The sequence below is a fragment of the Bufo bufo genome, chromosome 7 (assembly GCF_905171765.1).
Source record: "Bufo bufo chromosome 7, aBufBuf1.1, whole genome shotgun sequence".
In the NCBI taxonomy this organism is placed as follows: domain Eukaryota; kingdom Metazoa; phylum Chordata; class Amphibia; order Anura; family Bufonidae; genus Bufo; species Bufo bufo.
This window is the reverse complement of record NC_053395.1, coordinates 211,115,689-211,187,777: the sequence shown is the minus strand read 5'-3', so window position 1 is coordinate 211,187,777 and position 72,089 is coordinate 211,115,689.

Here is a 72,089-nt window from a genome sequence, read left to right as displayed (position 1 = left end):
TTAGCAATATCACTATTGACCACATGGTGTGCTGTTCCAAGTAACATGTCCTTGAAAAACACAGAGCACAATCGGCGAAATTTATGAAAGTTGCATTTTTATGCACCATGCTTTATCTAATTTGCCCTGGAGTAAAATGAATCACTAAACTGTGTAAAGTAATTAACACGGAAGAGGAGAGTATACTGATACAGAGGGATCTGGATAGATTGGAGGCTTGGGCAGATACGGTAAGTGGCATTAGAGGTTTAACACTGACAAATGTAAGGTTATGCACATGGGAAGGAATAATGCAAGTCACCCTTACATACTAAATGGTAAAACACTGGATAACACTGACATGGAAAAGGACCTAGGAATTTTAGTGAACAGCAAACTAAGCTGTAGAAACCAGTGTCAGGCAGCTGCTGCCAAGGCCAATAAGATAATCCTACCACTTTACAAATCACTAGTCAGACCACACATGGAGTACTGTGTACAGTTCTGGTCACCTGTGAACAAGGCAGACATAGCAGAGCTGGAGAGGGTTCAGAGGAGGGCAACTAAAGTAATAACTGGAATGGGGCAACTACAGTACCCTGAAAGATTATCAGCATTACGGTTATTCACTTTAGAAAAAAGACAACTGAGGGGAGATCTTATTACTATGTATAAATATATCAGGGGTCAGTACAGAGATCTCTCCCATCATCTATTTATCCTCAGGACTGTGACGAGGGGACATCCTCTGCATCTGGAGGAAAGAAGGTTTGTACACAAACATAGAAGAGGATTCTTTACGGTAAGAGCAGTGAGACTATGGAACTCTCTGCCTGAGGATGTAGTGATGGTGAGTTCACTAAAAGAGTTTAAGAGGAGCTTGGATGAATTTCTGGAGTGTAATAATAATACAGGTTATAGCTACTAGAGAGGGGTCGTTGATTCAGGGAGTTATTCTGATGCCTGATTGGAGTCAGGAAGGAATTTTTTCCCCCTTAAGTGGGGAAAATTGGCTTCTACCTTGCAGGTTTTTTTTTTTTTTGCCTTCCTCTGCAAGTTGCAGGATAACAGGACGAACTGGATGGACAAATGTATTTTTTCAGCCTTATAAGCTATGTTACTATGAATCTAATATATTAAGAAGTGCAGGCCTCTTGATAAATTAAGCAAATCTCTGGCCCTCTATGCACCAATAAAAACCATGAGTAGGTTTTAGCTATAATTTTAGCTGGTTTTAGGCCTATTAGACAAATTATAGAGGTCAACCCCTCCCACCAAGCCCTGCCATGCCCATTTTTCAGAAATATGGCTTAGATTACAAAAAAGTTACCTTTGTTGCATAAATCCTAACATTCTTCACCCCCACTTGGTTCTATCTGTCATTGGTATATACACTCACCTAAAGAATTATTAGGAACACCATACTAATACGGTGTTGGACCGCCTTTTGCCTTCAGAACTGCCTTAATTCTACGTGGCATTGATTCAACAAGGTGCTGATAGCATTCTTTAGAAATGTTGGCCCATATTGATAGGATAGCATCTTGCAGTTGATGGAGATTTGAGGCATTCACATCTAGGGCACGAAGCTCCCGTTCTACCACATCCCAAAGATGCTCTATTGGGTTGAGATCTGGTGACTGTGGGGGCCATTTTAGTACAGTGAACTTATTGTCATGTTCAAGAAACCAATTTGAAATGATTCGAGCTTTGTGACATGGTGCATTATCCTGCTGGAAGTAGCCATCAGAAGATGGGTACATGGTGGTCATGAAGGGATGGACATGGTCAGAAACAATGCTCAGGTAGCCCATGGCATTTAAACGATGCCCAATTGGCACTAAGGGGCCTAAAGTGTGCCCAGAAAACATCCCCCACACCATTACACTACCACCCCCAGCCTGCACAGTGGTAACAAGGCATGATGGATACATGTTCTCATTCTGTTTACGCCAAATTCGGACTCTACCATTTGAATGTCTCAACAGAAATCGAGATTTATCAGACCAGGCAACATTTTTCCAGTCTTCAACAGTCCAATTTTGGTAAGCTCGTGCAAATTGTAGCCTCTTTTTCCTATTTGTAGTGGAGATGAGTGGTACCCGGTGGGGTCTTCTGCTGTTGTAGCCCATCCGCCTCAAGGTTGTGCGTGTTGTGGCTTCACAAATGCTTTGCTGCATACCTCGGTTGTAACGAGTGGTTATTTCAGTCAACGTTGCTCTTCTATCAGCTTGAATCAGTCAGCCCATTCTCCTCTGACCTCTAGCATCCACAAGGCATTTTCGCCCACAGGACTGCCGCATACTGGATTTTTTTCCCTTTTCACACCATTCTTTGTAAACCCTAGAAATGGTTGTGCGTGAAAATCCCAGTAACTGAGCAGATTGTGAAATATTCAGACCGGCCCGTCTGGCACCAACAACCATGCCACGGTCAAAATTGCTTAAATCACCTTCCTTTCCCATTCTGACATTCAGTTTGGAGTTCAGGAGATTGTCTTGACCAGGACCACCCCCCTAAATGCATTGAAGCAAGTGCCATGTGATTGGTTGAATAGATAATTGCATTAATGAGAAATAGAACAGGTGTTCCTAATAATTCTTTAGGTGAGTGCATATTCTTGTACAATGCGTTGAATCTGAATGTCATGCAATTCTTTATTTTGTAAATGGCTATAGCTCTAAATCATATGGAAAATGCTTTAGATCCACTTCTGTATCTATCTATCTATCTTTCTATCTTTCTATCTTTCACTATTTTATATAGCTATTGTCTATCTATCTATCTAAAAAATATAGAATGCGGCAGCACTCCAATATGGTGAAAAATGGCAGACCACTTTATTCACCCAACTTGCAAGTTGGGTGAATAAAGTGGTCCACCATTTTTCACCATATTGCAGTGCTGCTGCATTATATATTTTATGGATGTATATGGGCTCAACAACCTATAGCCTGGAGGGATTGCACCCGCTCTATCACCACTGACTAGTGCTGCTTTTCTTTGATTTAATATCTATCTATTTATCTATCTCCTTTTATTTAATATCTATCTATTATCTATCTATCTATCTATCTATCTAAAAAAGCAAAATGGTCAGCAGCACTCTACAGGTATGCCAGGTGTAAATCCACAAACGTTCCTGGACAAGGAGCAGTGTAGTAGAAATAACGAAAAATGGGCAGCACTCCGGTCTTGTAGTGAAATTTCTGTGATGTTTATTTACACCCCAAAGCAATGCAGCATTTCAGCTCTCTCAATGGAGCCTTTGTCAAGCTAGTGAACACAGTGCTCTTAACATATTTAAATAGGTCGTATCTGAGTAATCTATTTTTGTCCGTTTTCTTGGTGAATAGTTCAGTGTGTAAAAAATCACCCCGCCTACTCACTGTCAAGTCAAGGAATTAAATTTTTGTTTCGGAGGCGACAAGTGTGAATTTGACCTCTGGATCAATCTCATTGAGGAAGTCACCAAATTGGTGCAACTCCTCAATGGACCCCGTCCACACTAGGAAGATGTCGTCTATGTAACGCCACCACCCCAGAACTTGTCTGAAGTGGTGGCTGACATAGACGTACATCTACTCTAGGTGTGCCATATAAATGTTGGTGTAATTTGGCGCTACATTTGAGCCCATTGCGGTCCCGCGTAGTTGGATAAAGTACTCATCCTGAAATAAAAAATAATTACAGGTGAGCACAATGTCCAAGAGCGTGATCAGAAATTCTCTACATTTCATAGAGTATGGTGAGTCAGCCAGACAATCTCTGACTGCACTCACCCCCCTAACGTGTGAAATGGATGTGTACAAACTAACTACATCAAATGATGCTAAAATGACATGTGCCGGAAGTTGTACCTTACTGATCTCATTTAGGAAATGTGTGGTATCCCTTATATATGATAAAATCCATTTTTGTCATTCAGTTGACGATAGACTTCATTCACATAGTCAGTTTTATTCATAACCACTACTGCTCCACCCTTGTCTGCCGGTTTAATGGTCAGACAAGGGTTGTCGGAGAGTTCTTTCAGGGCATTGGTTTCATCCAATCTCATATTTCTTTTCACACACATTCCATCATGACCTGACATTTTTAAGGCCTCTAGATCAATTCTGACCGCATTCACAAAAGTGTCAAGGGCAACATGATTGACAACTGGTGTGAAATCACTTTTTAGATGTAGCTGTACATTATTAAGCGTAAGTTCTGAACAGCTAGCAGGCCCAGCCACCACAGCTTCAGTAGATTGCTTGTCAAACCAGATTTTGAGCTTGATGGCTCTAAAGAATCTATGCAGATCGAGCTCTAATTGAAACCAATCGATATTCCTAAATGGACAAAAGGACAATCCTTTTTCTAAAACAGACATTTGCATAGGGATTAACACAGTGGATGATATATTTACCACGGTTGTCTCTTCCGCATGGTTCTTTGCGGTTTCATCTGCCTTACTTTTGACCCACTTCTGTTGTCTCCTACCGCCTCGTCTGGTCCGGTAGGATCTGGACCCAGATCTAAAAAAGGAGTAGTTATGGTAGATATATTAGTGTTGGATGTTGTGGCGAGATCCAAGGGGCTGTCCATTTCTGGAACCATTGGATTGTCCCTTTGACTAGAGAGTCCCATTAATTTATTCCTAGGGGAGGATCGTTCCATCCTCTTAAAACCCTTCTTGATAGTCCTCTGTCCCCCCTGCCAGCTGTATACAAATCTGGTGGTATAGTCCTCCATATCCCTCTGCCACTTTTTCCTCTTTGTGGACTGTAGATCTTGCTTCAGTTTCTCCAGATGTGTATTGCAATTGCTGAGATATTTCTCCAAATCCTCAGGGGTTAATGCTGACCTCAGTTCCCCCTCCGTTTGTTCCAAACTTGATCTCAAAGTGTGGATTTCTTTCTGTAGGTACTCCACATTTAACAAGATAATATCCAAAGAATACTTATTCGAAATCTGTGCAAAGCGTGCACAGAAATCCGTGTTATTGGGAAAGAAATCAGGTCTCAGGATCGAACGCATACCACTTGGGATCCGGCGCGCATGGTGATATTCACTGAGAGTAATTACATGTAGATCCAAATTGATCAACCTTTTAGAATACAGTTCGTACCTTTTCTTAAGGTCCAGTACGGACGGAGTTGACAGAAAAGTGACATCCCTTGCAGTACCTTGCAGGATACGTGCCTCATCCTCCTGCGTGTAAGAGAAGATGTCCGGGTGTATACATCCTGTGGCTTGATTCATGTTCAAAAAAAGGTGCTTCGCTGATTACTCCAATACGAAAAAAGCAAAATGGTCAGCAGCACTCTACAGGTATGCCAGGTGCAAATCCACAAACGTTCCTGGACAAGGAACAGTGTAGTAGAAATAACGAAAAATGGGCAGCCCTCCGGTCTTGTAGTGAAATTTCAGTGATGTTTATTCACACCCCAAAGCAATGCAGCATTTCAGCTCTCTCAATGGATCCTTTGTCAAGCTAGTGAACACAGTGCTCTCAACATATTTAAATAGGTGAATCTCATCAAGGTAACATGATTGCTCATTAAGAATAAATTTTACAAATATAAATATAAAACATGATTATAAATACCATTACAGTGCATCAATACATGTAGACCATCACAGATATACTATTAGGAAAAAGAGATTAGATCTGCTCGGCACACTGAGAAGGACCTGCGCTTCAGGGTCATTGACCAGGTCGCCATGCCACGACGGGGGGGTGACAGGTCGATGACACTGAAGCAGCGGGAATTATACTGGATTTTTCAATTGCAAACTTTAAAACCCCGTGGACTAAATGTTGACTTTAGAGTGACATAATCGTGTACCAGTGGGATTTTTGACACTTGTCTGAGAATGTGTAAGTTAAGACTGTGCTCTCCATTTATCCTTTTTTTCTCCTCTTTTTTCAGATTACCTTGATGGAGATTATTGTCTTAATCGAGAGGACATCGCCCGACATGAAATCTCTATGCGATCGATATATATGCTTTTTGTATTTACATTTTTATTCTGTAGATTTCTCCATACATCCATACCCATGATGGAATATGATTAGGAGATTCGAGACCAATATGTATATTAATGTTCACTTTAAGAACACTGTGGTGTTTATAAATGGGGCAGAGGGGGATAAGTGTGGGTGATGGGTGGGAGAGCAGGGGACATGTGACACGAGGATTTCTTTCTGTAGGTACTCCACATTTAACAAGATAATATCCAAAGAATACTTATTCGAAATCTGTGCAAAGCGTGAACAGAAATCCGTGTTATTGGGAAAGAAATCAGGTCTCAGGATCGAGCGCATACCCCTTGGGATCCGGCGCGCATGGTGATATTCACTGAGAGTAATTACATGTAGATCCAAATTGATCAACCTTTTAGAATACAGTTCGTACCTTTTCTTAAGGTCCAGTACGGACGAGGTTGACAGAAAAGTGACATCCCTCGCAGTACCTTGCAGGACACGTGCCTCATCCTCCAGAGGGGGATAAGTGTGGGTGATGGGTGGGAGAGCAGGGGACATGTGACACGAGAGTGTCCCGGTCCCTTGTTCCGCACAGGTCCGTGCACCCAGGGATGGTTGCAGGTGCCAGTGTGTAACACCCGCATCCACACTGTCCCCAATCATGATCGCAGGAAATGGGGGTGTAGGGATTGGAACCTGGGCTATGATTGGCCTGAGTTTCCCATCGCAATGGAGATCAGGCACTGGATTAACCCCCGGTGCATGTATTTCCATAGACATCACCCGTTTTCATGTGACCACTGTTCCTTTAGACCGCGCATCAGCGTAGTTACCATGGTCACGTTGTGAAAACAACATTGGTTCCCGATCTTCTGGGCATGCGCAGTGGCTAACTGCCACTGAGATAGACACACAAGTCACGGGCGCACAGTGCGCGTGATGTGGGGAGAACTCGCGAGTCCTGGAGGCATCCCGGCATCTGCGTAGGAGCGCTTGAAGTATGCGCTCCATGCGCATGCGCGGGATGTTGCAGGTTCTCGCGGTTTGTTGACATATACCGGCGCCTGCGCAGTCCCTGCCAGGGGACGCCAATATCGATAATTGGTATTAATTATGTATGTAACACCGATGTGGATGTGTGATCCATAGTTTTTCTACACACTATGTAAACACTATGTAAACACTATGGTGGTCTACATGTATTGATGCACTGTAATGGTATTTATAATCATTTTTATATTTATATTTGTAAAATGTATTCTTAATGAGCAATCATGTTACCTTGATGAGATTCACCTATTTAAATATGTTGAGAGCACTGTGTTCACTAGCTTGACAAAGGCTCCATTGAGAGAGCTGAAATGCTGCATTGCTTTGGGGTGTGAATAAACATCACTGAAATTTCACTACAAGACCGGAGTGCTGCCCATTTTTCTGTATTTTTATCTATCTATCTATCTATCTATATATCTATATTTAACTATTTTATATACCTATTATCTATCTATCTACAAAAAAATGGCAGCACCGGAGCACAAAAAAGAAGAAAAAAGAGGTGCAAGCCCAAGGGGACTTGACTATGTCCCAGTAAATAAAGAGCCAAAAGGCAGCATACTTAAATGTTTGAAAAAACATTTATCCATCTTTCTATCTTTGTTTTATAAATATGTGTATCAGACTCAAATTGAAATTGAACGTTTTATTCCCTCTATGAGATCTGTCAAGAGATATCGCAGTAGGTGTACCTACAGTCCTGAAAATTCATATATGTACATACAGATATTCTCTGTGCAGTGACAAACTCCGCCATATCTTATATAAGTGAGAACAGCAGGTGACTTCATAACTCTGGTTTTGAGTTAGTCCATTCTCAGATTCCTTTCAAAACAGTTATTCATCAATATAAAGGAAAAAAAAAAAACCTTGGCTAGCTGGAATATGAGAAAACACACAGAATTTATTGATGTGTTCATCCTTGTAATAAAGAGTATTGAAAAGAGGATCATGCATGGCGTGTGTAAATATTCTGGGGCTTCTGAGAGACACTGAAACATTTTATGACTCACTCCCAATTTTTGCATCTAAAACAGTATGTGGAAACCTGACCGTCTGGCTGATGCCTTATGGGAATGCTAAAGAAGAAGAGCTTATGGATGTGTCTCCTCAGTCTAAAAGACTCACACTACTGTGCAAAAATACAAAGATGTAAAATTGTGAATTACAAAAATTCTTCAAACATATGGTGCAAAAAAATTATAGGTTCTCTAAATTATTACCTCCTGACGAAGCTGAGGCGAAACGCGCGTCGGGGTTCTTAGCCTGTCCCGTGCCTGCTGCCTTTACCCTCCATCATGTCTCATGGTATGCTTTAACTCTCTATCTGTTACCCACAGATGAGCTCCTTCATATCCTTTACAATACGGTTTGGTGTGTGTTGTCTCACTTATGTGAGGGCTCTATATATATATATATTTTTTTTTTTTCCCTTCATTGCTAGACTCTAGCGGGTGTTTGATAATTTGTCTTTCATTACATTTTGGGTTGAGCTGAGACTCATCTGGTGGTTATGCACCAGGGTGATGATCACATGAATTACATTTGGAATAGTCATAGTTTATGGGCTATTGTGTTGTGAATCACCCCGGTGCATACTTGACATGTTTTCCATCTTCTGGCGGGTAGCAGCGACACCGGCCAGTGGATTGCGGCATCCGGTTTTTCTGCTGACTCTTCATACCCTTTTCTTGCTATCTTTAATATTTTAGTAATCATGATATGTTTATTATAATTAAATAAAAGTATATATTTTTTGAATACACTGGGCATTCTTTTGTTGTTTGTTCAACAACATTATAGGTTTATATGGTTATTCATTCCTTGCCCTAACTCACGGTTTTACATTGAGGCTTTCTTGTTTGGTTCTATATCTCCAAATTATTAGTAAGTCTATGCTTACAAAAGACTCTATTATTTATTGATAGATTTTTGGGACTGTTAAGACTTTTGAGGTTGAGTTACAGCAACAGACATGGACAATTGTGGCGCAGTTGCTTTATTTTTTTATATTTTATGTCTACAAAATGGACTTTGATCTGAATTTCAGGATAAATTTGATTAACCGCGAAGCCAAATTTCCTTGTGCTTCACTTTAGAGAATCGATTAAACATGAAATAGTGTAAAAAAAAATTAAAAATACTTACCTGATCTATTTTCTTGCGATGGGCCGGCCGGCCGAAATCACATGGGCGGTAACCTATGACGACACCACACCGGCCGGCGTGATGACGTCATCTCTGGTGGTGCAAGATTTCGTGCCAGACCTTCAAGCAAGATGGCAGTGGCCAGCTCGTCCCGAGCAAATGGATCAGGTATTATTATTTTTATTTTTTTTATTTTACACATTTTATTTTTAATTTTTCTTTTTTTATTAATATCAGATGCCGCAATCATGTATGAACGTGACATCTGATTGGCACAATGATGGGGAGATGTGCAATTGCCGCTCCCTGTCATTGCACCCACTACTTACAAAGAAATGCACTTCTTGACGAAGTCACTCGTCACAAAGTGGATTTTTTTGCAATATTCTATCAAATTTTTAAATACTTCGCTCATCACTGTATATAACACTTGGATTTGTAAAGTTATAGTAAAGTAAAAACTCATAGTAAATTGGGCTCATTATAACTTGTTATACTGCCGTGATTTCTATAAATAGTGACGTGCTTTATAAGCTTGCTAAGCTTTCAATTATTCTTTTTTTAAATATTACAAACTGATTATTCTGCATCAGTGATATCAGACATTGATTGTATTTAACCAGCTCTACATTGTATTAGTTATGGGCTTTGTGCAGTACAGTAGCTTATATGCCTTCAATCTCTATCCGATTATTTATTTACCTGGCAGCGTTGAATGCAATGTCTAATTAGCTCATTAAAAGATTTGGCGATTTTCAAACCTACCAATATTTTCTTTTGACTCATCAACGTATTTGTTTTGTGCTGCTTTAAGAAACGATTTAGGCGGTAATTGAATGTCATGCCGGGATTTTTATGACTTAGTTGGCAGAACAAAATCATATTTAAGATAAGAGGTAAGACACTATTAAAAAGCTATCCTTTCATAATTGAATATGGTAAATAAAATAAGCCCAGGGCATTTCTGTTGTTCTTCTCTGTGCATGCTCATTAACATGCCTGACATCACTGGCATGGCTGGCATCATAGGCCTGGCTGGTGTCACACATGAGGATTTACTCTCCCAGTTAGGGCTCATGCACACGACCATATGCCCACCGAGACATACGGTCCATATGTCCTGGAGCGGCATACATCTTGCGCATGGGAGCACACAGCATCATAGGTTACTATAATGCTGTGCACATAGGGCTGCCCGCGGGGCTATTGTCCCGCACTCATAATATCATATGAGTGCAGGACAATAGTCCAGCGGGCGGCCCGATGCGCACAGCATCATAGTAACCTATGATGCTGTACGCTCCCGTGCACACGATGTATGCCGCTCTGGGACATATGGCCCGCTCACGGACCGTATGTCTCGGAGGGCATACGGTCGTGTGCATGAGCCCTAAATGTGTCTCACATTGGCCAAGTATTGAAAAAGTTGCAAAAGCTGGAGAGTGTGTGCATGCTAGCCCTACAGGCAATGGAGACAAGGCCTTGCCGGTAGGCAGGCAACAGCCTGCATGGAAGGACTGAGCAACCCCAGTGGCCCAGACCTGCCGGGAAGAAGGAGACAGTGGTGGATGGGTCCAGGCCACCAGGAAAGGTAACAAAGCCTAATTGTTTCACACCTTGTTATTCTGTTTTCTGTGGGGTTAGCTTTAGTGTTTCCTTAACTTTCCTTTTTGATCTACAAAGGCTCACTTGTCTTCTAAGCTGAAGGTGGTGGATTCTGGGAGATAGGAGATGTTTGTGTCTGTATTTCAGGACATGATTGAAGGAAGGAGATAAAAGTAAGGCAAGTTTCTCTGTCTTTATCAACTCTTACCTGTTCAAAGAAGTTGATAGCTGAACGGGATGAATAGTTTAATGTATCTTTTTCCATTGTGTTTTCCTTTTTAGTTATTGCTGGATCTACACAGGCCGACTGAGCGGCCAATTGTCAGGAAGGAATATTTCCTTCCCGACAGTCGGCTACTCGCTCAGTAAAGGAGACACTGCGTTTACATGCTTTAGTAAAAGTCTCTAATACGTTGCCTGTAGACAACCGCGCTGCAGGTCCCAAACGTGAAGTGGGTTCTAGTCACACAAATCAGCCAGAAAGTAATACTGTTGATCCTCCCTTGTTCGTTTCACAGGTGTATGGCTGGCACAGGAAAATGGTGATCCTCATACAATCCACAGTCCTCCTTTTTGGTTGATAGTGCTTCACTATTGGTGTGATCTTCTGGTCTGTCACAGAGTCTTTCATGAAAGGAGGACTGCGGATTGTATGAGGATCACCATTTTCCTGTGCCGACTATATACCAGTGAAACGAACAAGGGAGGATCGACTTCCTGAAGGGTGGAGAAAGCAGCGCAGTCCTACATTATTACTTTCTGACTGTGTTTACATGCAGCAATCTCCTTCACAGTATGAGGAGTTGAGGACGAGGCATCGCTATTATGATCCCTCATCCTCATACAGAATCATGGCTTCTGAGCTGAGATCGCTGTTTAGACCACACAATCTGCTGCCCAGAAGCCATGATCGGTGGTGCCTGCATGAACGACAGAATCACCCAATGAACGAAACGAGCGTTTCGCTTATTCATCAGGTGATCGGCGGCATATTTACATGGCCTTATTGTCGGGATTGACCGTTCCTGCAATTCTCGGGACTTGTAAATGCACCTTAAATGTTTATTTTTAACAATGTACTGCATATATAGAAGGGGTGGGAGAAGCTCTGCTGATGTCCAAGGTTATGGTTTCAGAAGCTGCTCTCCCCATTTTGGTCCACAAACTTCAGTATAGTAGTTATTGAATGGGCAGTCATTCATTGAAAGGGACTTATAACCTCTCCTGACATGTCTGTTTAGAAGTTACTTTAGTAGCCAATAAATAACAATTCAGGAAGGTTTTATATATCAAGCTTTGCAGAATTTAGCAACATTTTGTATAAATATAGACAAAGAAAGTCTAAAAAAAAAGTGCCTTCTCTCTGCCGCAGTCGTCCCCAAGAAACTTTATTCATCCTACTAGTGAGATTTGCAGCCGAAGCTGAATTTCACAACCTCCCATTCACTGCTCAAGTGAGCATATCGCAGCAGACAGTCAGGATCCAGAATTATAGCACATAGATACAGGCTAGATTTAAGGCGACAACAACCCTCTGGCTGAAAATCCTTCAAATACTAAAGCCATCGTTGATTAGGAAGTTCAAGACATAGAGACATAATCTGTCCCCCGAGCAGACTGGGTGCTCTTCAGGTTTCACAATGAGCAATTTTAGTGACCAAAAGCTGAATATTATCCATATAGTAGAGAGATATACATTCATAGAGTAGGTTTTACATTCACAAAGTGATAGGAAATGAAATAAATCTAATCTGCAAAGAATACACACAGTGGCGTTTATATAAGTGAAGGGGTTCCATAGCAAGGAGTTTAATGGGCCTCACCATTATATCGTTGAGTTTTGCCACCCTGTGCAAAAGGGGTTTAATATTTGCCCCCCCCCTTTGACAAATTTTCCAATTTATTGATAATAATAATGTATTTCCTCTATGAAGAGGTGTCCAACACACGGGCCTCACCATCAATTATGACTCTTGCCCCCAAATAGCAATGGGGATGGGGTCAACCAGCGATGGGCAAACTCTCAGCAAATATCTGACAGCAGCTGCCTGGTCTACCTCTATGACATATAAGCAATTATACAGAAAATTATTAACTGTAATATGTCCAAAAGCAAGCAAGCACGTCACATCTGTCAGATCACTAATATTACTTGTTCTGGTCACTAGGGGCACTGTTTTATTGTCAGTGCTAGATATTGAAAGAAAAACAATTAGGTTATTACTAGGGTTGAGCTAACCCTGAATCCTGACCCGAACTTGACCTGAACTTCATCCCGAACCCGGACCCCATTTAAGTCAATGGGGACCTGAACTTCACTTTATTATTTTCCATTATAACATGGTTATAACGGAAAATAATAGCAGTCTTAAAAAATAATGCTAAATAAAATGTCTACTGAAATAAATAAAAAATTACCTCATCCACTTGATCGTGCAGCTGATATCCTCTTTTCTTCAGGACCTGCAAAAGGACCTGCAATGAGGTCACCGCAGGTCCTGCTGAATAATGATAGAAGGACCTGCGGTGACATCCTTTTGCAGGTCCTGAAGAAAAGAGGATAGGGCTGCACGATCAAATGGATGAGGTAAGGTTTTTTTTTAACCCCTCAGTAGACATTTTATTTAGCATTCTGTTTTAAGAATGCTATTATTTTCCGTTATAACCATGTTATAATGGAAAATAATAAAATCACCCGAACACCAAACCCAAACTTCAGTGAAAAAGTCGGGGTTCGGGTCCGGGTACCCGAACTCGCAAAGTTTGGTACGAACCCGAACTTTGCAGTACGGGTTTGCTCAACTCTAGTTATTACAAGAGGAGTGGTTTGTTATACACCTTACTTTTAGCTGACCGTGAGGTTAACAATAGCCAAAAAATCTTTGAAATGCCCATTATTATAAAATAATTAAAAAATAATTTAAAAAAATACAGACAATCTGTGTCATATAAGATAGGAGACTTTATTCTTATGATTAAAATAGTTTTTCCTGCTTTGTATAATAATAATATTGTTATTATTATAATTATTATTATCATCATTAGTAGTAGCACCAGTAGTAGTAGTAGTAATAGTAATATTATTATCATTAGTAGTAGTAGTAATAGCAGTAATAGAACTAGTACTAGTAATATGAGTAATAGTAGTAGTAGTAATATTATTATTATTAGTAGTAGTAGAAGTAGTAGTAATATTATTGTTATTATTATTAGTAGTAGCAGTAGTAGTAATAGTAGCAATAGTAGTAGTAGTAATAACAGTGATAGTACTAGTACTAGTAATATGAGTAATAGTAGTAGTAGTAGAAGTAGAAGTATCAGTAGTAGATGTATTAGTAGAAGTAGTAGTAGACGTATTAGTAGTAGTAGTAATATTATTATTATTATTATTATTATTTGTATTCCTACTATTATTTATAATTCAGTAATAATACTAGAGGTAGTAATAATAATATGTCTTGCACTACTACTACTACTACTACTACTACTAGTGCTGAGCGAATCAAAGTATCTAAAGTGGACTTTGACCTAAATTTTGGGTTAAATTCGATTCACCGCATTCACGAATTTCCTCATGCTTCGTGGTAACAAATCAATTTTCCCGGAAAGAACGTTAAAAAAAACCATACTCGTCCGTTTGAGCACAAAGACACCGCTGTGGCTATCTTGATTGAAGATCCTGTGTGAAATCTTGTACTTGCGCTGTGCGTAATGACGTCATCACACTGGCCGGTGTGGTGATGTATGATGTCACCACGCACAGCGCAAGTTTACGCACGGGATATTCAATCAAGATGGCCGCAGCAGCCACCGCACTCAAACGAATAAGGTGAAGATTATTTTTTTAACCCTTGAAAGGCCTCATTTTTCATCTCAGATGCCTCAATCAGCAATGAAGAGTTTAATGATGGGGGGGGGCAACACAATCGCCATTTCCTGTGATTGTGCCCTCTACTTATAAAGAAATGTGCTTCGTGGCAAAGTAATTAATCACAAAGCAATTTTTTTGGTGAAAATCTGCAAAGCAGCTGATTCGAATTTTCTACTACTACTAGTTCTAATAGTAATAATAATAATAATAATAATAATAGTTATTAAAATAACATAAATAATAATAAATGATAAAATAACACCAAAATAAAATAATGTGAAATAATAACACGTAACAATAATAACAAATAATTTTAATAATAGTAAGTATTATTATTATTACTGGAAAATAACTGTACAACCTAAATTGTAGGAAAATTATGTCAACAAAGCAGAGCCAAGATGATACATTTTTGAATCAGCAGAAATATGAATAAGAGGCGGTTGTAGCAATTGCATTATCGGATGCAAGACATGACAAATAATTAAGATAGATGCGTTCTTTCTTCTTTATCCTCCATTCTAAATTTACAGATCCACATTCCTTACCACAGTCATAAAACTAAGGTCATCAGATATTATTTATTAAATTATATCTTTTGTGACTGAGCATTTCACTGCAGAAATGAAAGGGTTAATCGGTCGATATGCCTCCTGTTACAGCAGGCATGTTGCCATAGTCAGACACTAACCGAATTAAAAATTAACCGTATGTCATTTCAGCCTCTGATGGATTATCTATAGATATCCATAACACATATCAATGAATTTGATTTATTGCCAGGAGTCATTTGCTGCAGCGGAGGGGCCATATATCTTATTAAAAGTCATATTGCTTTGCTTGTGAAATCCATCGGTTTGCAGTTAAGGGAGAATTGATCTGGAGCAAAACAATTAATGAACAAACGGAATTTGTGCAGCTGCTGACAAGTCTGTCGCTTTGTGGCTGAGATCATATGTGCGATCTATATAGTTTGTCAGATGCTTTTCTTTATGTTTTGGATGAGTATTTGGTTAGTATAGCCTTATGTTCAATTCATTGAATATCTACAGTCAGGGGAAGGGGGAGGGGGGGGTGATGACTATAGTGTTCTTCAATGTACAAAACAGTCAGGAAAATGTCTACCCCCTGCAGTCATTACACCTATCTCCTTAAAAAGGTTACCCCATGAATAATGTAAAAAATGAAAATCAGACATCATATAGTACATGCCAATCTCTTTCTAACAAATCTAGAACCAGCCCTGTACCTCACATGGATCCAGAGATCTCTCCATTGATTGCTCTGCTAGATTTATTTCAAGCTCAAGGGGAGTGTCCATTCTGCTGCAGCTCAGGGGGCGTGTCCATGCTCTCCCTATCACAGCTCAGGAGGCGTATCCAGGCTCTCCCTATCACAGCTCAGGAGGCGTGTCCATGCTCTCCCTATCACAGCTCAGGAGGCGTGTCCATGCTCTCCCTATCACAGCTCAGGAGGCGTGTCCATGCTCTCCCTATCACAGCTCAGGAGGCAGTTGAAAGATGAAACTGAGCATGTGCGGCCATCGCAGTGAGCAGTTCAAAGAAATAGCAAATTAAGTGGTACTATACCGATACATTTTATTGAATAACTCAGTAGCTATACCAAATTTTTTAATTACATGAAATTATAAAAGTATTCAGATCCAGGTGCTGGTTTGAAAACTGTAGAATATTTTTCATGGGACAACCCTTTTAAGACCCCCTCTAAAACACTGTATTGTAAATTTTGATTTGTGCTGTGGATTCAGAATGGCAAATCTGTAACAATTCTGCAGCAGGTGGACTAAGCCGAAGGATAAGAACCTGACTACAAAGTGGTTGTTAGTTGGGATCTACCAAACAAAATGGTTCTCTCAGTTTATGGCAAAAAATTCGTTTTTTTATTTGTTTGTTTGTTTTAGGTCCAACACCACTCTAGTCTACTGTATTAGTCTGGTATTGCATGCAATTACTGAAATGAAGCTAAAGTGCAATATTAGATGCAACCCGTACATCTGAGTCTATTATTTTTTAGCAGACCCATTTTTAACTAATCTCAGACAACCCATTTAACCACAGATCTGCAAATACCCCCCAAGAGTGAAACAGGACTGAAGAAGCATAAGAGGTAATTAACGTATATCACACAATGTTATATTTTATTGCTACTGTTCTCATCTTGTTTAAACATGAGTTTATTCTTTGTGTGGCACAATTAACATGTTGCACATAAGGCAAGAATAAATGGCGTCAAATCCCTCAGTTTCCATTCTTAGAATATAATGGAGAGTCTATTTGATGTTGCCCAGGTTTACATTGCACTGAATGGAATTTCATTTCCGTCTCATGTCCGTGAAAAAAGCGTACATTTTTCATCCGTGAAGATGTCCGTGAAGTATCCGTGGTTGGTCCGTGTGTCCGTTTTTATCATCTGTGTGTCATCCATAATTCACTGACGTTGCTCAGCTGAAAATTAATTTCCAAAGAATCTCCTATTAGTCTTCAGTGAAACATGGACCCATAGACTTCAATGGGCGTGCTTGGTCCGCATCACGGATCATAGTAGTGCATGTCCCCGTGATTTTTATATTGACCCACGGTCAGAAGAAAAATACTGAATTGTGAGTATGTGTGCTATCCGCAGAAAATGCGGACAGCACATGTCGGTGAAAAATGTAAATGTAAACGAGGCCTAAAGGGAGGTTCACACTGCAGAAATTTTCAGGAATGGCACAACAGAAATACAATGGAATTCAGGGAATCATTCTTGTCAGCATGATCAACCCTACCAAGCTATAGGCCTAGTTTAATAGGGTTGATCATGCTGACAGCAGAAATTGGAGGCTGACACTTGGCTTTGCAGCTTATCTGATTTGTAGATCATGTGAACGCTCATTCCCAATGACTGGTCGCCGTGTAAATGATCGATCCAAATTTCAGGGAAAATTCGATTAGCTGCGAAGCCGAATTTCCTTGTGCTTCTTGGTAACGAATCGACTTTCCCTGAATGGCAGTAAAAAAAAAAAAATCATACTTTCCTTATCCATTTGATCGTGATGAGCCGGCCGTCGCCATCTTGGTTGAAGATCTCGTACGAAATCCCGTGGGCAGTGACGTAGGACGTCACCACGCCAGACTACGTGATGGCACCATCAAGGGTCGGGCAAGATTTTGCATTAGATCTTCAATCAAGATGGCAGCGGCCGGCTTGTTGCGATCCAATGGATGAGTAAGTGTGATTTATTTATTTGTTTGATTTTAGACTGTAATATTGCTGTCTGATGCCGTGATCATGTATAAACACAGCATCTGAGGGGTACAATGCAATCGCACCCACTACCGTACTTACAAAGAGATGTGCTTTGTGACAAAGTAATTCATCACAAAGTGAATTTTTTTTGCTAAATTCGGCGAAACAGGCAATTTGAATTTTGAAATACTTCCCTCATCACTAGTCCTGATGACAAATGAACATAGCAATGTCTCCCTCCAACCTCCATGCACTTTGATAAATTTGATTTATGGCCCAGATTCAGGACATGGTAAAGAACCATGAGAAAAATGTAATAACTTTTTGTAGTGTGCATTGTGTGCTTAACAGATCTTTCAGTCGAGTGGATTCAGTCCTACCAGCTTCAGCACCACGGCTAGCACCACACTTCTTGCTCACACATTTATGATGACCTCATTTCTTATAGAAAAACAGGCAATATATTAAATATAGACAAATGTTTTCATTAAATTGACCCCAGCTTCAACTTTTACTTGTCTAATAACTTAAGTACATTATTACCCTATTTTTATTTGCATTGTTGCTGTTGTTAAGCCAAATTGATGATTTCCATCATGAAATGCCTGTTTAAAGGGCACAGGCACGAGAAGACAGAGCTAGACAAGATGTCTAGCCCTGTCAATCCAAAGGAAGAGGAGTAGGACGAAAGCCGTAAGGGTGTTACTAGTTAGTGCTCTGAGGGCTCTGGCCGGCCTCTTGGTGCTCCAGTAAGCGTATTTACATATCAAAGATTATGGGATTTGTTTTCCTCAGGAATGGCACAACAAAAATACATAATCAGGGAATTATTTTTGTCAGTATGATCAACCCTACCAAGCTATAAGTCTAGTTTAATAGGGTTGATCATGCTGACAGAAACTCTTTAAGCTCTGAGTAGATATATCCTTTAAAACAGATTACACAAAATCAGTATGAGCATAGTGATCATAGTGATTTTTTCCAGTTCGCTAATCTATAACCTTTGATGCCCATTTAAGTCATATAGCAGTTTTACTTGCTGTGCAAGTCTCGGGAGACTGCTGGATCACTGTCAGTGAGTGACTCAAAGTAAATCAATATATTAAAATAGTCTTGAAATGGAACTGCCGGCTCTGTAAATTAACAAAATATTCTGGTTAACCTCTAAGTAAGCTCCAATTGCCTTTAATAATAAGTAACACTTATAGCGTTAATGCCATAAATGTGCGGAATTGGATCGTCCTCCGGGACTGATCTCCGGAGAGTCCGACAAACGATTTGAATACATCAAAACTTATGGCAATGTCATTGCATTTCTAATTAAGCACTTTTAACTGACAGATGTAAGGCACGAGGACGGGGAGGTTTGGAAAGAAGCTCCGTTTTTAAAAGAAGAAGCGATAATTGCAAATGAAAAATGAAACAAAATTGCCGAGCTCAGTAAATTAGCCATTAACCTTTGACCTCCACAGGCTTCTGAAAAGAATCCTGACCAGTGGAACTGGGAAGAGTCCCGCAGTTCTAAATGATCTTAATAAAATTAATTTGATCATTTCTGATTAATTCTTTTTCGCACCAGTTTCAACTTGCACGAACTTGGCCACAGTCTCGCAAGGACACCGTAAAATGACTGCAAACACATCTTTCTCTAATTTATCTTTTGCTGTTATGAAGAAGAGATATGGCTCAATTTAGTCACAATTTACTGACTGTTTGTGTGACCCAAGTGGGTATTTAATAGATAAAATTGCATAATATATGAGGCGATCTAGATGAACAGAAGACCGCATGTTCTTATAGGAGTCCTTGGTGGAAATAGTCAAATATTGCTACTAAATTTAAAACTGAAATGAGAAGATACTAATTATTTTACCTACCATAGTGTGCCCCACCCTGCAAATCTCTCCTTTTTCATGTCCCTATTTTTGATAACCTTTTTAGTAAAACAAAATAAATTATACATACAAAAAAAAAAGGAAAAACACATCTACAAATTTGTTCGCCAAAAATCTTAGGTTCATCTAGGATTTCATGCTTGACATGCTTGATAAGGGGATTGGACTTGGTGAAAATGAGTGGTGCTTCATGGGAAAGCGTGAAGGGCAACACAACTGCACATTTCTATCTTAAAAATCTTTTTCCAAGTAAGTCAACCAATAGCTGCTATAGAGTCAGAGAAAAGTGTCTATCCCTGCACTAGATTTATCATCCAGCCGGAGACACTATGATGAATGTAGTGCAGGTCTAGACGGCCGGTCTAAAGTTGTATTGATTGAACACCAATAAATACAAATGGACCACAAAGTATATAAACTAACACATAAAAAGATATTCTGTAAACTCCTAGAAAGAATAAGACAGTATGCCATATACAGAAAACTTTATTAAATAGAATAATAATATGTGAAAACTATTAAAAGGTGTCAGATAAAATACACTGAAATGAAGGTCTCTCCAGCTTTACATAAAAGATAAAAATGCCACATATGAAATTTGAGCAACAAGAAAAAGTATCAAGGGTAGCAAGAGAAAAAGGTAAGTACCTACGCCAAATGTGTGTGTAAAGAAATCACATTATGTTAACCCATTAAATAAAAAATTTAAAACATTCTGGCTGCCACAGGAGGGAGTCCAGCCCCAATGTACGTTTTACTGTGGCTCCTGGTGGGGTTCCCCCTACACAGATTAGACATTATGGGTTTTTTTTATGCATCATATATTACTTCCATAATATATTTTATTTTTATGGTGCATTTCACAAAGTTTTTGTATATTTAAGCATATTTCAATATGTTAGACGGAGAACCCTTGCAACCCATACCTTTTTGTAGGTTTTGTGTGGTCACTTGGATGACAGTGCTTCTCTGCCCTCTTCCAAGATGGTGGGCACCTCTATTGGCTTTCACTGCCCATACCTGGTTTTAATATGGTAATATTCCCTTCTCCAATATGGTAACTGCTACTCCTACTGCTCACTGCGCATGTTACAAATGCGCTCTAGCTTGCGTTTGAGCTCGCTCCCCTTGCTATGCTCTGACATGCGCAGTGATTCTGGTGAGACGTAACTTTTTGGAGCAATCATTCAAACAGGATCTATAGTTGGTCTGTTTACATCTAACTGATTATGTGACACACTGATGTGATATTGAATTATCAATTAATGGGTTTTTTTAAAGATATTTTCTATATTTACAATCCTGTAAGAAGGTACTTATATTATTATCTATATATGACATGATTTTACACTATGCACGTCTTATATTGTGATATTATGATGTTGAACAACATATAAATGTTACATTTTTTTATTAATTATTATGTGTATCATCCATATGAAATTATCTATAGAAGTTTGGCACTGATAACATTGTATTCGCTTGAGAAAGGATCTATTTTGTAGATCTATAATTCCCAGAGAGTGCTGCTTTTTTCCCACTTTCAGATAGATAGATGGTAGAGATGAGATCACGCCTTGACATTTGCTTCAGATCCAATTCAACAATTTTAAAAAATAATAATAATATTGACCCATATCAATGTACAGAAATAAGAGAGAGACATGTTCACATTGAAAGAGACATACAAACCAGTTTTCATTCTAACAGGACAAGAAAACAAAGTGTCTCATACCAACCGATGCAACTATTCAAAGTCAGTGCTCACCCTTTTAAACAGTCTTTAAAGCATAACTTGGCCAGTAGCTAAATCAGCATCTTTTCTGCAAAGAGCACTTTCTGGATGATTACTCTTGAACACAGCAAAGGAAATTGGCTCAGCTAGCTGTGAGGTCTTTGCTGGGATCTGGGGGGGGTACTCTTTTTTTATTACGGAGAGCACATAATATGCAAGAGGTGATTTAAAGACCAGGCAACACTGCTCTAGGTTTCTGGAAAAAAACTATATGCAAATCAACACATCTTACATCTGCTGGCCTCAGAGAGGCTTAGCTTTCTTTTCCCTTTGGAAGGAAAGCTTATTTGAATATCTTTCCAATAAACTCTACTATATGCCTGTCCTACAATACCGCTTGTGCATACTAGGTGCTCCCCATAAGAAAGAGTATTCCCAGAACCCAACAAAGGCCTCCCAGCTAGCTAAGCTAATTTTCTCAGCTCTGATAGAGGATCACATGGAAAGAGCTATTTGCAGATGAGATGCTGAATTAGTTATTACCATGTTATGCTTTGCAACCTGTTAAAAGGTCTAAGTTTTGACTTTGGATAGCCATGTTATATACATTGGTATTGGAAGGAAACCTGGTTTGCATGGCATTTTTAATCAAAGCATTTACTCTCTCTTATTTGCCTAAAACAAATCTCAAATTCATTAATCACTGATACATTGTGGATCCCTTATGACTATAAACCCTCCCATATTGACATTATGTCTAAATGACCTCCTTTGCCTCCACTGCACTAACTTGTAATGGGCAAGTGTTTCCAGCGTTAAGGTACCTGATGGCTGCATAGTCAGTATGATAAGAAATATGAATTTATACAGTATGAGAGAGTGATCTGGGTATTAAGTCATAGACCCTTTACAATCACTACAGTTATAATACACTTCATTTGGGTCAGTAAGCTGTAATTGTGAAGATCTTTTCAATTCTTAGCAAAGGGTTGTGGGCTATGAACCCTTCAACATTGCCATAATGGTCAGTAAAAATGATCATATTTTCATGGTTGTGACATTATCTACGATATGGTGGGCTGGTTACATCAAATGACAAGAATCATTATAAGCCATTGACCACATTAACTTCTGGCAGAGGAACCAAGATTAATCTATGAGAACACAAATTCTTGCAGCACAAGTTTTTCCCCTTTATATCATAAACATATTTTATAACAGCATACAGATGTGTCCTCTCTTACCTGATCTCCAAACTGGAAGTGGTGTCAATTATGTCCTGACAGCAAAACAACATCACATCGCGAGACTGTAACTAAACTCTAAAAAGATGCAATACACATCACAACCACTGGGCGGTGAGTGCTCCACATTTAGCTTAGTGCTTCAGCTGCAGAGAAGCTAGCCTCAAATATGAGATATTTAGCGGCAGACCTAGCTAGATTTGGTTAGATCTATTGAGAATATTAAATGTGTGAAAGTCAAACACATGAGAATAAAGGAACACTAAATCCAGAATCCAAATATCATGTGTGATAATGCCTGCTTAGTATGTATCTAATCATATCATGTGTGATACTATCTGCTCAGCTGCATATCTAATCATATTATGTGTGATACTGCCTGCTGAGCTGTGTATCTAATCCTATCATATGTGATACTGTCTGCAGAGTCATGTATCTAAGCCTATTGTGTGTGATACTGTCTGCTGAGCTGTGTATGTAATCCTATCATATGTGATACTGTCTGCAGAGTCGTGTATCTAAGCCTATTGTGTGTGATACTGTCTGCTGAGTTGTGTATCTGATCATATCATGTGTGATACTGCCTGTTGAGCTGTGTATCTAATCCTATCATGTGTTATACTTTCTGCTGAGCTGTGTATCTAATCCTATCATGTGTAATACAGTCTGCGGAGTCGTTTATCTAGGCCTATTGTGTGTGATACTGTCTGCTGAGATGTGTATCTAATCCTATCATGTGTCATACTTTCTGCTGAGCTGTGTATCTAAACCTATCATGTGTCATACTTTCTGCTGAGCTGTGTATCTAAACCTATCATGATTAGATACATAGCTCAGCAGACAGTATCACACATAATGGGATTAGATACACATCTTAGCAGACAGTATCACATAGAATAGGATTAGATACACAGCTCAGCAGGCAGTATCACACATGATAGGATTAGATACACAGCTCAGCAGAAATTATCACACATGGCTGGATTAGATACATATCCTAGCAAAACATATCACACATGATAGGATTAGATACACAGCTCAGCAGACAGTATCACACAGAACAGAATTAGAAACACAGCTCAGCAGACAGAATCACACATGAAAGGATTAGATACACAGCTTAGCAGATAGTATCACACATGGTAGGATTATATACGCAGCTTAGCAGACAGTATCACACCTAATAGGATTAGATAAACAGCTCAGCAGACAGTATCACACAGAACAGAATTAGAAACACAGCTCAGCAGACAGAATCACACATGAAAGGATTAGATACACAGCTTAGCAGATAGTATCACACATGGTAGGATTAGATACACAGCTCAGCAGGCAGTATCACACATGATAGGATTATATACACAGCTCAGCAGACAGTATCAAACACAATATTCTTAGACACACAACTCTGTAGACAGTATCACACAAGGTAGGATTAGATACACAGCTCAGCAGACAGTATCAAACACAATAGGCTTAGACACACGACTCTGAAGACAGTATCACACATAATAAGATTAGATACACAGCCAAGCAGACAGTATCACACATGATAGGATTAGATACCCAGATCAGCAGACAGTATCATACATAGTAGGATTAGCTATGCAGCTCTGCAGGCAGTATCACACATGATAGGATTAGATACATAGCTCAGCAGACAGTATCAAACACAATAGGCTTAGACTCATGACTCTGCAGACAGTATCACACATGATAGGATTAGGTACACAGCTCAGCAGACAGTATCGCACAGGATTAGATTAGATACACCACTCAGCAGACAGTATCGCACATGATATGATTAGATACGCAGCTTAGCAGGCAGTATCACACATAATATGATTAGATACACAGCTCTGCAGAGAGTATCACACAAGATAGGATTAGATACACAGCTCAGCAGACAATCAATAATCAATAAGTATTTTAAATGTCATGCAAAAATTGCGGTATATACTGACACCCAATATGTCTGTATTATTATGTACATTTGTAACATGTAATGGGACTGTTAAAAGTATATAATAATCTCTGCATAATACTGTGGTTGGTGTGTGTTATTTTGAATATAATAAATATAATACTAGACTACACTGTATACTGACACCAAGTGTATCTAAATCATGGTATACGGCATATAGAATTGTAGTGAACAATGGCACAGGTCAAAATATATGGTAATCTTTGCACAATAAAAAAACATGAGCATCCATTGGAGGGATTTGTTTAACGTATACAATATATTTTTTATATATGTTGTATGTAAGACAAAGACCTGATGTGAACCCGGCCAAATTTCGCAATTGTAATTCCATTACCAGGTCTTTCCTTTAAGTTCAGGTATTTAGCTAGTAACACAAAGCGCCACCTGCTGTCTGAACATTGTATTGCAATTTATCCAATTTAGATATAACGTCATTTCGTGACACACATCTCAGGACATGTTGAGATAAGTGATCAGTTAGGTGTGGACACATCTGTAAATCACAGCAGTTCTGAGAATCTTGTCAGCTACAAATTTTTCATCTCATTATAACTTCATCGACAGTAGAGATTAAATAAACAACATTTACATGTCCTCGTCAGATTACCACAATGCAAGCCTTGATCTTCAGTCAACTGCCACTCACATGATGCGTCATCTGTAAGACTTATATATATCATTTATTATCTATGGTATTGTAATTTAAAGTGTTTTTCACCGGGTACATGGGTTACCATAGAAAACTCATGACATACTCTTAAATAAGCTGATGCTAACAAACAAGGTATTGTACTGTAACCCGTTCTAGCCAGTATGAGATGTGATTAAATTTTGACCTATAAGTTCCAAGACCCCAGTATAAAATATGCAATGGAGCCCCCAACGAGTAATCAATGGTGGGGGGGGGCAGTCTGATATTGATGATGTATTAGGATAGGTCATGAATAACTATAACCTTAAAAAAAAACTTTAAGGTTTTTAAAAGAGGAGGGCATTGACTTACAGGGTAGTTACCAATAGGTGCCACACATACGTACCCATACTATATACAGACACATACCTTTTCCCAAGGACCACTCTTACACCAATTGGTGGTTTCCAACTGGTAGAAGCAGTACTCCCTAAGAAAACCCCCAAATTTGATGCATCAGTTACAGTACTTGCATCATCAGAGGTAGTTTCATGAAGACAATGTTGTGAACATTCATGTGTCTTTGGCTTGGCAATCAACCTATCAATACAGGTCTATGACTTTGGACAGAAGCAAAAATCAGCTTTTACCCACAGGGAATATATATAAATGAAGGGCCAACCTTGTAATAGATGGACAGGCCAAGTCTGACACGAGCAGCTCTTTGTTGGTTGTTGCCTGTTAAACCCAGCCAAAGAGCACCTGCCTTGATAAGGGCTGCCCCGACCAAAATCTTTCCCTACTCTTGAAATGCTCTATAATACCCTCACGCCATGGGTTAGGGTATTATAGGGCATTTCAAGAGTAGCAACATTTTCCTGATGTGGTTGCCCTTATCAAAGTGGGTGATCTGTGGCTAGATTTAAAATGGCTAGCTTACCAACTCTGGATAAGGTGCAGTAGGAACAGTCTACAACTCAAAATTTACACTTGGACTGTTTCCTCATTACAGTTTCTCCCATCTGAATACAGCGGATATCCCACCACTATCACAGCAGATGCTTTATTACCTTAAGATTCCTTCCTTTATTGCAAGTCAGGTAGGGACCAGGGAAGTCAAAACGGAAGCCTTTAAGAGGCATTCCGTTTTGATCAATCATAATAGAACTCTATAGGAATCATAATGGATCCAACTGATTCCCATTATGCAAGACGGAAAACAAAGTCCTATCGACAGTTTTTTTTTTTTTCGTTCTGCATAACAGAAACCAGACGGATCCGCTATGATTCCCATAGACTTCTATTATGATGGAAAGCAAAACGGAATGCCTTTTAAAGGCTTCCGTTTTGCATTCCGTCATAATGCAAGTCTATGGGCAGTATAACGGATCCGTCATGGTTTCCGTTATGCAGGACTGGACTCCTGCATAATGGAAACCAGGACGGATCCGTTATGCTGCCCATAGACTTGTATTATGAACGATCAAAACGGAATGCCTCTTAAAGGCTTCCATTTTGACTTCCGTCTTATGGATTCCGTTATTTTCCGTTATAGCCATATTATAATGGAAAACAAAAACGGAATCCATAACGGTGATACAAACGCACCCTAAAAGTTATATTTTAAATGTAATTCACCCTTTTGCTGTTGACTATGTTATACTGGTGAATAGCCCCATGTTACAGTGGTAATTTTTTTTCTTGGTTGCATACAGTTAGGTCAATATATATTTGGACGTTGAAACAAATTTTGTTTTTATTAACTGTTTACTAAAACATATTCAAAATATAGTTATATAGTGGACATGCACACAAAGTCCAGACTTTTAGCTTTTAATTGAGGCTATCCACATTAAAATTGGATGAAAGGTTTAGGAGTTTCAGCTCCTTTACATGTGGCACCAAAAGTAATTGGACAATTGACTCAAAGGCTGTTTCATGGGCAGGCGTGGGCAATTCCTTCATTATTTAATTTTCAATTTAGCACATAAAAGGCCTGGAGTTGATTTAAGGTGTGGTGCTTGCATTTTGAAGATTTTGCTGAGAAGTAAACATGCGGTCAAAGGATCTCTCCATGCAGGTGAAAAAAGCCATCCTTCATCTCCAAAAACAGAAAAAACCCATGCTAGAAATTGCTACACTATTAGGAGCGGCAAAATCTATAGTTTGGTACCTCCTGAGAAAGAAAGAAAGTGCTGGTGACCTCAACAATGCAAAAAGACCTGGACACCTACGGAAGACAACAGTGGTGGATGATCACAGAATAATTACCGCGGTGAAGAGAAACCCCTTCACAACAGCCGACCAAGTGAACCACACTCTCCAGGATATAGGCGCATCAATATCCAAATCTACCATAAAGAGAAGACGGCATGAAAGGAAATACAGAGGAATCACTGCACGGTGCAAGCCACTCATAAGCCTCAAGAATAAGAAGGCTAGATTGGACTTTGCTAAAAAAAACATCTTAAAAAACCAGCACACTTCTGGAAGAACATTCTTTGGACAGATGAAACCAAGATCAACCTCTACCAGAATGATGGAAAGAAAAAAGTATGGGGAAGGCATGGTACAGCTCATGATCCAAAGCATGCCACATGATCTGTAAAACACGGTGTGATGCAGTGTGATGGCTTGGGCATGCATGGCTGACAGTGGCCCCGGGGCCCTAGTGTTTATTGAGGATGTGACACAGGACAGAAGCAGCCGGATGAATTCTGGGGTTTTCAGAGACATACTGTGTGCTCAAATCCAGCCAAATGCAGCCAAACGGATTGGTCGGCGTTTCATAATACAGATGGACAATGACCCAAAACATAAAGCCAAAGCAACCCAGGAGTTTATTAAAGCAAAGAAGTGGAATATTCTTGAATGGCCGAGTCAGTCACCGGATCTGAACCCAATAGAGCATTTCACTTATTAAGGACTAAACTTCAGACAGAAAGGCCACAAACAAACAGCAACTGAAAATCACGGCAGTAAAGGTCTGGCCGAGCATTAACAAGGAGGAAACAGCGTCTGGTGATGTCCATGAGTTCAAGACTTCAGGCAGTCATTGCCAACAAAGGGTTTTCAACCAAATATTAGAAATTTACATTTTATTTACAATTATTTAATTTGTCCGAATACTTTTGAGCCCCTGAAATGAAGGGATTGAGTTAAAAAAAAATGCTTTAATTCCTCGCATTTTTATGCAATCATTTTGTTCAACCCACCGAATTAAAGCTGAAAGTCTGAACTTCAACTGCATCTGAATTGTTCTGTTCAAAATCCATTGTGGTAATGTACAGGACAAAAAAATTAAAAATGTTGTCTCTGTCCAAATATATATGGACCTAACTGTAGCGCTTTGCTCTAACCTAAAAAGAAGAGTGGAGATATCCCCCACCTTCATGGTGACCATACACACTAATAAGTGGCTCAGTGGTTAGCACTGGTGCCTGCAACGCTGAGGTCCTGGGTTCAAATCTGACCAAGGACAATAAATGCATGGAGTTTGTATGTTCTCCCCATGTTTGCATGGGTTTCCTCCCACACTCCAAAGACATCCTGATAGGGATAGCCCGATGCTAATGTCTGTAAAGTGCTGTGGAATATAGTAGCGCTATATGTGCATAAAATAAATAAGGTATGTAGATACGGACTGTCCGACTGAGACAACTCTTTTAAAGGTTGGCCCCCAAAAAAGTATGATCACAGGAAGTCTGACTGCTGGGACTCCACCAAGGACTTCACCAATTTTGAGAATGAGGGGACCCTGTGGCCCCTTTGTGGAAGGGTTTACATGAAGCAGTGGTCAAACATTGGCACTTCCTTCATTGTGTACACGGCCAATGAAGATTGTACTCAGCTATCTCCATCAATTCCAAAGACATTGAACAGAGCGGTGGTGTGCAGGTATGACCACTGCTCTGTTCAAACTCAAGACCCCCTCATTCTAGTGATCATCTGCAGTCACCACAGGACATATACTTATTCTTGCACCGTCTTATAAATGTTGCCGGTAAGATGCATTTTCATTGAAATCTTTTAGATTTGCCACCTAGTTTTACAAATGACAAGAAAATAACTGTTTTTCATTACTGATATATGGAACGGAACAATACGATGAGATTTAGACAGAAAACTAATTTTACACATGTAGACAAAATATTAAAACACAGTCTCATCTCCATTTCAGCTTTCCTACAGGTTGCTGTCATCACACTATCAATAAGTCTTCTCGTCTTCCCAGATGCATCTTGTCAACACATTGGAGCAAAGCTTCTGCAGTTATTCTATGTGTACCTTTGAAAATGGGATTTGCTACTCTTGAAAGAGGATGGATGAACTGAAGGAGTTACTGAAATAGAAAACACTATGCAACTAATGAATTGCCATCAGGAAGATTGATTAATCTGCTTTATGAAGAGATGATGGTCCATATGTCTGATGTATACACCCAGCCTCTACAGTACATTCCTCCCCACCACACACGTAGCATGCAAATGTCTACTTTGTATCTGAGACAAGCTTTGACTCTAACTTTCACACAGCGGATTTCACTTGATTAATAGTCCAAAACTTTCATTTATAGGAACTCAAGAGCCTTTTTCTTTTTTATCGTTCCCCTGGTAGAAGTTCCCTTTTGCAATACATCCCATAAGGCTTAATTAAGTTGCGGATCTAACAGGATGGCACATGAAATCAGTTTCTCTTGTCTAATTTCTGTAGCTACCATATGTCTGGTGATATCAGATCCAGCATAGGTCAAGGTCAGCCGTTATGACAGTACAAATGCTTATACGTAGAATAACGCTCAGAAATGCTTTCTTACAGAACCCTGTTCTAGCTTTCATTGTCTTATATGGAGGAAAATACAGCTTTATAATAGGAAACTCGGCTTTTGTGGAAATGTTGTTGGGCTGCATTTTCAGTTTAACTCAACTCTGGTTGCAAAATACAGAATGCACCTTGTGAAAGTAATGTAGATGCCATTTTATGCATTGCTCAGTGTAGATGGGTGTAGTTGGTTCTGGCCATCCACCTGATATAATATATATATATATATATATAAAATAAGTGTGGGTTTCACCTCCCAGATTGAATGTAGTGTATCTGGTGAACATTACTACTACAAGATCATAATTGAGAATTAAAAAGCATCTGTTTCCATGGTAAACCCTGTTAAACCAGGCATACAGCCTAGTATGGTTGATCATGTTGATAAAAGCAATACCCTTATTTTGACTACCTACTTAACTGGAGCACCGAGGGGATGGCCAGAACCCTTGGAGCACCAGTTTGTTACACCCCTACAGCTTCTGTCCCACCTCCTTCCCCTGGATTGACAGAGCTAGACATCTCATCTAGTCCTGTCTTCTTGTGCCTGCTGCCCTCCAAGTGTTGAGACCTGTCATCTGCACTGTGTCTCCCAGGTTGAGAACTTGCTCAGTTAAAGTCTGCGCTGCTTGGAGTGCATCAGGAGATACAGTGAGCAAGTACCTAGACTGGAAGATGCAGAATAGGCAAAATATGACAGGTCACAGCGCTTGGAGAGAAGAAGGCACAAAAGACTTTCCAGGAGATGGGGGAGGGACTGAAGCTGAATGGGTATAACAAACCGGTGCTCCAAGAGCTCTGGCCACCCCTTTGGTGCTCCAGTTAAGTGTACTTTCACACTCGCGTTTTGGCTTTCCGTTTGTGAGATTCGTTCAGGGCTCTCACAAGCGGTCCAAAACCGATCCGTTTTTGCCGTAATACATTCTGAATGGAAAAGGATCCGCTCAGAATATATCAGTTTGCATCAGTCCAGTCTCCATTCCGGTTTGGAAACGGACACCAAAATGCAGCGTTTTGGTGTCCATCTGATGAAACTAAGTAAAACTGATCTTTTCTGAGTCAATGGTGACGGATCCTTTTCCTATGATATAATCTGGCACAATAGAAAACGGATCCGTTCTGAACGGATGCAGACGGTTGTATTATCTGAACGGATCCGCACAAAACGCGAGTGTGAAAGTAGCCTAAGTCGTTTGTACTGTATATGAATTAACATGCGTTTTTCTCAGCAACGAGGCCACAGATAGGCACAATAAGGGCATTGTTTTTATCAGCATGATCAACCCTACCAAGCTGGACATCTGGTGTTATAGAGTTGATTAAGATGACAGATGTTCTTTAAACAAATGTTTGTGCCAACTCATATACAATTAGGTGACTTTGTGACAAAAAAAAAACAGTCCATAATCTTCAAAATGCCTCCATTTACTCTCACAGTGACTCCCAACCTAAACTATCGTGAGAAATGGTGCACAGACTAAAACCAACTTCAGACAGCTGTAATATGGCCAAATTTTATGCCTGCAACATCTGAACCCACTAAGCTGTTCTACTAAACCCTGTGGTTATGTTAGTTTGGTTTAGTAAATGGCTACAAGTACTGTGGCTGAGGAGCAAAAAGCAAACTGAAAAAAGATCCACACCTTGTAAGGCTAGAGTCCCACAGTCAAGTTTTTGTATTCAGTTTTGAAAACCAGATCAAATTGCATTAGTCACTTTGAGAGATGCCTGGATCTCCATTTTATGCGTTTGAAATATGGAATCTTAGTTGTGACCATCTTACAACCTTTTGAAATTATCCTATGAAGATGAATACTCAGGATTACCATGCAAATAATATTATATTAGCAGAACAGAGAGTTACTCTAATAGGGTTACCTGAGGAGTGACATTGATGGCATATCACTAGGGTAGGCCACCAGTGTTCATCTGGTGGGAGTCCACCTGCTGTGACCAGTGTCAATCCCTGGAATTAAGAGCCATCAGTGCTAGGAAAGCACCATGCCACTTTGGCATCTGTAGGTTCCACCTGGCTTTTTTTGGGTAAGCCACATGGTCAGCAAATGAATAAATTGTGCTGACCATGTGAGATCTGGAGAAAGCCAAGTAGAGTCAACATGAGAAAAAGGGGTATGATGGTTTTCTTAGGCTGAGTTCACACGGGCGAGTATTCCACGCGGGTGCAATGCGGGAGGTGAACGCATTGCACCCGCACTGAATCCTGACCAATTCATTTCTAAGGGGCTGTGCACATGAGCTGTGATTTTCATGCATCACTTATGCGTTGGGTGAAAATCGCAGCATGCTCTATATTGTGCACTTTTCACGTAACGCAGGCCCCATAGAAGTGAATGGGGCTGCGTGAAAATCGCAAGCATCCGCAAGCAAGTGCGGATGCGGTGCGATTTTCACGCACGGTTGCTAGGAGACGATCAGGATAGAGACCCGATCATTATTATTTTCCCTTATAACATGGTTATAAGGGAAAATAATAGAATTCTGAATACAGAATGCATAGTAAAACAGCGCTGGAGGGGTTAAAAAATAAATAACTAAATGAACTCACCTTAATCCACTTGCTCGCGCAGCCCGGCATCTCTTCTGTCTTCTTCTTAGCTGTGTGCAGGAAAAGGACCTGTGGTGACGTCACTCCGGTCATCACATGATCCCTCACCATGGTAAAAGATCATGTGACGGACCATGTGATGACCGGAGTGACGTCACCACAGGTCCTTTTCCTGCACACAGCTAAGATGAAGACAGAAGAGATGCAGGTCTGCGCGAGCAAGTGGATTAAGGTGAGTTAAATTATTTTTTATTTTTTTTTAACCCCTCCAGCGCTATTGTACTATGCATTCTCTATTCAGAATGCTATTATTTTCCCTTATAACCATGATATAAGGGAAAATAATACAATCTACAGAACACCGATCCCAAGCCCGAACTTCTGTGAAGAAGTTCGGGTTTGGGTACCAAACATGCCTATTTTTCTCACGCGTGTACAAAACGCATTACAATGTTTTGCACTCGCGCGGAAGAATCGCGCATTTTCCTGCAACGCACCAGCACCTTTTCCCGCAATGCCCGTGTGAACTCAGCCTTAGTGTCCTTGCCACTTTTCCTAACTCAGATGTTGATGGCCAGTCTTTGTAATATGCCACCAGTATCTGCCCTGAGACAACACCTTGAATGGATTCGAAAAATCTGGTTGCTTCTAAAACCAGCCAAACCTTCATCCATGGTTTGTCTCTGGCATTGCAGCTCAGCTCTACTGAAGAGAATGTAGCTGAGCTGCAATACCACACACTACCTGCAGACAAGTGTAGCGCCATTTCTGGAGGAGAATGCAGCGTTTTTCTAACCCCTTTAAGTCTAGTTCGCCTATACTGCATATCCATGGCCATAGAAGAGTCAAATTTGTACTTGTAGCGCAACAGAGATCTTGATAACTATTGTTCTAGTTCAGGATTTCCGTTTAATTACTTATTATTTATTTATTTTACTCACTTATGTAGACATTATCATCAGTTGGGGACTAAACGCTATCACTACATCCAAAAGTTCATTAAACCTGCCAATAACAATGCAATTAGCGGTAATTCGTATTAATATTACCTGAATGAGTGTTTGTAGAAAATATGCAAACATGTCGAGCAATTAGCAGACCGTGTGTAATTTGCAGACAGTACAATAAAAGCTTAAGTGTTACACAACATGTTCCTTTGTTACATTTGGAAGTGATCCTGCTGCTGAAGTCTTCGGAAGCGTTTAGACTAAGTATAGTAATTCAGTGCTCTCTGCTCGTGCGGGCAGATGGTCTATTTAAGGTCAGATATATCAAATATGTTAATTTGTAGACTGAACCGCCTGTGCATTGTGTGCTCAGAGCTGCTGACAAATTATAAGTTGTTAGTATATAGTATCTTGGTTTTAATTGTGGAAGTCTGCCTTTACTGTGAAAGAGCATTCACTTTTTTTTTGCAAACGAGTTGACTTCATTGCATGTAGCCAAGAAAAAAATAAAAAATTCTCCAAGGGTCATTTAATAAAAAAGCATAGAATGAAAGGACATGCTTAAAGTATAGGCGACGGAACAATTACACTTTCGATTCAATTAAAAGGTCTGTATGGTAAAGGGCTTTAATTGCTCCCCAGATTTCCCCTTAGCTTTCTTTAGAACGAAGATTTTTTTTCTAAGTATTCTCTAATTCTCTCTAGTTCGTCCTTTTCCTATTATAGGAGCTATGTGGGAAGTTCATAAAATTAAGGGAAATCTCTGGGTGCTCCTCCACAATTAACAAAGGAATGTACTGTAAGTCCCTTTATTTATAGCAAAATCTGCTTCTTTCCTAAAGTGTTCTGTAGTGTATTCCCCTTTGAAACCCAGTGGTCATGGATTTTGGAGTCTTCTATATTAAAATGTTACCGCCTTTATGGGTTGAGAGATTGCAATATGACCACCATGAGGAGGCAGTACAGTCTGTGCAAAGAGACGGGGTGACACTGATATATGTGCCTATATTATTTACTAGGTGAGATAGAAAAGCAGTGCTATCTATGCCTACAGTGGTTGGAGGGGAGATGGGGGGGGGGGTCAGTACTGCTGCCTGTGCCTATATTATTTAAAGGGGGAGACAAGGAGGCAGTACTATCTGTGCAAAGAGAATAAGTAACAATGATGTCTGTGACTATATTATTTACCGGGAGAGATAGAGAAGAAGTTTCCTCTATGCTTACAGTGGTTGGAGGAAAAATGGAGGGGAGTACTGCCTGTGCCTATATTATTTACAGGGGATATAAGGAGGCAGTACTATCTGTGCAAAGAGAATAAGTAATAGTGATGTCTGTGCCTATATTATTTACAGGGCGAGATAGAGAAGAAGTGCCCTCTATGCTTACAGTGGTTGGAGGAAAAATGGGGGGGGGGGGAGTACTGCCTGTGCCTATGTGATTTAAAGAGGGAGACAAGGAGGCAGTACTATCTGTTCAAAGAGAATACGTGGAAATGTTGTGTGTGCCTACATTATTTACAGGGAGAGACAGAGAAGAAGTTCCCTCTATCCTTACAGTGGTTGGAGGACAAAATGGGGGGACAGTTCTGCCTGTGCCTATATTATTTACAGGGGAAATAAGGAGGCAGTGCTATCTGTGCAAAGGAAATAAATGACAGTGATGTATGTGCCTATATTATTTACAGGGAGAGATAGAGAAGAAGTTTCCTCTATGCTGACAATGGTTGGAGTAAAATGGCAGACAGTACTGCTTGTGCCTATATAATTTACAGGGGGAGACAAGGCAGCAGTACTATCTGTGCAAAGAGAATAAGTGATAATGTTGTCTGTGCCTACATAATTTACATGGAGAGATAGAGAAGCAGTTCTATCTATGCTGACAATGGTTGGAGTAAAAATGGCAGACAGTACTGCTTGTGCATATATTATTTACAGGGGGAGACAAGGTGGCAGTACTATCTGTGCAAAGAGAATAAGTGATAATGTTGTCTGTGCCTACTTAATTTACATGGAGAGATAGAGAAGCAGTTCTATCTATGCTGACAATAGTTGGAGTAAAAATGACAGACAGTACTGCCTGTGCCTATATTATTTACAGGGGGAGACAAGGCGGCAGTACTATCTGTGCAAAGAGAATAAGTGACAATATTGTCTGTGTCTACATTATTTACTGAAAGAGATAGAGAAGCAGTGCTATCTATGCCTACAGTGGTTGGAGGGGAGGTGGGGTCAGTCTACCTCATTTACAAGTGAGACAAGGAGGCAGTGTAATCTATGCCTGCATTAAATACAGGGGGATATAGAGCAGTAGTACTGTCTAAGCTTACACTAATTGGAGGGAAGACTGGGGGCAATACTACCTGTACATACATAATTTACAGAGGAGAAAAGTATGCAGTACTAAATGTGCAAGGACACTGGGTGACATTATAGGGAAAAGGTAGATAAGCAATGCTTTCTAAGCCTATGGCTGTTAGAGGGGAGATGGGGGCAGTACTACCTGTGTTTACATTATTTTCTAAGGAGAAAAGGAGACTGGGTATCAGTGGCATCTGTTCTTACATTATTTGAGGGAGAGACAGAGAAGCAGTACCATCTATGCTTACAGTGGTTGGATGGAAAACAGGGGCCAGTACTACCTGTGTCTACATTATTTACAGGGGGGGTCAGGGAGGCAGTACTATCTTTGCTAAGAGACCAAGTGAAAGTATTGTCTGTGTCTACATTATTTACAGGGAGAGAAGGCAAAGTAGTAGTATCTGTGCTTACAGTCATCGGGGAAAAAGCTAGAGGAAATACTACCTGTGCTTACATTATTAACTAAGGAGAAAAAGAGGCAGAACTATCTGTTCAAAGAGGCCAAAAGACAAATGTTGTCTGTGCCTACATTATTTACAGGGGGATAGAAAAGTAGTACTATCTGTGTTTGCAGTAAGAGGTGGGAACACTGGGGGCAGTACTATCTGTGCATACATTATATACAGGCTCGTACTGGCCCACCAGAGTACCTGAGGATCCTCCGGAGGGCCCAGGCTCTCATACCATAATGGGCACCATAGATCCAGGAAAAACAAAACAAAAAACATTTGGCTGCCTTTGGACCCCTAGGGCCTAATTCAAAACCTATTAAATGTTATTGATGATCAAACGATTGGGCTTTAAGAAAAATTTCTTCTTTTGGGCCCCAGGAAACCCAGTCCGACCCTATCTAAGCATACCAAGTTGGAGGGAAGATGTGGCCAATACTAGCTATGTGTAAAGGATAAAAGGAGACAGCACTATCTGTGCCGAGGGATTGAGTAATCAGTAGTTTCAGTTCTTATCTTGATTCAGGGAGAGACTGAGAGACAGTACTATCTATGCTTACAGTGATTGGATGGAAAACAGGGGGCAATATTACCTGTACCAAAGTTATTTACAAAGGAGACTGGAGGCAGTACTACATGTGCCAAAATTATTTACAGGAGAGACAAGGTGACAGTACCATCTGTGCAAAGAGACTGACTATGTCTATGTCTACATTATTTACTCTAAGAGATAGAGAAGCAAGTCCATGTATGTCTATATTGTCAAAGTCACAGTAATGCCAGCGTCTATAAAACAATAATACAGGGGAGGCAAGAAAGCAGTACTATCTGTGCAAAGAGTGAGGGGTAGTGTAATTTGTGTCTAGAGAACTACATACAGTATTTGTGTCTATAGCAGTATGCAGACAAAAATAGGAAAGCAGTACTTTGTTTGCTATATGCACCAACATTATTCACAGGGAAGGAAAATGAATCAGTGTTATCCATGCCGCAAAATTCCCAGGGAGTGATGGAGAGGCATGGCTGCCTGTATGGATGCAATGACCATCAGCCATTATACATCATTTTACTACAAACTAATAATGCAAAGTATTTAACATTTCAGGTACAAAACCATCATCTCTAAGGCTACATTCACACTAGCGTTTTTTGCTGATCCATAATGGATCTGCAAAAACGCTTCTGTCGCAATAATACAACCGCATGCATCCGTCATGAACGGATCCGGTTCAGGCAGCGTTTTGGTGTCCGCCTCCAGAGCGGAATGGTGACTGATCGGAGGAAAACGGATGCATTCTGAGCGGATCTTTTTCCATTCAGAATGCATTTGGGCAAAAAACTGATCCGTTCTGGACCGCCTGTGAGAGGAGCCCTGAACGGATCTCAACAAACGGAAAGCCAAAACGCCAGTGTGAAAGTAGTCTGATTTGTCACCTTAACTAAAATTTAGAAAATATCCCCATAGTGAAAGATGACTTTCATAATTCTCTATTCAAGGTTAATGAGATCAAGAGGATAATAACTTTATACAAATAATAAAGGAATTATTGTATGTTCTTGATGAAATGCATTTTGCAGCCAGTGGTTCAAATGTGTCTTCTCTACAGACCAATCTCCTGATCTTGGCAATTTACAGTATTTCCAACTCTCTTTAGTCCAATGATTCTGTATTTCAAAGATGAAGCATTTTTTCATCTGTATTACAGCTGCAGGCGGTGTTGCACCGTTGTCTATGGAAAACATTTGCCAATAAAATATAGAAAAGTGGTACTGCAACTAATTGCACTTTGAAGGGGAAGAAACAACTTGGACTAATCCCAGAGGAATATATATATATACCGATGCAGTACAACAAAGTAGCCTATAAATACACAATGATACATAGAATTATACATGGTGTGCCTAGTGTGTGTTACTTCCTGCTCATTGGTTCTGGATTTGAGTATTGTTTCTATAGGGGATGAATGTTTCTATGCCAATATACTGTAGGTGTCTTCAATTCCCACCATTGAATAAAAGGAATCTCTTAAGAAGATCCTTAACCCAGGACTTCCTTGCAATTAGTATCTCTATCTATCCATCTATCTATCTATCTATCTATCTATCTATCTATCTATCTATCTCCTTATCTCTCTATCTATCTATCTATCTATCTATCTATCTATCTCATATCTATCTATCTAATGTAGCAAAAGAAGGCAGCACTCCAGATTGCAGTAAAAAAGTGGACGGTTTATTCACTCATCAGCAAGTGAATAAACCGTCCACTTTTTTACTGCAATCTGGAGTGCTGCCTTCTTTTGCTACATTATCTACATTTGGGATCTTGGTCGCAGGTCTCCTGGGAGGATTCTTTTGCACCCGTCCTTTTTTTGTGTGCTGCTTCTTTTCTTTTTTGTTTATCTATCTATCTATTTATTTATCTATCTATCTCATATTATCTATATATTATCTATCTATCCATCTATCTATCCCATATCTATCTATCTATCTATCTATCTATCTATCTATCTATCTATCTATCTATCCATCTATCTATCTATCCCATATCTATCTATCTATCTATCTATTATCTATCCATCTATCTATCTATCATCTATCTATCTATCTATCTATCTATCTATCTATCTATCTATCTATTATCTATCTATCTATCTATCTATTATCTATCTATCTATCTATCTCATATCTATCTATCTATCTATCTATTATCTATCTATCTATCTATCTATCTATCTCATATCTATCTATCTATCTATCTATCTATCTATTATCTATCTATCTATCTATCTATCTCATATCTATCTATCTATCTATCTATCTATCTCAATGTTATCTATTCATGAATCCCCTATGTATAGCAATAACTCAGACATGTCTTCCATTCATTACTGCTAAGATCCTCATACAAAACAGGTCTTTGCTTTCTAATCAAAGGATCTTTTCACAACAGATCAATTTATTGAATGATTCCTATTTTCACAAGTGGACATGGTCTGCAAATCCCATAGAACAACTTGTTACCAAAATCCTATTATATACTCATTGACCCTTACTGTGCATTAATTAGTGTATCATTGATTCCATAACCACAGGACATGCATTTAAGAATTTACAGCAGGAAGTAAATATTTTACATGAGGGGGATAAGTACAGTAGGGCGAGCTCTCCGCTGGGACATTTAACATGGCGCCTCCCTCATTTCATGCGCTAATTAACATTACTACTGTCATGGTGTGGTCTTTATTGCCTCTCTGATAATGTTTGGTCTAGCAACCAGCAGACACTACATCCAGTACCTCTAGGAGATGACATAGTTAAATGGAAATCTGGCATTATGACTTTCCACCTCTTCCCCCCCCCCCATTTATTTCTACACTACAGATCTGCTGTCATGAGATAGCTCAGATCAACTCCCCCTGGTGGTGAGAATTAAAACAGCAGCTGCATTCAACTCAATGTATAGCCAACACAATATATAATATGAAAAAACAGGTACTGGAGCAAATCTAAAATGCAACAGATTAAATGCAGTTTACCTAATTGGGATATTGTGTATCCACAGATAAAAAATAAATAAAATAAAATAAAATAATAATAAAAAAATGTATATATATATAAATAATACTAGTTATATAGGTATCAATACAATTATTTTTGGCCCACATATACAATAGCATAATGAATGCATCAGACAGTAATATTTTATCGAGCAAATCTAATTATAATTCTGATTACAAATCAGGGAGACAAAGAAGTGAAATTCTATAGGACTTTAATACAGTATTCTACAGAGCTATAAAAAAAGCACATTGACACTAAACATTGAAATTATATATTATATTATAACATATCATTAAAATCTATGCAAAAACTAATTATGAAATGGTCTCTTCAAGACCTCAGACAAGCATGTGTCCATTACAATTGTCTGTCAGGCCATAGATGTAACAAATTTGATTAAATTGCAATTAAGTTGCACTTTAAGGTGATATCTCTTTAAAAGAGGGTGAACCCAATTTATTAAAAAGTGCAAGTATCATGATAGGACCTTTATAACAATGAAAGAGTCATTTTAACTGGAGGAAGAAGATCCAGGACAGAACATAGGTTCATTCATACCAAATGTGGCGGTATTGAGATCTCTGGGTCATTTGAATACATTTCCATTGACATTCTGTTCACAGACTAATTGCAATGCAAAGATCACAACCCCTGAATAAAAACGCCAACTTTGAAGAGCATATTTTTCAAAGTGCCATATGACTCCTAAGGACTCATTAATCTTTGGCCAACCCATGGTTCGTAGATGATAAAATAGACTCATTCAGCTTTACCTTTCAATTATATTAATTTATGGAGACAAACCACACCTGGCTTCCTCCACCCTAAAATATGGTGCACATGCTTCTACATCCACAATGCTCTGGAAAAGCCTTAATCAGCTGATAAATGGCTGGTAAAAGTTTCTGCAAACATGCATAAATTCATAATGGATGAGACGTTCTCTCCTCTGATGATATTTATAGGCTTTATGATTTGGCCAGAAGATATTAACTAATGTGGCCAACAATGAGGGAAGGACCTCCGAAGCTCCCCAAGCAAGACATTTGTACAAATCACCTTGGTAACACATCTTCCTTCTACAAATAATCCAAGAGTCTTGGACCAAGAATGTGCTTGGACCCTTAGTGAGACAAATACAATTATGTCTCCTCCTAAGTCTCAAATACCATATGGTGCAGGATGAACAGAAGAACTTAGAATGTGGAATAAACTATCCAAGGCAATAACAACGAGGAGTCCTCATAAAGAACACAAACAGGCCATGCACTCATTGTAACCATTTTTTTTTTAAATGGAAATTTGCTCGCACCAAGTCCATGTAATTGCAAGACTTGCCAAAAAATGGAGCAGTATCTACCAGAACCCACAGCCCTCTATCTAGTCTATAAACATGGTTCTGTGCTGTATCTTATAGACTGTCACATATGCATTGGCCGTGTCGAGTCATTTCTATGTCAAGGACGGTCGACTTGTCGGAGTCTGTTTGTCTACTGCAGAGTTTAGAATCTTGCAAACTAGGATAATACAGGCCAGCAGATAAGATACCAAAATATTCATATAATAAACCGTATGCTGCGCCAGAAGGTGTAGCATATGCTATTAATGAACACATTAGACATGCATGCACTCCCCCTCCAAGGTAAAGGACACTGGCAGCACATCGCCCAACAGACCCAGCATTTACCAATATAACTTCTAGCAACCAATACTGACAGCATGAGAGAAGTCACTGACTGGTGTCTCCCATATAATGATCTGCAGCCTCCTCTTCCTCCCTATACCTATATCTCACTGGTGAGATGAGTAAACTTCTTGCAGGTTGATATAGTTATTAGAACACCCCAAATGACAGATATTGATTGCCATTGAATCCACAGTTGAAATCACAAATCCAAAAAAAATATATATATATATCTTTTCATCCCAATTACTGGAGCAAGTTTATGACCTTATGGTTGTTTAGCTCATCCCTGTAACTACAAAGCATTGGCTTGCTATACTCTGCTGTAAAAAGAATCCTTCCTCTACTATGCCATTGCTACCATCTACATGTGAACCTTATGATAGCAGAGCTGCAAGCACAGACACAGACTCATAAAACACAGATACCAGAGAGATGAATTTTTGGGTTTGCCAATTGCCATCTCTATTCCCTTCCAAAGCCTTTGCCACACAATCCATATGCCATGGATGTAAAAGATCTATCCTGCAGCAAACCACATCGAGCAGAAAGAAAGCCCCTTGTGCTACATACTGTACTTTCTCATTGCAAGCTCTCAGTGCCTGGCAAAGCAGCTGAATCTCAGCCTAGACAATGTACAGCCAACACATGCATTGCCTTCAAGCTGCAGATCTGTCCTTAAGCTTCGGGGGGATAAGTTCTTAAGTTTATGTCAAGAAAAGAAAGGTTGCTTACCTGCTTCAGCTGCCAGTGTCAGCACCTTGGCCATAGGTAATAATCCTGATAGAGTCAATAAGGCTAGGAAGAACTGAGACATTGTTGCAGGGTGAAGCTTGCAGCTGCCTCACTGCACACTCACTAAGTCAGCAGCAATTTACAATTGTCAGTGGAAATTCTTGTGCTAAGTGAGCCAGCCTGCCTTCCCTCTGCTCCTAGCAGGACTGTAGGTGTGTGTATGTGTGTGAGCTTCTTGTGTGTCTTGACTTCTCAATGCAGAATACGCCTGATCTTACATCACACAAGAGGGGCAGTGAGAGATGCCAGCAGACCAGGATCCACTGATTAATCACAGAAATCTGCCATAGACATCCCCTTCCCTCCACATAAATCACAGCTATTACTAAAGTAAGAGACGTTTAACACAACAGGGGGAAGCTACATTTGCAGACTGATACATTTACAAATTGATACATTTGCAAACTGATACATTGCACATAAAGCTGCTACCTCTCCAGCCATTTCATCATTGCATTAGGGGGTTAAATAAATGGCAACATAGACAGAGGAAGCACAGGGATGAGGATCAGCTTATCTGGTAGACTAAGGGGTTAAATCGTTATGGCAGACTGCTGTATTTGGGGCTGCTGATGGATTAGTATCATGGCATTGGCATTGAAGCAGAGGAACATAATGGGATGATTCAGCATTTAACTCTATCATGTCCATGAGTGATTCATGCAGTGGTCTACATTGGGCTGAATAGGGACCCTCAGCAGGAGTACACAGGATGGAAAGCAGGATGCCATTACATAATAGGACGTGCTCATAAGTCATGGGGTATATCTAGGATGGCAGATGCATCATTAACCTTTTAGTAACCATGGCTTGCGTTCAGTGGGGAGAGAGGGAGGGGGGGGCACGATGATTTTATTTATTTATTTTACATTTTTTGTTTATTTATTTATTTGCTCCCGTGTTTGTTTTTTTCAGCTGAGGCAGGATAATGACTGCAAAGCTCATTTTTCATCAAGCCATGTTTGGGTTGCTGTCGTTTTAATTAGGTATGTATTGAGATTTGTGTAGTCTAATTGTGAACTCAGGAAGCCAAAGCAAGAAAAAGGTATTATATAGATCATTGCAGTTGACAGGTGGAACGTCCACAGGGGCTATTAAGCTAAGGACCTGACCTCTTCTGTAGGGAATCGTTACGTCAGGGCCATGGCAGAAGCTTTATAAAGTACAGTGCCTTGCAAAAGTATTCACCCCCCCTTGACTTTTTTCATATTTTGGTGTCTCACAACCTGGAATTAACATGAATTGTTTGAGTATTTGCATCATTTAATGAAGCATACAACAGATAGGACAAAATAACAGAAAAAGTCAATGTGCATAACTATTCCACCCCCTAAAGTAAATACTTTGTAGAGCCACCTTTTGTGGCAATCACAGCTCCAAGTCGCTTTGGATAAGTCTCTATGAACTTGACACATCTTACCACTGGGATTTTTGCCCATTCCTTCTTGCAGTACTGCTCCAGCGCCTTCAAGTTGGATGTTTTGCGCTTGTGAACAGCAATCTTTAAGTCTGACCACAGATTTTCTATTGGATTGAGATCTGGGCTGTGACTCGGCCATTCCAACACATTTACATGTTTCCCCTTAAACCACTCAAGTGTTGCTTTAGCCGTGTGGTCATTGTCCTGCTGTAAGGTGAACCTCCGTCCTAGCCTCAGATCACGCACAGAGTGGGACAGGTTTTGCTCAAGAATATCCCTGTATTTAGCACCATCCATCTTTCCGTCAACTCTGACCAGTTTCCCAGTCCCATTCCCCCCAGCATGATGCTGCCACCATCATGTCTCACTGTGGGGATGGTGTTCTATGGGTGATGTGATGTGTTGGGTTTGCACCAGACATAGCGTTTTCTTTGATGGCCGAAAAGTTAAATTTTAGTCTCATCAGACCAGAGCACCTTTCTCTATACATTTTGGGAGTCTCCGTTTTCGCAAACTCACAACGTGCCTTTTTGTTTTTAGCTGAAAGTAATGGCTTTCTTCTGGCCACTCTGCCATAAACCCCAACTCTATGGAGCATATGAGCTTATTGTCATCCTATGTACAGATACTTCAGGATCTGCTGTGGAACTCTGCAGCTCCTCCAGGGTTACCTTAGGTCTCTGTGCTGCCTCTCTGATTAATGCCCTCCTTGCCCGGTCCGTGAGTTTCGGTGGGCGTCCATCTCTTGGCAGGTTTGCTGTTGTGCCATGTTCTTTCCATTTGGTTATGATAGATTTGATGGTGCTCCTGGGGATAATCAAAGATTTGAATATTGTTTTATAACCTAACCCTGACTTATTTAACCTAACCTGTACTTCTCAACAACATTGCCCCTTACTTGTTTGGAGAGTTCCTTGGTCTTCATTGCAGTGTTTGGTTAGCGATGCCTCTTGCTTAGGTGTTACAGACTCTGGGGTCTTTCAAAAAAGGTGTTTATATGTAATGACAGATCATGTGACACTTAGGCTACTTTCACACTACCGTTCAGAGCGGGTCCGTCTGATGTCTGCTCAGACGGATCCGCTCCTATAATGCAGACGTTTGTATCTGTTCAGAACGGATCCGTCTGCATTATAGTTTAGAAAAAATTCTAAGTGTGAAAGTAGCCTGAACGGATCCGTCCAGACTTTACATTGAAAGTCAATAGGGGATGGATCCGTTTGAAGATTGAGCCATATTGTGTCATCTTCAAACGGATCCGTCCCCATTGACTTACATTGTAAGTCTGGACGGATCCGCTTGCCTCTGCACGGCCAGGCGGACACCCAAACGCTGCAAGCAGCGTTCAGGTGTCCGCTTGCTGAGCGGAGCGGAGGCAGAGCGCTGGCAGACTGATGCATTCTGAGCGGATCCGCGTCCACTCAGAATGCATTAGGGCTGGACGGATGCGTTCGGGGCCGCTTGTGAGAGCCTTCAAATGGAGCTCACGAGCGGACACCCGAACGCTAGTGTGAAAGTAGCCTTAGATTGCACACAAGTGGACAACATTTCACTAATTATGTGCCTTCTGAAGGTAATTGGTTGCACCAGAGCTTTTTATGGGCTTCCTAACAAAGGAGGTGAATACATATGCACATGCCAATTTTCTGTTTTCTATTTCTAAACAATAGTTTTATTTGTAAATTTTTCTCATTTCACTTCAACAACTTAGACTATTTTGTTCTGGTCCATCACATAAAATTCAGATTAACAAAACATTGAACTTAAGTCTGTAATGTTACAAAATACGAAAAAAGTCAAGGGTGGTGAATACTTTTGCAAGGCACTGTATATGTTTTACCTGTATCTTGTGGGCTGCCTGATGCACATTGTGTATTAGGTTGTTAAATAGTTATATTCTGATGGTGAGTGAAATAAACTTATCACCTATGAATAAAAAGAAAGGCAAGAATACCAATTTTCTACCATAGTACTATTATTACAGCCGCTCATGGTCAGTGCGACCATTCTGAAAATAGGATGCCAGGTTATGGGATTGCACGGTTGTCCCCCATCTGCTGAAATACAGTATGGAATATATTATTATTAATGCCTAGAGAGATGAGTAATTCCTTAGAGAGAGAGAGAGAGAGAGAGAGAGAGTCAATAGGTGTGTATGTGTGTACATTTGTGTGCTTGTGTACCTTTGAACAGGTATATGTGTGTGAGTATCTGGTTGTGAACTCATGGACATCACGAGACGTTGTGTTTCCTCCTTGTTAACGCTCGGCCCGGCCTTTACTGCAGCAGTTTTCAGTTGCTATTTGTTCGTGGCATTTCTGTCTGAAGTTTAGTCTTTACCAAGTGAAATGCTCTATTAGGTTCAGATCCGGTGACTGACTCGGCCATTCAAGAATATTCCACTTCTTTGCTTTAGTAAACTCCTGGGTTGCTTTGACTTTATGTTTTGGGTCATTGTCCATCTGTATTATGAAACGCCGACCAATCAGTTTGGCTGGATTTGGCTGGATTTGAGCACACGGTATGTCTCTGAAAACCCCAAAATTCATCCGGCTGCTTCTGTTCTGTGTCACGTCATCAATAAACACTAGGGCCCCGGGGGCCACTGTCAGCCATGCATGCCCAAGCCATCACACTGCATCACACCGTGTTTTACAGATGATGTGGTATGCTTTGGATCATGAGCTGTACCGTGCCTTCCCCATACTTTTTTCTTTCCATCATTCTGGTAGAGGTTGATCTTGGTTTCATCTGTCCAAAGAATGTTCTTCCAGAAGTGTGCTCGTTTTTTAAGATGTTTTTTTAGCAAAGTCCAATCTAGCCTTCTTATTCTTGAGGCTGATGAGTGGCTTGCACCGTGCAGTGATTCCTCTGTATTTACTTTCATGCCGTCTTCTCTTTATGATAGATTTGGATATTGATACGACTATATCCTGGAGAGTGTTGTTCACTTGGTCGGCTGTTGTGAAGGGGTTTCTCTTCACCATGGTAATTGTTCTGCGATCATCCACCACTGTTGTCTTCCGTAGGCGTCCAGGTCTTTTTGCATTGTTGAGGTCACCAGCACTTTCTTTCTTTCTCAGGATGTACCAAACTGTAGATGTTGCCACTCCTAATAGTGTAGCAATTTCTAGCATGGTTTTTTTCTGTTTTTGGAGATGAAGGATGGTTTGTTCCACCTGTATGGAGAGCATCTTTGACTGTATGTTTACTTCTCAGCAAAATCTTCAAACTGCAAGCACCACACCTCAAATCAACTCCAGGCCTTTTATGTGCTTAATTGAGAATGAAATAATGAAGGAATTGCCCACATCTGCCCATCAAACAGCCTGTGAGTCAATTGTCCAATTACTTTTGGTCTCTTTAAAAACAGGGTCACACATGTAAAGGAGCTGAAACTCCTAAACCCTTCATCCAATTTTAATGTGGATACCCTCAAATGAAAGCTAAAAATCTGGACTTTATGTCCATGTCCATTATATAACTATAACTTGAATATCTTTTAGTAAACAGGTAAAAAAAAAAAATACATATATGGACCTAACTGTATGTATACCTGCATGTGTATCTGTGTATGTGTGTATAGATTGATGGGTATGTATGTAAGCATTTGTGTGTGTGTGTGTGTGTGTGTGTGTGTGTGTGTGTGTCAGAATGTATGTGTGTACACCTATAGTCGGTGAAACAGAAAATTATGAAATGCACAAAGTGACAAGTAAAGTGGAGTTCTGATGGGACTGAGGGGAGATCTAATTACTATGTATAAATATATCAGGGGTCAGTACAGAGATCTCTCCCATCATCTATTCATCCCCAGGACTGTGACTGTGACGAGGGGACATCCTCTGCGTCTGGAGGAAAGAAGGTTTGTACACAAACATAGAAGAGGATTCTTTACGGTAAGAGCAGTGAGACTATGGAGCTCTCTGCCTGAGGAGGTGGTGATGGTGAGTACAATAAAGGAATTCAAGAGGGGCCTGGATGTATTTCTGGAGTGTAATAATATTACAGGTTATAGTTACTAGTAGTGTTGAGCGCGAATACTCGAAAAGCAATTTTTTTGCGTAAATATCGGCACTTCGAGAATTTGCGAATATTTAGAATATAGCGCTATATATTCCTAATGACGAATATTGTTTTTTCTTTTTTTTTTTTAACACAGTACACATTTGGTTAATTATCCCTCCCTTATTCCAGCTTGTGGGCCAATGAGAAGGCTTTGTCACAGCTTAGCAACATCCCTAGCAACCAAAAGAAAAGTTGCCTACTCCTTACTATATAAGAACCTCCCCAGCAGCCACAAAATATCGCAAATTTGAATATTGCCCCTACCGCTCATCACTAGTTACTAGAGATGGGTCGTTGATCCAGGGAGGAAAATTGGCTTCTACCTCACAGATGATCCTGATATCTCTTCATCCCTGACCACAGAAACCCCCAAAACGCTGAAGAAGGTCCCTATGGACCGAAACGTCCGGCTCATATATGGATAGTGGTTACGCAGCATTTAATTTCCTATAAACTGGATCATGAGCCTCTTCTTGTAAAAGTCATAATATTCCATTTGCAGCATATTTATACCACTGTTGCATGACCATCGGGTCTTTGTTGGCACCGGGAAGAGTAAAACAGTGTGCGGCGCTCCATTCTTTAATATGCTTATGGCCCATGTCTTTCGTTCAGCTGAATGGAGCTGAGCTGCTATATCAGATGCGACCTATGGGCAAGGACGGAGCTGATTTTAATTTTGTTTTTATCCACAGATCAGTCCTGCAGCTAGTGTCTGGGGTTTACGGGAGACAGCCAGCGGCCATCTTTCACCAATTGCTTAAATATCAAGCATAGGACAAATAGCAAAGCAGATCGGCCCCATAGACTTCTACTATGGTCATCTACTAAACTGCTGTAACATCTACTGTAGCTACAAGCCATACACACAATACAACATTACATTTTTTACAGATACAACTGCCCTATAGGCTAATTAATTATATATTTTTTTGTCAGTGCTGATAGCCCTGTATTAATATTCCAAGGTCACCAAGTAGAGAACCTAATGGTCTGAATACGTTTCAACATGGAATTATACAGCAATAATCCACTTTAAGAGCCACTGCACAAATATGTTCGACGGCTTGATACATAACCTGCCTCGTATGCATTAACGCTACCACTAGAATTCATTTATCACGTCCGGTCTTGCAAATGTCGAAATCCATGTGTGCACATGGTGTAGAATTATATAAGGGATATTAATGCACTGTGGTGGGGTTGGCTAGAGAGAATCACCTCGAAAAATCAATAAAGGTATATAAAAAGCGTAGCCCTTAACCCACTTCATTATTTTCCTTGCAATTATTTCAATGTCACTGACTTTAACTCATTATATCATGGAAGTAATTCACCAGGTACACTTATGTTGTCCTGCTGCATTAGCCTGCTCCCAGATATTGCATTCAGCACTGCAGATAGTTTGAAAGGGTTTGTAGCTGGGAGATAATAACATGGATGCATGATTAAAAAAAAAAAAAAAAAAAAGGGGCCACAATGTACAAAGCAAGTGTGTCTAACGTCATAAACGAACAAGTGTGTATTACAGATGTGTCCACCTTCACCTAAGAGTTCATTTGGCCGAGCACTGCAGTTTCTCAGGAAATCAGTTCAATATAACATTACCATATGCCTGCAAAACACTGGACAGGCTGCAATTCACAACACAGCCACTAGGTGGCCACACGTAAAGAGACGTATAATGTAGACATCTTGTGACACAGTATAGTGATGAGCGGCAGGGGTCATATTCGAATTCGCAATATTTCGCGAATATTTTGTAGAATATTCGTCGAAAATTAGCAAATTCGAAAATTCACGATTTTTTTTTACTAGAAAAATTGAAAAGGTAATCGAATTGTGTAATATGCGAATTTTTGGAATTCGAATTTTCGGATTCAAATTTTTTATTGCGAATTTTTCAACTTACAACTATTAGACAAAGAAGATTATATCACTATATTAGCTAAATTGCTCTAGTCAATTTTTTTCGAATATTCTCTATATTGCTATAACTTTGTTTTTTCGAATATTCGTAATATTCTAAAACAAGAATATATAGCAATATAGCGAATATAGAGCAAAATTCGCAAACACTACTACTCCTAAAGTCAAGTATATTGCAGCCTTCTTATTGGCCCACAAGCTAGAAGCAGTGAGGGATCATGTGTACTGATAAAAAAAAAAAAATCAAATATTCGAAATTACGAATATATATAACTATATTCGAAATTTTTGCGAATTTTCGAAGTACCTATATTCGCGATAAAATTCAAAATTCGAATATTCGTGATCAACACTAACAAAGTATTGCAAACTCAAACTGGAAAACTGGACATCTGATAACATACATATCAGGAGTACATCTTCAATCAATACGGAAGGAAAGGAATGACAAGTGTTACCTTATCAATTTGCTATTTAGTAAAAATGCCCCTTCTGGATCTTCTTGCCCCTCCAAGATTGTAGTGTGTAAAAACAATGGCTTACCCTTACTTACCCAGATATTCCTGGTCCAGCATTGGATGTCGATCTACGGATTTATGTTTATCATCCACTGGCCATGGTTGATGTGGCTGCGTTCCAACTAATCTGTAGCAAATGGTAATAGGAACCTCCATCTTATAATAGTCTGGTCTATTGCTAGTAACATTCAATTGGTGCTGATCCCAAGAAAAAAGGGCCAAGGTTTTCTTGGCTTTAAAATTCAAGTGTATTTTACCGTTGTGGCTTTGACGATTCTGCAAAAGCCAGCTGTTCTCTGAAGGAAGCCATGATACTAATGATCTATTGACTGCATGCTTGTTGCCTTCACGTATGAAATCCAGAGAGTATTTCAACATCGTTGTTGAGTTTGATTATACATATAGGGTGTGTACCCACCCAGGTGGTATATGCTGTCAATTTTCCACCCTGAAATTGTATGTATCCTTTATCCGAAAGCATATCCAAAATTGTGAATGTATCCTTAAAGGGGTGTTCCATTTTGTACAGCCCATTTTCATGTGACATATTAGGGAATTTTGAGTTAATAGAGAGTAGTGTTGAGCGTGAATATTCGAATCGCAAATATCGCCACTTCGAGAATTTGCGAACATTTAGAATATAGTGCTATATATTCGTATTCGCGATTGGGGCCTCTGTGCGGGATCCTCATTGACCAGAGTGGAGAGTGGTTACAAAGAGCATCTCTCCCTCTGAAGGATCTATCCTGTCCAGCATTGTACAGACAGACCAATAATTTTAAATGGACACTGTGCAATGCTAAATTTTCCCCGTGGAGGCGCTGTAGGGAAGCTTCACATTTACTGCTAAATTTCCTTGCAAATCTCAGGTGATCACTAGGGGTCCCAAAGGTGGTCACTTTGTGCACCAAGGGCAGGGCCCAAGCCACTCAGTGCACCTCCTGCTTCCTCTGCCAACTGTGTCTCCATATGGTTCCTCCATAGTCATCCTGCCTGTTCATGTCAATAAAGAAGGAGCTGGCAGAGGAAGCAGGAAGAGCAAAGGTGCACAGAGTAGCATTCAGTTCGCCCTCGGTGCAACAAGGTATTGTGCCTGGTGGAACAGTGAATGCCCTGCTGACAGGTTCCCTTTAAGAATATGCAGAATATGCAGTTTATTTGATGTACTGTCATCTGGTTTGCTCTCTACAATAGGGTTTAGGGTGAACAGAGGCGACCACTAGTGATGAGCGGCAGGGGCTATATTCGAATTTGCGATATTTCACGAATATTTGGGCGAATATTCATCATACATTTGCGAATTCGAGATTATTTTCTTTATTACGTAAAATCGGCAATGTAATATGTGCGTATTGCGCGTGCAATACAGGCGTGGGTCACTTTTGCTACATTTTCCAAGCTGCTAGAAGTTTCTTGAGACTGGAGAAAATGGTTGGCACGGCGGAACATTAAAAATGGCTTTGTATACAGTTAGAGTTCTCCAATATATTTGCAATTGCGCTAATAGGGAAACTAATGATGCGAATATTTTAGCGCAATACGTGAAACTTCACATTTTAGCAGGTGTGCATGTATGTATGGACAGCAGAACCTATCACACTACCTAACACCCTGCACTGCATCAGCTACACTATATCAGGATATAACCTACACTGACTATCTGTATTATATATATAATCTAACTATCTATCTAATGTAGTGTGGAAAGCACAGAGCACAGTAATGACACTGCTCTTTCTCTCTCAGAACTTAAAAAAACTGCAGAAAATGGCTGCTGGGGAGGTTCTTATATAGTAAGGGGTAGGCAACTTTCCTATTGGTTGCTAGGGATGTTGCTAAGCTCAGACAAAGACATTGCAGCCTTCTCATTGGCCCACAAGCAAGAAGGGAGGTTACTGATGAAAAAAAAATCTAGAATATTCGAAATTACGAATATATATCACTATATTCTAAATATTCGCAAATTCTCGAAGTGCCGATATTCGCGATTCGAATATTCCTGCCCAACACTAGAGACCCCATGGTATACCGGTTTATATCAATTGATTATCTCTTGCTTGGGGCTTGACCTCCTACCTCCCCCATAGATGGTTTTTATTGTTTTTAATTGGTTAGATAATTCATAATTTATAGAAAAGTTTATAATCTTTTTGTACCTATGTTTCTACTGGTTTATTTGGGTGCGGTAGGTTAAATAGCTAATTGATGTTCATTCTTGGTGGTAACTGAGTGGACCTGGTATTTCAATTGTAGGTGTTAAAGGGAGTCTGTCATCAACATTTCACCTTTGTAAACCTTCCCATAGCTTTCTAGCAGCCTAAGGCCTCATGCACACGGACGTTTTTTTTTGTGGTCCGCAAAAACGGTTTCCGTTGTTCCGTGATCCATGTCTGTTTTTACATCGTGGGTCTTCCTTGATTTTTGGAGGATCCACGGAGATGAAAAGTGAAAAAAAAAACTAAGTCAAGTTTGCATTGAAAATGATAGGAAAAACGGACACGGATCACGGACACGGATCACGGACGCGGATGACTATCTTGTGTGCATCCGTGATTTTTCACAGACCCATTGACTTCAATGGATCCGTGAACCGTTGTCCGTGAAAAAAATAGGACAGGTCCTATTTTTTTCACGGACTGGAAAAACGGATCACGGACGCGGAAGCCAAACGGGGCATTTTCCGATTTTTCTACGGACCCATTGAAAGTCAATGGGTCCACCAAAAAAAACTGAAAACGGAACAACGGCCGCATCACAGTAATTAATGCGCATGCGCCGATGGACCGCCTCCTTTGTTGTGTTTTCGCGCCATTAGCCGACGCGTGTGCATTAATTACTGTGATGCCGTACAAGGAATGGGCATCGCAGTGTGCATGCGCCGGCCGACGGACTGAGTGTGCAGGTGCGGGATCTCGGCGAAACAAGATGTTAGTAGATGGGCGGTCAGAGGGAAGGAAGGGGCGGGGGGAAGCGACGATAAGGCTGAGCTAGCTGGGCACCTACGAGGGTAACGCTGCCCCTGGGCACTTGCGAGCCCTCATTTGCATATGCTACTAAGATGTTTTTTGCCGGTTTTATAAGTCCAGGATTGCTCATAAAGGAAACTTTTTTATTAACTGTAAGGCTGCTAGAAAGCTATGGGAAGGGTTAAAAAGGTGAAACTGTGGAGACAGACTCCCTTTAACTTTTTTATATTAGTGTCTGTCAAAAACTCCTGTGTTTCTGGAGGACTCAACACTTTGATGCATTGCATAGGAAGAGTACTTATTTTAATGGAAATGGTGTAATGCTTCATATCTCCTCTGGGGGTGCTGTAGATAAATTGAACACTAGGTTCTCGCACATATTACAGCTAATCACTTAGGCTCCCAGAACTGGAACAGCCTGGGATTAGTTTACTGACTGACAATTCCTATAGTCTACATGCATTTTCCATGTGGTAGTCAGAACATTGACTTGATTATAATGGAGAATCCTAATCTCAAATCTGTATTGTCATAAAACCATCAGAGTAATACTGCAATATCCCATTCTATATCTATATCTAATAGCAACCAATCAATATCCTTTGCCTTTTCTTCAGCGGGTAGAGGCGGTAATCAAACTCCTTGGTATTTATCTCACACTTTAGATTTTCTCCTTGTTTTATTAAGGTGTGCAGCATCATATGCAGCTTCTCATTACGCTGTAGACATCCTGACATTGATAGCATCCTTTACCGCAAATTAAAAAATGTATTATAATTTATTCATATATTACAAAGCAAATTATACAGTACAAAATGTACAGCACTTTAGCTCGTCAGTGTTCCTTTCTTAGGTAGAAAAAAAGGACATCAGAATCCACATATGAAATATTTACATTTCTGCATCGTGTTCGGCTGTGCAGAGAAGAATTAATTTTTTTCTTGGTAGGGATTTTTTTTAGCTCTTTCATTCAGTGTCTATGGAAGAAAGGCCCAGAGATGAGGGAGTAATTAAAGGGGTTGTCCTGTTGTTTAATACTGATGAGCTATCCTCATCAATATCAGATCTGCGGGTGTCCAATAACAGGCTGCTTGGAGAAGCCACAGCTGTCCACTGAGTGCCACAGCCTTCTCGCAGCCTACCAAAAACAAAGCCATCCGTTGTATAGTGGTTGTGCCTGGTATTGCAGCTTAGCCTCATTCACTTGAATGGGACTGAGCTGCGCCATGGCCATGTGATGGATCAGCCTGATATCACTGGCCTAGGAAGAGACCGCAACACTCACCAGAACACTGCAGCCTCTTCAAACACCTGATCAGTGGGGACTGATACTGCTGACCTATCCTGAGGTCATTAACCCCTTAAGGACTCAGGGCGTACCGGTACGTCCTAACTTTAAATTGGGATTCCGGCGCCGCGGGGGTTAATCGCAACGGGATGCCGGCTGAAATCATTCAGCCGGCATCCTGTCACAACGCCAGGGGGGGTCATGTGACCCGCCCGTATCGGCGATCGCCGCAAACCGCAGGTCAATTCAGACCTGCGGTTTGCTGCGCTTTCTGCAGTTTCTGATCCCCGCGGTCCCTGACCGCGGGGATCATAAACTTTTGTGGCCCTAAAATAAAGATTTTACACACCCCCCCCTGCACCTCTGCATGATTTTTTGCCGGCGGGTGGTGCAGGGGGGGGAGTTGTGGGCGGTGGGGGCGGTGCGGGAGGCGGGCGGTGCGGCAGGCGGGATCGCGATCCCCCGCCCGCCTCCTCTTGAAAATTTGTTGGCGTCCAGTGGTTATACCAGGGTGTGCAGATGTCAGCCGTTTAACCCTTTCCATACCGCGGTCCGTACGGACCGCTGTATGGAAAAAGTTAACAGTAAGAGGGAGCTCCCTCCCTCTCCCATCGGGGGGCTGCTGTGCCTTTGCAGCCCCCCGATGGAGAAGGAGAGAGCCTTAAGACAGCCCCCAGAGAGCCCCGTCCTTACCCTTCCCCGTCTCCGAAGTTCTGACCAGTACTGAGCAGACGGGGAAGGTTCCCATTGCAACAGGACGCCGTCTCAGGCATCCTGCTGTCCATGGTGCTGAACAGATCTGTGCTAAAGGCAGAGATCTGTTCAGACAAAGTGTAAGTAAAATACAGTACAGTACACTATATATTGTACTGTACTGTATTATACAGACATCAGACCCATTGGATCTTCAAGAACCAAGTGGGTCTGGGTAAAAAAAAAGTGAAAAAAAAGTAAAAATCAAAAAACATATTTATCACTGATTAAAAATGAAAAAAATAAAATTCCCTACACATGTTTGGTATCGCCGCGTCCGTAATGACCTGATCTATAAAACGGTCATGTTACTTTCCCCGCACGGTGAACGCCATAAAAATAAAAAAATAAAAACTATTAGGAAATTGACATTTTGCCCACCTTACTTCCCAAAAAAGGTAATAAAAGTGATCAAAAAAGTCGCATGTACGCCAAAATAGTACCAATCAAACCGTAATCTCATCCTGCAAAAATCAGACCCTACCCAAGATAATCGCCCAAAAACTGAAAAAACTATGGCTCTTAGACTATGGAGACACTAAAACATTTTTTTTGTTTTAAAAATGAAATCATTGTGTAAAACTTACATAAATAAAAAAAATTGTATACATATTAGGTATCGCCGTGTCCGTGACAACCTGCTCTATAAAATTACCACATGATCTAACCTGTCAGATGAATGTTGTAAATAACAAAAAAAAAAAGTGCCAAAAAATCTATTTCTTGTTACCTTGCCGCACAAAAAAGTGTAATATAGAGCAACCAAAAATCATATGTACCCTAAACTAGTACCAACAAAACTGCCACCCTATCCCGTAGTTTCTAAAATGGGGTCACTTTTTTGGAGTTTCTACTCTAGGGGTGCATCAGGGGGGCTTCAAATGGGACATGGTGTCAAAAAAACCAGTCCAGCAAAGTCTGCCTTCCAAAAACCGTATGGCATTCCTTTCCTTCTGCGCCCTGCCGTGTGCCCGTACAGCGGTTTACAACCACATATTGGGTGTTTCTGTAAACTACAGAATCAGGGCCATAAATAATGAGTTTTGTTTGGCTGTTAACCCTTGCTTTATAACTGGAAAAAAAATATTAAAATGGAAAATCTGCCAAAAAAGTGAAATTTTGAAATTGTATCTCTATTTTCCATTAAATCTTGTGCAACACCTAAAGGGTTAAAAAAGTTTGTAAAATCAGTTTTGAATACCTTGAGGTGTGTAGTTTCTTAGATGGGGTCACTTTTATGGAGTTTCTACTCTAGGGGTGCATCAGGAGGGCTTCAAATGGGACATGGTGTCAAAAAATCAGTCCAGCAAAATCTGGCTTCCAAAAACCATACGGCACACCTTTCCCTCTACGCCCTACTGTGTGCCCGTACAGTAGTTTACGGCCACATATGGGGTGTTTCTGTAAACGGCAGAGTCAGGGCAATAAAGATACAGTCTTGTTTGGCTGTTAACCCTTGCTTTGTTAGTGGAAAAAATGGGTTAAAATGGAAAATTAGGCAAAAAAATGAAATTCTCAAATTGCATCCCCATTTGCCAATAACTCTTGTGCAACACCTAAAGGGTTAACGAAGTTTGTAAAATCAGTTTTGAATACCTTGAGGGGTGTAGTTTATAGAATGGGGTCATTTTTGGGCGGTTTCTATTATGTAAGCCTCGCAAAGTGACTTCAGACCTGTAGTGGTCCCTAAAAATTGTTTTTTTTGTCAATTTCTGAAAAATTTCAAGATTTGCTTCTAAACTTCTAAGCCTTGTAACATCCCCAGAAAATAAAATATCATTCCCAAAATGCTACAAACATGAAGTAGACATATGGGGAATGTAAAGTCATCACAATTTTGGGGGGTATTACTATGTATTACAGAAGTAGAGAAACTGAAACTGAAACTTTGAAATTTGCAAATTTTTTCACAATTTTAGGTAAATATGGTATTTTTTTATGCAAAGAAATTTCCTTTTTGGACCCAATTTTAGCAGTGTCATGAAGTACAATATGTGACGAAAAAACAATCTCAGAACGGCCTAGATAAGTCAATTCGTTTTAAAGTTATCAGCACTTAAAGTGAGACTGGTCAGATTTGCAAAAAATGGCCAAGTCCTTAAGGTGAAATAGGGCTGAGTCCTTAAGGGGTTAAAATCATCATTAATATCAAACTCTCAGGCTTCTTTAATTCTGTCATAATTGGTGAATACACAAAAAAAAAAAAAAGGCGAAATGTTATTACCTAGGTAGAGTTAGAATACCCTGAAATCAAGGGAATCCTGACAGCAGCCGAAGATAAGTGTGCTGATTTTGTCAGAGGCAGTGACTTGTCCTCCCATGTGATCATGTTTGTAAGGACTGGACTATGAAGGACAGGGACGTGTCATAAAACAGGGGCAGAGGCAGCACTGCAGCCAATCAGATAATAATTATATAGTAATAACAGCAGGGGACGAGTGTGCTGATCCTGAGGAAGTGTATGCTAGTTCGCAGCACTGTCTGTAAGAGTCTGCTGCAGTTTTCAAGCTTATGCCAGTCATGCTACGGTGAAAAAAGTGGACAGGACTCTATAGGAAGGGGCATGTCCTCTCATATCTTAAGAGATTTACTATAACTTAAAGAGGACCTTTCACTAGAATAAAAAATGTAAACTAACTATACAGACATGTAGAGCGGCGCCCAGGGATCTCCCTGCACTTACTGTTATACCTGGGCGCTGCTCCGTTCTCCCGGTATAGGCTCCGGTATCTTATAGTTAGGCTCCACCCAGTTGAGCCTGCCGGCATCTCCTTCTCCCAGGCTGTAGCGCTGGCCAATCGCAGCGCTCAGCTCATAGCCTGAGAGAAAAAAAAACCTCTCAGGCTATGAGCTGAGCGCTGCGATTGGCCAGCGCTACAGCCTGGGAGAAGGAGACGCCGGCAGGCTCAACTGGGTGGAGCCGAGCATATGAAGATACCGGAGCCTATACCGGGAGACTGGAGCGGCGCTCAGGGATAACAGTAAGTGCATGGGCGCCGCTCTCCATGTCTGTATGCTTAGTTTACATTTTTTATTCTATCGAAAAGTCCTCTTTAAACTAGAAACTAACATATGTTATCATGCACATCTATGCCAGCTCATGATTGCCATAGATTTGCTTTTCTGACACATGACTGCACCAAATTTATTAAAAGATCAGCACTTCCAGTACACTATTTTGGCATATAAAATTCCAGAAAAAATTAATCCTTCCCCTTCCTCCATTGTGTTACACGGACATATAATGAAACATGGGCAGAGACTGTACAGTCTGGCAATCAGATAATGAATATGGTGATAGCAGCAGGTAAAGAGTGTGCTGACCTTGTGGGAGGCAGTGACCTGTCTCTCCATGTGATGATGCTAGTGAGTACAGGACCATGTGTGGCAGAGACATATCATGTAATGGGGTGGAAATGCTGTAATATTTTACTTCTAGTCAGACCATTAATACAGTGACAGCAGCGGCAGAAAAGTGTTCTGATTTTGTGGATGACATTGACCTGTGCCTTCAGTTGATGAGTTCAATGACAGCACGACTATGTGTGACAATGGCATATAGTATCAAAAACATTGCAGCTAATCATGACCATAATGACAGCAGCAGAAGAGGAATATGCTGACTTTGCTAGAGGCAGTAACACGAGCAGTCATTTCACTATGTTAGTAAGTACAATGGGAAATTCACCAAGGGCTGTACAAATTATATAAAGCGACCATATGTAATTACAGGGGTACTGCAGCAGAGCAGACCAACAGCAGTCCCAATAGGCCAATATGTTGGGTCATTTTTTCTTACAGCTCATTTTCTCAGTTCTGGGTCACATTGAAGGCAAAACAAATCTATCTCTGAGTCCTAAGGGTTGAATTTGTCATATGTTTTCTAATTTTCTCACCTAAACACATGTCCAAATATAACTTTAATCCCAATGCACAGGTCAAAGATCAGGTGCAACCAGTGAGCCCCGCTTCAGAGATAGATAATGAAAGCAAAGGGACGCCCATTAGAAGCGTACAGAAGCCATATGAAGACGGTGTCAAAATAATATAGAGAGACAGTGGAAGTCAGACGCACGGACAGTGAAGCTCCAACATTCAATAGAATTTTTAATCATCTCTCAATTAAGCTCCCCAACCGGGCTTTTAGCAGATACGAATGACATCATTGGAAGACGGTCTTGCATTTTGCCATTTAGAAAAGGGCATATAAGGCTGCTGTCATGCATATTCCTTGGGTGAAGCTAAAACTGTAGCGTCTGAAACGATCAGCTAATGTCTGCACTAATGAACAGCAAAGTGGACGGTGTTTATGTGGTCAGACAGTGAGTTCATGGCTGCCCCACGCTGCCAGCAATGTTCCCATCAGTAATAGAAAAAGTTAATTAAAATGAAATGAAAACGAAAAGAGTTTGTGAACAGAGAAATCAAAGTTTGAACATTCTTAGTAATCGTGTGGTGTCTGCAGTTCATCTTTCTGCTTTGTCATTGTAATCAGGGTTATTAACACTGACAAGTTAAATAAATGAATCCATCAAATTATGGGATATTATGAAATCTCTTATTGTGATAAATTAGACATTGTAAAACTAATCATTCTTATTTGCCAGTCAAAAACAACACATGAATATTAATTACAAGCCAGCGGTTATTTTGAAATTAGCAATTATGGAAATGTTGATGCTGAGTTGAGATTTTGTAATGGTTTTTGTTAAGACCCTCACTGGTGGTTAAATTGACTTTAAAGGGGTTTCTCCAGTGTTTAATACTAGTGTCCTATCCTCAGGATTGGTCACCATATCTGATCGTTGGGAATCCAACAACCGGCGCTCCTATCGATCAGCTGTTTGAGGATAATTAAACGCTTGAAAAAGCCCTTTAATGTTGGAAACCTTTCCTAAAATCAGTACAGAGGTAAGGACCTTAATGGATGATTTAAGACATAGGTGCTAGAATTTGAAATGTTCTGAAAATGTTTCTGACCGTAGCTTGATACTGAGAAATATTTGACTCAGTGTCAATAATTGGAGTGGATTATTTGCTTGTAGATTTGTAGGTAACTTGTTATGCAAAGAGTTATCTCCTTAGGAAGAGAACAAGTGGCTCCCTATGAGTCAAAATTTGACTTTTGGAGAGGCTTTAGGATTTGGCAAAGAAATATAGCCAGACCAGATATCCATCCATCCTGAGAAGGGGCAGGTACCCCAAAATAACTGTCTATGGATGGACATCTGTCTTAGCTATTCGAAAGTTGGATTTTGACTGATAGGGAGCCACTTCCAAGAGGTGGCGCAGGCAAGATGGTTCTCTTCCTTGGCAGATACCTTTTGGCATATTGGTTTCCCATAGAGCATTGTCATTTAGTCTCCATACCGTGGATTACTTGCCAGTAAGTCTCCATACAGGACTGGTGTCACGGTCATATTGTTGTTTCACCGTGACGCGGTTAACGTGCAGACTGGTTGCCAGTGGCAACGTGTTGTTGTTCGGTTTGCACGTGCATTTCCCTTTTAAGGTGTGTCTCCCTGCGGTTTGGTGAGCGAGAGGTTAAACCTCTAGCTAGTGGGAAATTAGGTGTGTCCTGGATATGGCCACTAGCTTGACTTTATCTGTGGCTTCCTGGCTAGGGGCAGTGGTACTCCAGCTTTGTTTGGTTTTGGAGCTCTGCTCCTTTCCTGGGTGATTCTGCCCAGTCCTTGAGGGCCACCTTGTTAGACATAAATTTTCTTCCTTTTGTATGCTTCTTATACCCAACCTCATTTGTTGTATGTTAGGTGTGGGTTTATTTCCAGGGTGTGTTGTACGTCTTTATTGTTGTTACATATCTAAGCTGTTGTTGGTGTTTGTCCTTGCATGTATATACAACGTTTTCCCTGTGTGTTGTGTCCTCCGGAAGGGGGTTGGTTTCCCAGAGGGGTGAACCACAAGCCTGTATGCAGCGCTGCCTGGGGCTGCCATGCACCTTGCGGCATTGGGGGTCCTGGCGGAGTCTGGTGTGCTGGATACCTGTGTGAGTTGCTAGTATGGCGTCCTGTTTGGTGTTAGGGCTCCGGTACGTAAGCATGGGTCCCAGTCAGCAGCAGATAAGTGTTTTTTTTGGTGTTCTTACCTGCTGATCCAGTTGCTGCATATGGTCTTTTCCTTTCCCTTCTTCTAGAACTTTTGAGACTCCTGTTCTTCCGTGTCCTGGAAGAACATGGCTCCTTTCCTCAGCTCCTTTGTGAGGGATTCTCAGGGCGACTCTGGGCCTCAGGTATCCAGGGTATGAGCCGTCCTACCATCCAGGTCGGCTCATACGGTGAGCAGTTAGGGCGAGGATTAGGGGCGCTTTAGGAGGTGACCTGCTCATTGATCCCAGCGTCCTGGCCTAGCAGCTATCCCTTATCCCTTTACATAGTACGGTTTCCCCCACTCCCCACCGTGACAACTTGTCTCTTTATGGAGATTCAGCAGCATTCCTAGGTGAGATTTTGGTAGAGATGAATTATGGGCTTCCCCTTAATTATTGATGGTACAGATCATTCCTTAGCTGTGCATATCCTGAGTTGAGAGGCACTAGGTGACATGCTTTGCCAAAAAAATAAAAAACATGATGTTACCATTCTCTGTTGGGAATTGTTTGTACTTTATGTGTCTATAATTTGCCACCCTGTGGTTCTGATGTGAATTGTAGCTGATTAAGGCTTTTACAACCACGTTGCTGTAATGTATTAAAGTTTGTATAAAGAAAAACACTGTCAGGAGTTGTTTGTGCTATATGTGTCTATAAGCTTTTAACAGTAGGGTAGGCCATCAATGTATGGTCAGCAGGAATTCAATGTATTCTGACTGGCTAAAGTAAAGTGCCCAGCATAATGCTGATTTCAATAAATTTAACCAATAACATAGTGAATAGGCTTAACATGAAGCGTCACAACCGGAACCCCAATGCAAAATCTGAAACATGAAACAGGGCATCCTGCCTATCATGTGCCATTTATAATGATATATGGTAACTTCTTATATGTAGATGGACTTATCTCATCCACTCTGTACAAATAGTGAGGAGGTCAAACAAGCTGTTATAAAAGCCAGCCATCTATTAGCTCAAAAGGTATGCATCATGGCATGGTGAAGATAGCTACTTTGACATAGCTGTAGGAAAAGAAGATTGGCCATACGCCATATCAATTGAGAAACTGCTCTAATCTTCCAACATTATATCCAAGTACTTAAAGGGGTTTCCCAGGAATATGCATTTATGGATATGCCATCCTTATGTGATTGGTGGGAGCTCCAAATGCTCACCCTACACCTATCAATACAATTAAGGGGCCCGTCACTACTGCTACAGATACACAGGAAGGACTTTAACATGATGCAATGGTGGATCCCAGAGATCAGGGGGGCCTCTAGTGGCCACAAGCAGCTGGCTGTAAAAAAAAACAGCACAAAACAAAAAAACAACTAAACTATGGACAGACATACCGCGGATTCAACTGCACAGGGACCCAGTGGGGGAAGGGACATTTCCCAGATGTAGAAGCAGAAGTGTCCAGGATGCACTAGTAGGATGAGTAAAGATTAATGGGCTCTGCAGGGGTGGGGCTTACCAGTGAGACAGGGTAGAGCTTATTAGTGTGACAGTGCAGAGCTTAGTGGTGTGACGGGGTAGAGGTACAGTGGAAGAACTCAGACATAATATTTCTTGGGATGCCAGAAATACCATATGCGCCTCTGCGTCATGTGTCCATACATGAATCTGGTTCTGCAGCTCATTGTAACAAATTATGAGCAGAACCACATCAAAATAAGGTTTCACCCTCTGAATATACGGTAAGTGGTTCCAGTCAATGACAGTAGGCACATAGCTTAGACAAGGGGAATCATTAAATTACAAAGTAATATAAAATTCATTATACAATGATTTTTTTATTTATTGTTTTCTTTATCCATAGAAACAGTGCCCCCCTTGCCCATGGACTGTATCTAGTATAGCAGCTAAAATCTATTTTCTAGAATGGGACTCTGATGCAATACTGGACATGACCGGTGGCCCTGTTTCTTTAAAAAAAAACTAAAGCAAATATTTGAGGGGAAATTTCAAACAACTTCTTGAAATGAACTGTGATGCGTGAAAGGAGTTATACTTGTAGGTCATGTAGATCTGGTGCCTGCTCATGAGAGCTAATTTGCAATTAGCTCAGTGACTAGTGCACAGTCAGGTCCATTGCCCTATTTAGCCTTTTTTCGGCATGGCCATATATTCTGTTTTCGAGAGAAGCCCTGACATCGCTTCTTAGGTTGCTAAGGAGAAGTTGGCAATATATAGAACTTTAGTCTTATGTCACTACTCTGCCCTGTCCTTCCAAACACCCGGTAGTTGCCAGGCAGCTGCTCTCATTGGATAAGGAGTCAAAGAGAGAAAAAAATCTGAAAATAAAATAATAGCCAAGACTTAAGAAACTTCATCAATGTAGATTTGGGAGCAGCATAAAAGCGATTTGTGTGCCTGGCTTTGTGTAACCCTGTTAGCTGAGGATTAACAGAACCAATATTGTTTTTTTGTTTCTTATTTCCTTGTGTTTGGAGAACAATCTTTTAAATAGATATTATTATGCACAGAGCAAAAAGACTCTTTCAAGGAGCCAATAATGTATCTGTTTTTTAACCTCCATATTTGTCAGATTACAGCCCTTAGTACATACTATTAAAAGAGATTTGCACAAGATAGGCTTTGAAGAGAAAGTTACTTTGAATGGAAATGAATGGAATTCTCTGAGTAAAACTGATACATTGTGTTACAAATAATGCAGAGCTTAAGGGGTGGAGCATGACATTTCCTTGTGTCATGCTCCCCCCCCTCAAGTCTTGCACTAGTTTAAACATCCTATTATTTGTGCTCATGGATATAGACCTACTTTGACTTGATAACCAAGAGGAAGGTTCTTCAGAATACACCCCTCCAAAAAATGAAATTCAAAACTTCCTACAGAGTAGATGTATTGTCGTTTAAATGGGGTTTCCAGATATAAGTCATTAATGTCAGATCAGCGGCCGTCTAACTCCTGACACCCCCGATGTTCCGCTTGGCCATTTAGCCGGAAGCTGCATTTTACTTAATAATGAAGACCGCACTGTATTGGTTGGTCTTCATTGTTAATGGCCTAGTGGCACCTTTAATGCACCTTTAAACAGTGGCTATACCCACTTTTTTTTAACCCCAGTGCTCTAATGCCCTACAGGTGGGAGCCCTTATTCTGCCATCTGCTTTTCCTCCTTTTCCACATCATCTAATATTGATGAGAATATGTCATCAGGAACATCCAGCTTCTCATCTCTCTGCATTATGCTGACTTTTCTAGGACATGGAGACTTTGAAAGATAATTTGGAAGAAGTAAAGCCAGCAAACGACGAGGATGGTCATCATTAAGACCTGACCCCCTAAGGGGTGTAGACTGGATGGTATAGGTTGGCATGCTGACAGTGGAATAATAAAGGCTTCCATCTTATTGGTATTAAATTGCATATTTTAGTTTATGGCTGATGTAGGAATAAGTACTGTAAGTTCTCCGCTGTGATTGGATCGCGGCACAGCCAGGGAGAATGAGACACCCACTGAGGAACCCTGGCGTCTCCTCCTCCCTGTACCAATGCTCAGTATTAACATACTGAGCAGGAAAATACAGGGAGGCACAGCGGGGCGCAGGAGCGATATTTAAAAAAAAAACAGGCAGGTTGACAGCATCAGCGGGTGGTACTCCTTAGGCAAAGGTATTTATCTTGAATTTAAAAAAAAAATGTTAAAGGTCCTCTTTGATATGAAGAGCCACAACCGCAACCCCAATGCAAAATCTGAAACAGGGCATCCTTCCTATCATGTGCCCCTTATAATGGTATATGGTAACTTCTTATATGTAGATGGGCTTATCTCATCCACTCTATACAAATAGTGAGGAGGTCAAACAAGCATATTATACAACCCAGCCATCTATCAGCTCAAAAGTAATCCAATAAAAAAATTACCAGACCGCATATGAAATACAATTACTCTTTATTACATATTACATAAGAAAAAACATTACATAGAAACAAGTGCAGGAAAGGCAGCATCCACAGGAGGAAAACACCAGGGCAATGGCACAATTACAATGTCCATTTAAGGTATAGTATTAAAGTGCAAGTGCAATACTAACATCACAAACACATAATGTAACAGAACCCATTACCCATGTTGTGCTTCCTCCGGGATGGTGCCAGCCGCGACGCGCGTTTCAGCGGACCTTCGTCTGGGGGTGGCGTCATCACAGAGGGGCACACATTAACTATCCCAGTTGGCCAATCATAATGTCCCAAGAAGCTAATCACAGAATTGCGGACACCTATGTACAAGTGCATAGCACGCTAAATCTTGCTGACATATAGTAGATCATGTGACAATAAGCCACATGACAATAAGTCACATGACCGCAATGCGGACAAGTGATGACCACGGAAACACAGCGATACCATGATCACAAAGTGCCGGTGACATCAACTATAAGACAGCGCATGCGTGGACCTGACACATCGCCATGGAAACCCCAAATGCATCTACTATATATAACCATGGAAACCATGTATATAAAAATAGAGGATAGAAAGGAAAAAAGTTAACAGAAAAAATGAACAAACAATGATATGAGTGAAAGTGACATGCGTGACCACAACACCACACATGAAATAAGGGTGAGAAAAAGTAATAAATGATTAAGCAACAACACATGATTAATACAATATAATTAATTAGAATGAACAAAAGTGCCTAATCAGTGATATATATGCCAAAATTAAACCAAGTAATTATAATTAAATATAAAACAGTGTATAAAAATGAATATAATTATAAATAGTGCATGATTGCCAAACATTACAATATTATAGCATGTCATACCTAAAATCATGATTAATAAATGTTATAAAAAATTAGATGAGAAAAAATGTGTAAGTGGTGATGAGATCGAGTGTTTAAACCGTACCATACTAAAAATCAGACAATGTATTGTCCTAGCCAAAATACCACATGTAGTGATAGAAAATAATGTAATAAGTAATACCTAGAGGGGAGAAAAAAACATGATAAAAATACTAATGTTTACATGATCTCCAACCATATGGTTATAACAAATCAATTACATCCCATACATAGTTCCCTGCATAGTAAACCAAATCACAATGGAAAACCATATTTTCATCCAGCCATAAAAATACATGATATAATCCTAAAAAGCTGCATGAACCATTGGATAACAATTGTGTAAAAAAGGGGACAGGTAATCGAGAGCACTTAATGTATGGCCTCTCACGACCAGACCACACGATCAACCAAAACGGGACATTGCACCAATGTGTCGCAAGATAATAACCAGTAGTATCAACACATACATTAAAATGTTAAAATCATAACAATAAATAAATTAAAACCAATGAGTATGCAGATCAGGGGAACACCTACAAAAAGGTGAAAAGCCAGTGGATTCATTAAGGCCATTTGGACGTAATGTATTTAACATCCAGATCCACTTGCACTTAAGTTGAGCAAGTTTTCTGTAGGTATCGCCATCTCGCATATTCTTCGACATGCAATCAATGGCCCGTACCTTCAGACCCTTTGGATCACAACTATGGTGAAATTTGAAACACCTGGCAACTGGTTTCAATTTAGATTCGTCTTGCTCATCTCGGGCACACATGATGTGTCACTCCCTGCCCTGTCGGTGGTTTGAGGATATCTGTCAGAATTGCTGCACGTGACTCGACCTGATAGTTTGTTTGTTGTGGGTTTGAGCACAGTTCTACCTTCTCCCAGGTAGTGTTCTTTTGGTGATTAGTGAAGCTATTTGTACCTCCCTTTTTCCCTATAGCCTTCGCAGGTTATAGTTCTACCTTGTGTGAGCTTTGGATGCTTGGTGGATTGCCTGCTCCTTCTCGTATCAGATAAGTCTTTTCCCTTCTTCCATTTTGGTTTCTGTTTTGTCTAGGCCTCTAGTGGGGATGCTAGCGCCTTTGGTGGTGGAAGGCGCTGAGTGTCTCTTACCCTTTTTCCCTATTGCTGAGGGTCTGTTTAGTATGTTATAGTCTTAGGCACGGGGACATGTGTATATCTACCATTGAGGTATGCACATTGGCTTAGCAGCCTAGGGAAAGTGTGTCAGGGATTGCTGGGAGGTGACCTTGTTTTTCCCTAGCTTGTGGGTCCTAGTCCGTTGTTTAGTTTGTCTTTCAGTTTGCTGTTCCCTTCCCTACCTATCGTGACATTATGTCACATACATGTTCCCTAACACGAGTCTTCAATTCTCTAGTGGTAAGACCCACATATATTTTAAAACATGGACAATTTGTGTAGTACACAACTGCAGTACTTGGGCATGTCAAAAGATGAGTGATCCGAAAAGTTTTCTCACCAGTGACATCATGAAAATCCACAGCCCTCACCATGTTGGTGCAGGCTATGCATCTTCCACATGGTACAAAACCCCACTTAGGTCTACCGATCCCAGGAAAAACTGGAGGGACCTGTCTCACATAAAAGCTCTTCACAAAATAGTCCCTTAAATGTTTTGACCTCCTTGCAACCAATGAAGTACGCATCATGGCATGGTGAAGATTGCTACTTTGACATACTGTAGCTATAGGAAAAGTAGATTGCCCATACGCCATATCAATTAAGAAACTGCACTAATCTTCCAACATGATTTCCAAGTACTTAAAGATGTTTCCCAGGAATATTCATTTATGGATCTGCCATCGTTATGTGAGTGGTTGGAGCTCCAGATATAAGTCATAAATGTCAGATCAGCGGGGGTCTAACTTCTGGCACCCCTGATGTTCCGCTCAGCCAAGCTGGCAGCTGCCTTTTATTTAATAATGAAGACCGCACTGTATTGGTTAGTCTTCATTGTTAATGGCCAAGTGGCACCTTTAAACAGTGGCAATACCCACTTTTTCAACCCCCGTGCTCTAATGCCCCACAGGTGGGAGCCCTTCTTCTGCCATCTGCTTTTCCACATCATCTAATATCGATGAGAATATGTAATCCGGAACATCCAGCTCCTCCTCTCTCTGCATCTTGCTGACTTTTCTAGGACATGGAGACCTTGAAGGATAATTTGGAAGAAGTAACGCCAGCAAAAAATAAGGATGGTCATCATTAAGACCTGAACCCCTAAGAGGTTCAGACTGGATGGTATAGGTTGGCATGCTGACAGTGGAATAATAAAGGCTTCCATCTTATTGGTATTGAATTGAAAATCTTAGTTTATGGCTGATGTAGGAATAAGTACTGTAAATATATGAATAAATAAATAAAACTGACACAGTCTCTCTGCAGTATCACTGTGCTCTCCCTGCAGTCTCCCTGCACTCACCCTACACTCTCCCTACAGTCTCCCTGCGCTCTTTCTGCAGTCTCCCTGCACTCTCCTTCTCCAATATTCTTCTAATAATCATTTTCAGCAACATTGTCCCTAGCGCATGAGTGCTTGCCATGTCTCTCCCTATGCTCAGCTCACAGGACAATGGCGGAGACTGCACAGTATGAGGGTTTTATAGGGCTGGGACATCACAGGAGATGGCCATATGTAGACTGGCTGGCTGCACGGATTTACTGGTGATCTTGTGTTCCTTGACTTCTATACACTTCATTTCGCTTTGTAACAAGTGCAGCCATTACATGGTTCATTAGTACAAAGCACAATAAAATTCTGTTTAGTTGCAAATTGAAGTTTTTGTAAACTTTGGAGCGAATCCCGCTTCAAATACTTTGCTTCACTCAACACTAGTCCCAGACCATGAATTTTGAGAGGGCACCACCATCACTTACAAAGAGGAAACCCTTGCAAGTTCTCAAGGACACATGCATCTACTTATGAAGCCTTATAGAATCAGAGGAGGTGTCCCTGTAAATACAGATGTGTCCTTCATTACGTTTATAATGTACTGAATTTTTATTGTGAAAAATTGGAGTTCTTAACCACATTTGCATAGGAAGATTTGACAGCTGGCTGTCAGCAAAATTTATATATATATATATATATATATATATATATATATATAGTGGTGATGTGTGCAGTATAAGTGCTGGGAGGTGGGAGGCGTGTATATACCGCCCGGATACCTCAGCTGGGTGAGATAACTGAAATCCAGAAAGCTGCAGTTATTTTTAGCAAAGTGTAGTTTCTAGTGCGGGAATGAGGGATAGGTTTGGTAGCAGGATCTGCCAGTCCTCACCCTTCCATTACATGTTTTGTCTTTTGCCAGAGGTGATCACAGGTGAGGCCTGTTGCTTTAATCAAGGAGGGAAAAAACAACCCTCTGTGTATGACTTGGAGGAAGAAAGGCTGAGGAAGCCTGAGAGAGAGGGAAGCCTGAGAGGCTCTGTGTGGTTTCAGCCAGGAGGGCTGAGGGGCCACGAGGCTTTGTAAAGCTTGAGTTTTGGGGGGCCCAGTGACGCCTACGGAAAGAGGGTCGCACGGTCAGAGTCGAGAGGACTTCCTGACCATCTATCCCCAAGGGTGCTGTTGTGGTCATGGCCTGGAGGCTGCTGGACCGTATATGGCTGAGGAAGCCGATCTAATCTCGTGTCTGAACGGCGCTCTATAGGTGAGGTAGAGACAACACGTGCATTAGGTAGAGCCCAGATGGGCAGGTGTTTATTTTCGAGGTTTATGTGTGTGATGTACTGAAGTGCCAAAATAAAGCACCTCTTGGACTTGAACCCCGTTCAAGGGGAAGTCTGTGATTGCGAGGCCCTGAGAGCGATCCCTTACTATATATTTAAATATATATATATAAAAATATATATATATATATAAAAAAAAAATATATATATATATATATATATATATATATAAATAAATATATACAGTTGTGTTCAAAATTATTCAACCCCCAATGCAGTAAAGGGTTTTAGGGAATTTAGTGTACATTTGTAATTGTGTTCAGAATGAAATCTTACAAGGACTTTTTAAAGAACCAAATGCAACTAAAATGACATCAATTGTTTTTCTAATACAGTATTAAATGTTTTTTTTGTGATTTCTTCATTGACACAATTATTCAACCCCTTAAAGACTACCACTCTTAAGAACAGAGGTTCATTCAAGTGTTTTCGATCAGGTATTGAAAACACCTGTGGATGTCAAGGAGCAGCAATCAAGCATAATAAGCACCAATTAGGCAGATTTAAAAGGACTGTGATACTCAGCTCCTTCTAGACATTTACTGGTGTGTTTACAAACATGGTGAAGTCAAGAGAATGGTCCAGGAAGACAAGAGAAGAGGTGATTTCTCTTCACAGGAAGGGCAATGGCTATAAGAAGATTGCAAAGATGTTAAACATACCAAGAGACACCATGGGAAGCATCATTCGCAAATTCAAGGCAAAGGGCACTGTTGAAACGCTACCTGGTCGTGGCAGAAAGAAGATGCTGACGTGGCAGAAAGAAGATGCTGACTTCGACTGCTGTGCGCTACCTGAAGCGCAAAGTGAAAAAAAGTCCCCGTGTGACTGCTGAGGAACTGAAAAAAGATTTGTCAGATGTGGGTACTGAAGTTTCAGCTCAGACAATAAGGCGCACACAGCGTAATAAAGGCCTCCATGCCAGAACTCCCAGGCGCACCACCTTGCTGTCTCCAAAGAATAAGAAGAGTCGACTGCAGTATGCCAAAAGTCATGTGGACAAACCACAAAAGTTTTGGGATAGTGTTCTGTGGACTGATGAAACAAAATTAGAACTGTTTGGGCCCATGGATCAACGCTATGTTTGGAGGAGGAAGAACAAGGCCTATGAAGAAAAGAACACCTTACCATGAATTCTCTTCAGTACCAGGAGATATTGGATGAAAATGTGATGCATTGGATTGAAAATGTGATGCAGTCCATCACAAACCTGAGGCTTGGGAGATGTTGGACCTTTCAACAGGACAATGATCCCAAGCATACCTCCAAGTCCACTAGAGCATGGTTGCAGATTAAAGGCTGGAACATTTTGAAGTGGCCATCATAGTCACCAGACTTAAATCCGATTGAGAACCTCTGGTGGGACTTAAAGAAAGCAGTTGCAGCGCGCAAGCCTAAGAATGTGACTGAACTGGAGGCTTTTGCCCATGAAGAATGGGCGAAGATACCTGTAGATCGCTGCAAGACACTTGTGTCAAGCTATGCTTCACGTTTAAAAGCTGTTATAACTGGAAAAGGATGTTGTACTAAGTACTAAGATTGAATGTCACTTGGGGGTTGAATAAAACTGATAATGATGTGAGCACAGAAAAGACATTTGTGGTTATTTCATTATAAATGTTATGTTATATTTGTCTGACTTACAAGGGCCTCTTTGATTTAATTGTAAACAAGATGACTGAATGATCAAAATCAATGTCAAACTGGCCAAAACACTCAATTTCAGTGGGGGTTGAATAATATTGAACACAACTGTATATAATATATAAAGCTCAGTGTATGTGTGTATGTCCGCTAAAGGAATTCACACCGTCGCATTTACAATCACAAAATATAGCACACAGGTACATCAGGTGTCCAGGAAGGTTTTAGACCAGGTCTCAGCTCTCTAGCATGT